The sequence below is a fragment of the Schistocerca nitens genome, chromosome 1 (assembly GCF_023898315.1).
Source record: "Schistocerca nitens isolate TAMUIC-IGC-003100 chromosome 1, iqSchNite1.1, whole genome shotgun sequence".
Taxonomy (NCBI): domain Eukaryota; kingdom Metazoa; phylum Arthropoda; class Insecta; order Orthoptera; family Acrididae; genus Schistocerca; species Schistocerca nitens.
The window spans coordinates 523,209,820-523,281,908 of NC_064614.1; the positions used below are offsets into that span (position 1 = coordinate 523,209,820).

At 42.6% G+C, this 72,089-nt stretch overlaps 1 protein-coding gene across 1 annotated transcript; it reads right to left on the reverse strand.

Moving 5' to 3' along the window:
• Window positions 1-6,235: 6,235 nt before the first annotated feature.
• LOC126236283 (WAP four-disulfide core domain protein 2-like) lies at window positions 6,236-30,208 on the reverse strand. The gene is made up of 2 exons (XM_049945459.1): window positions 29,957-30,208; window positions 6,236-7,008 (listed from the first exon to the last, which is right to left on the reverse strand). The coding sequence occupies exons 1-2, from the start codon at window positions 30,186-30,188 to the stop codon at window positions 6,839-6,841; spliced, it is 402 nt and encodes a 133-aa protein (XP_049801416.1). The 5' UTR covers window positions 30,189-30,208; the 3' UTR covers window positions 6,236-6,838.
• Window positions 30,209-72,089: the final 41,881 nt, after the last annotated feature.

The window sequence follows — 72,089 nt, forward strand, 5'->3', positions numbered from 1 at the left end:
ACTGCTTATTTCAACTTTCTGCACTCTTCCAGTTAGGTACGAATTAAACCATTTGTGCACTGTCCCACTAATGCCACAATACTTGAGCTTGTCTAGCAGAATTTCATGATTTTACACAATCAAAAGCCTTTGAGAGATCACAAAAAATCCCAATGGGTGGTGTTCGGTTATTCAGATCATTCAAAATTTGATTCGTGAAAGCATATATGGCATTTTCTGTCGAAAAACCTTTCTGGATTGAATGGTATCCCTTATCACTTCGGCATTTATCGAAGCACATGCTCTGACAATTCTCTCTCGTATATCGTGCAAATAGTAAATATTCGCCGAATACGAAGTATCCGTCAAACGTTCCATTGACATGTAAACACCATTCGACGGTTTCGCAATACAACACTAATGCGAAAGGTAAGACTAGTATCGTCGAATCAAGCGAATGTGTGAATGATGTATTCCTTGGAAGAACAAGTCGATGAGCTTCTCAGTTGCGGAGAATGCCAACGAAATTCAGTGAGAGCTGGAGACTTATACGCTGAAAGATATCCTTAATGCACTCACCCTACACGTCGTGCATTTAAATGTGTGTATGATAAATTGAGAACAACTGGATCTTTAAAGCATCGGAAGCATATCCGGCATAAGAAAGTTATTAACGAGCAAACGGAAATTGGTACTCTTGCCACTGTGGTTCGAGACCCTTGTGTTAGTTCGAGTCAAATCGCAAGGGAATCTGGTATGAGCCAGAGTAGTGTTGTTCGTGTTCTGCATCGCCATAAATATCATCCTTACCATATCAGTCTACACCAAGAATTAACTGGTGCGAATTGTATGCGTCGCACTGAATTCTGCCCATGGGCTCTACTTCAGATTCAGAGCGATGACATATTTATCAATTTGAATTTATTTACTGACGAGGCTACAGTCACGAACCGTGGAAATGTTAATTTGCATAACATGCATTACTGGGCAACTGAAAATCTATGTTGACTGCGGCGAGTTGCGAACCAAACACCGTGATCGGTGAATGTATGGTGTGGGATTCTGGAGGACAGAATTATAGGCCCCTATTTCATCGAAGGAAATCTTAATCGTCCAAAGTACAACACATTCCTGCAATAAACATTAGGTCTGTTATTGGAAGAAATAGTTTTAGGAACACGGAACAGAATGTGTTATCAACACGATGGGTGTCCGGCACAGTTTTCGCTGATGGTTAGAAATGAATTGCAGCGACAATTTCCAAATCGTCGGATTGGTCGCGGAGGAGATGTGTCGTGGCCGGCTCGTTCGCCAGACTTGACGCCTCTGGATGTTTTCTTGTGGGGATAAACATTGTTTATAAAGACGTTCCAAATACACCTCAAGATATGCGAGAAACTGTCAGAGCATGTGCTTCTATAAGTGCCGATGTGATAAGGAATACCACTCAACCCATTATAAGAAGATTGCAGCACTGCATTGAGTCCAATGGTCATCACTTCGAACACCTTCTGTAAATGGACGGTCATGCCACCTTTGCGACCTTCGTTGACCTTCAAAGACCTTACTGTTACACATCATTGGATTCCTCTCGATAGCCGATATGAGACAATAAGTACCAAACTATAGAACCCCATTTAAAAAAACAAAGTTAACCTTCATATCTCTGAAGCGACTCCACCTAGCATCAAGAAACCAACGTCATATTATGGCCCCCGTTGTCCCATGCAACTTTTGTCCCACAAACTTTTCAGCTCCTATCATAGTTTTGGATATAGTTAGTGACTCACCCAGTACAGGTTGTTTCTAAAACGAATATAAAAAATGAGAGACCTGTAGAGTCATAAGAAGCAACTTTTACATAGTAGCCCATGCCCGCATCCCATAACATTCTGCGCTAGGCGTCATTTAATAGCGCCGCGTGCGACCGGGAAGGTAGGCAAACACCCCACATTCAGAGATGACATAATAGCAGGTCTGCAGGGCAACCTTTTCAATTTATGTGTGACAACAAGATAAAAGAGAGGTGATGTTGATGTTTCGCGATCTTTATTTGCAAACACTTACAAACACTGCTCGAAATTACAGCCTATTGCTTGAATGCCTGCTCTTCATCTGTGTCGATAGATGCTTCGTAAACTATAGGTTTCATGTGTTTCCAGACGAAAAAGTCAAGGGGCATCAAGCAGGGGGAACGTGCAGGCCATTCGCTGGCCCACCGTATCCAATCCAGTTCACTCCAAAGGTCTCTTTCAAATGATTTCACACCGCATGAGAAGTGCGCATATGAACGTTGGTACCACAGACGCTGTCGCAAGTTGATGGGACGTGTTCCAATAACTCTGGAAGTGTTTCATTTAAGAGGGTTATGTATCTGTTTGTGTTCAACCGTTAGGGAAGCATGTATGGACCAGTCAGATTATCGCCTACACTTACGACGAAGCGCTCTTGGTGACCAGGAACGAAAGTGGCGTGCGGATTTGCACGTGCCAACGCATGTTGACTGTGGCTGCTGAACACACATTCCATTGTGAATGATGCCTCATCAGTAAAAAGTACAGTGTGAGAATTATGGTTGAATGGCACACTTCTGCAAAAATCACTGGCAGATGTCAATGTGATGCGCAAAATGTTCTGAGTTAAGGGCTTGAAATTTCTTAAAGCGGTAGCGATGCAAATCATCTTCATTCTACACACTACAGATAGTGGAATGGCATACACCCACTTCTCGAAAAATATTCCGCGGGCTTGTACGGGGCGTGTTTTGCAGCATTGCTAACGCCTCCTCTCCAAACTCTGATGTACGCACTGTGCGTTGACGACCGCGTCCGTCTGGCTTTCGCACCTGCATCGTAAAATAAACGCTTTGGGTGTCGATATAGGTCTAAAATGCACTTGCGACATTACGACACCTTGTCAGTGGACAACTCACCTGTACCTCCTAGGGACCTATGGGGACGAAAGTGCGTGGATGTGGCACACGACGATTGGGAAACCACTGAACGTACAAGCTTTGAACAGCCACAGCATTTCCATCCGCTCCCCGTAAGCATAGTGGTCTACCCTTTTCCCCCAAGAAATCGCTCAATTTCCAGTCCGCTCCACACAGTATCAAACACAAGTGTGTCCTCGTTTGTCGACAAACTGACGCAGGGCTAAATAGACTCTGTAGTGTGCACAGGTGCCGCCCTCTATGCGTCATTGTATCAAACTGGCATATACACTGCCAAACGCGACGCTTTCGTATCCCAACAAATGCTGTAAGAAACACCCTGGTTTTGCCCCGCCCGGAATACCTGCTACCACGTCGGCTCGGATGGCGAGCTGTGTGCCTACCGACATGGCGGCGCGGGACGCTTTTAAATGACGCCTATTGCCAAACACTAAGGGACATGGGTTGCTGTGTGAAAGTTGCTTGTTATGACCTATTCTACTACCTTCTCACTTTTTACATTCATTTCAGAAACACCCTGCAGTAAGTGAACTATTATGTTGGTGCATAAGTTCGTAGTATTTTTGTTTTGCATGTTGGTATTCCGTGTTGAAATGGGTTTATTCAACGATTTTTTCTTGTAGTTCATTGTTGCTATCTGGATTTACATATTGTCATTTTGTCATTTGGAGGCAGTGAATGGAGCTGTGCACCCCAGAAAATGGAGTGCCAGGTGGAGAAATCGGAACACTTCCGATATATTGAACAACACAGACCATACCTGTCCTGTATCGTTACCAGTGACGAGAAATGGGAGTCTTTATGCTAACATACGGAAAATAAAGGAATGGTTGAGCCCAAAGAAAGCAGCAACTTGCACAAAAACCTACGCGCATCCACAAAAAATAATGTTTTGCATCTTGGAACAGTGACGGTGCGGTGTACTACGAAGTACTTCCTCGAGGTGTAATCATCACTGCTGACATGTATTGTTAATAACTGAGATGTCTTGCAGACCCAGTCCAAGAACATCGACCAGGAAGACTGCTTGAAGGGACGCTACTCCGCGATAACGGCCGCCCACATTTTACTAGACTGACAAAAAACACTGTAAACGAGTTTGGTTGGGAAGTCTTTCCGCACCCACCTTATTCACCTAACCTTACGCCCTCAGCTTTTCACCTTTTCCGCTCTCTATCGAAAAACCTTCAAGGAATTTAATTTGCGGATGAAAATGTTCTCCGAACGTGGCTCGAGGAGATTACCTCAAGACCACAGGACGTCTACAGTCGCGGAATCGAAAGTTACCCCAGCGGTGGTAGATTGTTGTAAGTAGTGAAGGAAACTGTATTATTGATGACTAAAGCCTCTGTTACGTCTATCTGTTGTGTTTATTAATCTTTTTTTTTATATGGGACTTAACTGCTAAGATCATCAGTCCCTAAGCTTACAAGCTACTTAATCCAAATTATCCTAAGGACAAACACACACACCCATGCCCGAGGGAGGACTCGAACCTTCGCCGGGACCAGCCACACAGTGCATATTAATCTTATGGAAAAACGCTACGAACTTACGCACCAACCCAATACTATACGTAAGCAACATCGTCACTCTAGAATTTATTTCTATGTATTTTTCTTGCTCTTAACGAACCAATACATATTTATCAGTATTTTCAATTATATAGCACCTTTTCCTGATTCTGTTGAGCCCTATTTTGTTAATGGTACTACAAGCACTGAAAGCAAAAGAAAAAGTGGAAATAAGACAGAAAAGAGACCACTGTTTTTAAGGCAAAAAACGCATGCATTCTTTTCCACATTTAATATCTATGAAGAGAAAAGTAGTCGTCCGGGTGAACAATTTTGTAAATTATAACGCATTTTGTGACTGTTGACTCACACGTGGGTCTTCGAGTGTAGAACGATGTTATCGACCATTTTGCTCTTGTATGTCTATGATTGATTTTCTTTAAAATGGGTTCTGGGCGCTACAGTCTGGAACCGCGCGACCGCTACGGTGGCAGGTTCGAATCCTGCCTCGGGCATGGATGTGTGTGATGTCATTAGGTTAATTAGGTTTAAGTAGTTCTAAGTTCTAGGGGACTTATGACCACAGCAGTTGAGTCCCATAGTGCTCAGAGCCATTTTTTAAAATGGTGTTTACATTCATACACAAATCAGATAACTTACAAGGAAATTCCTCTTAAGAAAAAGAAGTTACGTGTTGATATTTTTTTCTTCAAACAACTTCATCTGCAGTATAGCATATTCACGTTCCATACATAAACAACTACATACAAAGAATTTCAGGAGGTAGAATGCTATCCAGTGACTTGTAAAGTAAGTTGAAATATCATTACCAGAAGGCTATCGAACTGAACATCAGACTGATTCTTCTGAAACCAACATTTCTCGGAACGTAGAGATTCCGAATATATATTAGAAACGAAAACTATGCCGTAACAGTGGTGGTCTATTCATACGAGTGACGAAATACATTCCAACAGAGTTCAGCATGCGCAGTCGTGCTACGAGGTACGTTATCTGTCGTCATACGAAGATAGGACTACAGTTTTTTCTTGCTTTTTTTCAGGTTTGTGCCTCTGCCCATCTATGATTTTCAAAGAAGGTAATTGCAACGCTGACATTAATTCTACTATCTGATAGGGCCTAGGAATCAAATGGGAAAAATTATACCGACTCTATAACGTATACACACTGGCACACGTTTAAGTGTGCAGCATGTCATACAAAGGTTGATTATTTACCTGAATATAGCAAACGACAGAGATGAAAAGGGAAGTCATGTCGGAGGAATTGCTGTGGCTGCTTTCTGAGACTTACCAAAGACTGTCTGAATAAATAAAATCGGAAAATGAATAACAGCTCGGAAATTGCTTCACAGATCAGTGGTTTAGTAAGTGTGACCCTGTTCGTGATGATATTATGTTGTGCTTCACTTACCACTAAATTCTCTCAACCTCTTCTTTACAAGGGATCTTGGGGGTGGGGGACGTAATCACATATCAAGATGGGATTTTCCCAGACGTCCAGACATAATCTTAGGACAGAAAGGGCGCCGAGCCTCGAACATCTGTGTTTGTAGCCTCGACACTTACCCGCCGATACATCAACGATACTGCACCACTAGTCTGTGAACAAAATCATGAAAAGTTTGTCTGCCTTGAAACATACGTCGATTCCTTGTCCACAGAAGGAACTGGGGACATCTTGAGTAGTATGGAATGTTATCGGGAAAAGGAATGGAAATGAAGTCCAAGCAAAGCAGGTCTTTTCAGCTAGAGTAACAAGAAAAGAATAAAAATTGATGCAATTTATTTTACATACTCGATGACACATTCACAAGTAAAGATGCAATAAGAAAGTAACAAAGATTATTTGTCTTACATCTAACATATTTACAAAATTGTAGTGGTATTTTTTGTGTAATCTCTTTGTAAAGAAATACAGCGATAAAAACTTGTGCTCTCATAGTTGCACGAAATTAAAATGAGGACATTAAATAAGCTAGATGAAGGGGGATGTGTCTATTCTAATCGACAAATATAGGGGAAATATTTACAATTGTTTCGCTACCTAAGGACACAGTCTTAAATGTCTCGTGAAAAGACACAGCTATATTCAGATCAGACAGACATCGATACATTTACTTGTTCTCAACAAAAGACAGTGGAATAATTATACAAAACTGTTTGAATGTGTCGTATTGAGAAAACAAAATGAATCTGTATTACTTCATTTGCAGTCTCACGGCACCGTTGGAGGTAGGAACGATGGACTTTTTTTCCTAAACTTTCTCATTTTTCAAAATGGGAATGAGTTCAGAAAGCCAAAAATGTAGGGAAACAAGGACGCGAATTGAGTTGTCGAGTGTGAGGTGAGGTGAGGTGAGGTGAGGCAGTCAGTAGTAGAGCAGCGGCTCCTCTGGGTAGGCGGGCGGCAGGCAGGCGAGGCCACCGCAGGCAGAGCGGCAGCACTTGAGCGGCCCGCGGCAGTCGCCGTCCAGCGAGCAGCGGTTCGAGCACACCCACGGCTTGCGCGGCGGCGGGTCGGGGCACATGCCCGCCTTCACTGCAACACAAGCGCATGTTTCACCTCGCTGCTCTCGGAAAAAGGGCGCGCTCGTCCAAATACTCGAAGTTGAAACACCAACAAACAATGCATGCACTGTGTATACAGCAGTGTACCGTCAATAAATTACGCTGAATGAAACGAATAGTGGCACACCACGAACATCTTGATGGAATGCTACCTAACTGCATAATTTCTACGCCTGTGCTATACAGTGTGGTCCATTGATAGTGACTGGGCCAAATATCTCACGAAATAAGCGTCACACGAAAAAACTACAAAGAACGAAACTCGTCTAGCTTGAAGGGGGAAACGAGATGGCTCTATGGTTGGCCCGCTAGATGGCGCTGCCATAGTTCAAACGGATATCAGCTGCGTTTTTCTAAATAGGAACCCCTATTTTTTTTACATATTCGTGTAGTACCCCAACGGAAGTCTGCTATCGTATGCACAAGAGAAATTACGGGACGATGACAGATTTTTTGCACGCGTTCTATTTAGCAACGAAGCGCCATTCACCAACAGCGGTACCGTAAACCGGCATAATATGCACTGTTGGGCAACGGAAAATCCACGATGGCTGCGACAAGTGCAACAGCAGCGACCTTGGAGGGTTAATGTATGGTGCGACATTATGGGAGGAAGGATAATTGGCCCCCATTTTATCGATGGCAATCTAAATGGTGCAATGTATGCTGATTTCCTACATAATGTTCTACCGATGTTACTACAAGATGTTTCACTGCATGACAGAATGGCGATGTACTTCCAACATGATGGATGTCTGGCACATAGCTCGCGTCCGGTTGAAGCAGTATTGAATAGCATATTTCATGACAGGTGGATTGGTCGTCGAAGCACCATACCATGGCCCGCACGTTCACCTGATCCGACGTCCCCGGATTTCTTTCTCTGGGGAATGTTGAAGGATATTTGCTATCGTGATCCACCAACAACGCCTGACAATATACGTCAGTGCATTGTCAATGCATGTGCGAACATTGCGGAAGGCGAACTGCTTGCTGTTGAGAGGAATGTCGTTACGCGTACTGCCAAAGGCATTGAGGTTGACGGACATCATTTTGAGCATTTATTGCATTAATGTGGTATTTACAGGTAATCACGCTGTATCAGCACGCGATCTCAGAAATGATAAGTTCACAAAGGTACATGTATCACAGTGGAACAACCGAAATAAAACGTTCAAACGTACCTACGCTCTGTATTTTAATTTAAAAACCTACCTGTTACCAACTGTTCGTCTAACATTTTGAGCCATATGTTTGTGACTGTTACAGCGCCATCTATCATAAACCGAAGAAAGTGGTCCAACTTAAACTTTCATATTTCTTTTTGTACTACACGAATATGTAATAAAAAATGGGGGTTCCTATTTAAAAAATCGCAATTGACATACGTTTGACCTATGGCAGTGCCATCTGGCGGGCCAACCAGACCGCCATCCGGTTTCTCTCTTCAAGCTAGACAAGTTTCGTTCTTTGTAGTGTTTCATTTGACACTTATTTCGTGAGATATTTGGCCCGATCATAATCAATGGACCACCCTGTATATGGTTTAAAATTAAATACGAGGGTTGCCCAGAAAGTAATGCACCGCATTTTTTTCTCTCACAAGGGGAGGCCGCCAATTGTGAAATTCAGATTCGATTCATACTGCGCATAATAAAAGCTCATGGCCAGAGGTGTAATGTGGCAAAGCACCAAGATGCACTTCTCAGTCGTTGTCGAGAAAATCGACAGTTAGAAGAAACCGTTGGCGTTAAAAATACTCTCTACGATTAATAACGTTCTACAGCGTCGTGGCGCAGCGGTAAGCGCTCGGGTTCGTAATCCGAAGGTCGCCGGATCGCATCTCGCGCCATGCAACATTTTTTTTATTATTAGTTTTTTGTAATTCAAATATATATATATATATATATATATATATATATATATATATATATATATATATATATATAAACTATTAATGAATTGCATATGCATGTTGGTGAAGACGGATCGCTCTCCAATTGTACCGCCTCCATTTTTCCGTTTGTTTAACAGGGTGTACCAAAGCTCTCACATCCGCACTGGTTTTCGACGATGTTATAAGTTGCGCTAGGGACAGCATCTACCTTCTTTCGAAGTTAGCAGGCAACTACACTGTCATGCGGCGGCTCGTTTCGGCCCATTCAACATCTGTCCTTCAAGTGTAACGAGCGAGTAACGGAGTTTATATTTCATACCTGCCACAGCAAATTTGTGTTCGTGGGGTTTCTATTCTAATTCGAACGTTTGACTTACGCTATACGTATTCGTTTCGGAATATCGTTTCTACGTCTTCCGTTAACTATACGTGGTTAACATTATGAAGATAATTAATAACGTATGTGAAATATAACTTTGTTTGCGGAAAACATAATGATGTTCGAAGTCGCCAGCTTTTTCCACGACAAACAACTTTCAACAACTTATTATATGCATAATTGTTGCATATATATATATATATATATATATATATGTGTGTGTGTGTGTGTGTGTGTGTGTGTGTGTGTGTGTGTGTGTTTATACACACATTTGAATTACAAAAAACAAATACTAAAAAAAAAAAAAAAAGTTGCATGGCGCGAGATTCGATCCGCCGACCTTCGGATTACGAATCTGAGCGCTTACCGCAGCGCCACGACGCTGTAGAAAATTATTAATCGTAGAGAGTATTTCACAGCAACGGTTTATTTTAACCGTCGATTTTCTCTACAACGGCTGAGAAGTGCATCTTGGTGCTTTGCCACATTACACCTCTGGCCATGAGCTTTTATTATGCGCAGTATGAATCGAATCTGAATTTCACAATTGGCGGCCTCCTCTTGTCAGCCGAAAACAATGCTACGAATGCGAAACGTGACGTGGGTATTATTTGATCTCACCTCAGTGATCGTGGCAAGTTTCTATTACCTCCGACAGATAACCTAGCTCCAGGACAGTTTCAAAATGGTGTCTGCAGGTGATGTACGTTATAAGCAATGAGCCATCATTGAATTTCTCACTGCAGAGAAAGAAACTGTGGGGAACATTCACAAACGCTTGTGCAATGTCTATGGAGCATCTGCTGTTGACATAAGTACAGTTAGTTGCTGGGCACGGTGGGTGAGGTCATCAGAATGCAGTTCGGCAGAGCTCCACAATTTGCAGTGGTTGGGGATACTATCCACCCTACAGCCCTGACCACACCCCCTCGGACTCGTACTTGTTTGGACCATTAAAGGATGCCATTTTCAAGACATTTTGAGGAGAGGAGGTGATTCACACTGTGACGCACTGGCTTCGCCACCAGGACAAGGATTGGTACCGACAGGGCATACACGCCCTTGCTTCGCACTGTAGGAAGGCCATAGGATGGGTTGGAGATTATGTGTAAAGATCGGGTTTGTAGATAAAACACCACTCTTTCGTGTGTGTAATTCTCGTTATGTTCAATAAAGATTTGTTGAAGAAAAAAATGCGGTGCATTAGTTTCTGGACAAACTTCGTTCTTATGCGAGCTTATCTACATTCTAATACAAAAAAATTAAAATGACACACCATGAAGGAACTATCCGTATGAGACGGATCCAATAAATCACACATTTTTTCTCCCTTAACTTCAATTCCTACTCTAAATGTACATCACATCTACCACATTCCGTCCCATTCGGATAATTCCTTCGTGATGTGTTTTTTTTTTTTTTCTCTTAGTGTTTAGCTACATGTTGTTGTTGCTGTTGTTGTAGTCTTCATTCTGAACATTGATTTGATGGAGCTTTCCCTGCTACTGTATCCTTTGTAAGCCTCTTCATTTCAGAATAACTACTGCAACCTACATTCTTCTGAATCTACTTATTGTATGCATCTCTTGGTCTCTCTCTGTGATTTTTACCCCTCCGTCACTCCCACCCCCTCCCCTTCCCCCAACACATCACACACACATTTAGCTCCACTACTAAACTTGTGATCCCTTGATATCTCAGAATGTGTCCTACCAACCAGTCCCTTCTTTTCGTCAAGTTGTGACACAAATTTCTTGTTTCTCAGTTCTGTTCAGTACCTCTTCATTAGTTACGTGATCTGCTCATCTACTCTCAAACATTCTTCTGTACAATATCAAAAATCTCTAATATCTTCCTGTCTAGACTATTTATTGTCCATGTTCCACTTCCATACATGGCTAAACTCCAGATAAATACCTCCAGAAAAGACTTTCTAACACTTAAATCTGTATTCAGGGTTAACAAATTTTTCTTCGTCAGGGAAGCTTTTCTTGCCATTGCCAGTTCACTTTTTATCTCTTCTCTACTTTGGCCACCATCAGTTATTTTTGCCTGCCCAGCTAGCCACGCAGTCTAATGCACGGCGGATTAGTGTTGAGGTCTGGTGTGTCGGCCAGCCTGTGGATTGTTTTTAAAGTGGTTTTCCATCTACCTCAGCGAATGAGGGCTGGTTCTCCTTATTCCGCCTCAGTTACACTATGTTGGCGATTGCTGGATGAACACTGTCTCCACGTATGCGTACCCCATAATTACTCTACCACACAAACATTTGGGGTTACACTCATCTGGTATGAGACATTTCCAGGGGGGCCCACTGGGGGCCGAACCGCACAATAACCCTGGGTTCGGTGTGGGGTGGTGGTATGGTGGGTGGACTGCTGTGGCTTGTTGTGGGGTCGTGAATCACTGAGGGCTATGACGGGATGAAGCCTCTCCGTCGTTTATAGGTCCCCTGTTTAATACACAAGACGCATAATCAGTTATTTTGCTGCCCAAATAACAAAAGTCATCTACTACTTTTAGTGTCTCATTTCCAGATGTGATTTTCTCAGCATTGCCTAATTTAATCCGGATATATTCCATTATCCTCGTTTTGCTTTTGTTGATCTTTATCTTACATCCTCCTTTCAAGACACAGTCCATTCCATTCAACTGTTTCTCCACATACTTTTCTGTCTCTGACAGAATTACAGTCTCATCGGCAAATCTCAAAATTTTTATTATTTTTCCCTAAACTTCAATTCCTACTCTAAATTTTTCTTTAGTTTCCTTTACTGCTTGCTCATTGCACAGAGTGAATAACATCGGGAAGAGGAATTGAGAAAGAGATCAGTGATTTAGGCACACAGGCAGAAACATTCCCGCAAAGTGTTAGCAGCTTGGTTTGAGACAAGGCATCCCACAAAAAGACAATGAAGTAATATATATAGAAGTCAACACATCCCGGTAGCGATCTATGCATCTGGAGCATGAGTAATGAAAAAAAGAGATGTAGGCCCTCTAAGCAGATTGCAGGTATGTGTAACGCAGTTCCTCAGAAATAGGGTAGAAGTAACAAGGATAGGATGAGGAGTGAAAGGGTAAGGAAAATAGTAAAGAGGAACCCTTGCAGAGTAGTCTAGAAACATCAAGGCTAAGATGGTATGGAAACTTAAAGAGAATGAAAAACGATAAGATTACCAAGAAGATACATGAAATGGAGATGCGAAGGAAACAGTCAAGAGGAAGACCACGGGACTGATGGCTGAAAGATAGGGAGGAGTGTGCTGAAAAATAAGGAGAAGATTGGACCAGAGCGAACACAGAAAGCAGAAAGATGATTGGAAAACAGAACTCGATGGCAAGTCTTATGTTCCACACAGACCCAGCCTGAGACTGGAAACGGTTTAAGATGATGATGATAACGATGATGTATGCATGTCCCACATCTCCTCAACCACTCGATTGGTTTCAACCAAACTAGTTACACGTATCACTTACTATCTGGAAAGAAGCGAATATGTGGCGCCATAGAAATATAAGTCGGGAACATTTGAAGCCACCTCAGCCAAATTTGTTACATAGGTGACTCACTACTTGTGTTAATGCAAAAGAAAGGGAAAAAAGGAACTGTGCAAGTAATATACCTCTACAACTCCTAAGGTTGAGAGTGAGAGGCCGAGTCCTGAAAAAAAAAAATTCGACAAGAACCCATATTACTATCGAATCCATGGTTCTCGGCGTCGCTAGGTAGCTGCTGTTTGCAATCTCACCGTCTGTAGTTGCTTACTTCAAGAGCTGATGAGGATAACGATTATTTTCACGTGGGTCTTTCTGCTTGATGTCCACTATATGTTCAGAGGGCCTGATGATGACGAAGTGTGTAGTTGAAACTGGTTGCCAATAACTTAAGCCTGAAATTGCAGCTGGCGTTAATGTTGGAAAAGGGCTGTGATCCTTTCCTCCTAATTAACACGCCGACACTTCTACTGTGGTGGTCAGATCGTCGCTAACGTGTCTGTAGACTAGATGGAGAAAGGCCACAGGAAGCAGTGATTCTCGACAGCCATACAACTTCTGGAATCAAGGTGTGGATATGACAACAAGATTGATTTGTCATTTCACACCACAGACGCCTTGAGGAATGTGTCGATCCTCGACCAACCTGCTCCGACCTCTGATTTGTCACCCATGGAATATGTCTGGGATGCATCGGAAAGACGTATGAATTCGTACCAGCCGCCAGCCAGCATCTTCATGAACTGATGTGTGTCAGGCATAGCTAGAAGTTCCTCAATGTGATCTTCGCAGGCTTTTGCTTCCATGCCTCAACGAATGCAAGACTGCATTGGTGTCTGTGAGGGTCATACCTCATACTGACGTCAATGAAGGACATCAGCTTCGATTAGAATTAAAATTTAATCATTTAATACCATTTACGTGGCGCCTCATGGTGCGACACCACATTTCTGTCTTTGTATTAGAATTAGATGGTGTACTCGAACCCCTAGCAGGGCTGTCCCTCGTGTGTGGGCAAACATTAGTGTTGTACCGAGTTCATTCGGTGCAGAGGTATCAAACGAAGCTGAAACGTTAAAGAAAGGTGCCCGTTTGAAACTTTGTTGCAGATTAAAACAGTACGCTGGACAGAGAGCCGAACCCGAAACCTTGTGGGGACTGATGACCATAGATGTTAAGTCCCATAGTGCTCAGAGCCATTTGAACCATTTGAACCGAAACCTTGCCGTTCGGGGCCGTGGTATCAAAAATTCAGCTAGCTACCTGAGTACGATTCCGGAGCTATCTTTACTTCTACCAGTGCCACCCTCCGACTGTGCAAACTGTAGAGAGAGGGGCTGGCAGAAGTAAAGTTGTGCGAAAGGATCGTCATTCGTGCTCGAATAGCTCAGCCGGTACAGCAATTCGCTCGAAACGCAAAGTTTCTGCCTCGAGTCCCGGTCTGCTCCACAGTTTTAACCTGCCAGGCAGTTTCATAACAACGCGCACTTCGTTGTGACAGAGTCATTCTGAAATCACAAATACGCATCGTCGACGTCAAAGGGCACAATATCAACTGGCATCTGAACTCGAAAGGCGCAGAGAGATGGGTGTCCAGGAAATGGGTTTGCTATAGAGAACCATTTTAGCTCGTACAAAATTCACTGCTACAACAATGATGCGCGGTTATTTAGTGAATCTCGGAATACATGGATCATTTTTATGACAAATCGTAATAATGTCAAATGAGTTATTTTATATTCAAATAACAATATAAAGATATGAGTAGGTAATTCATACTCATCCCCATTATACATTACAATAACAGAAATTCTTCTACGGAAGAGAAGGAGGTTTCAAGGAGAAACTCCATCAATTTGTTTTCAAATTATACGTTGCTCTCTATCAGATTCTTTACATCACTGGATATGTAATCAAAATTTTTGGTTTCAGCATTGTACACCACTTTTTGTGATAAAGACAACCCTAATGTGGGGTAATGAATGGCATTTTCTTCTTCTGGCATTGTATTTATGCACATCATTGTTCTGTTGAATTGCAGTGGATTATTTACAGCAATCTTCATGAGGGAATAAATATCTTGTGAAGCAGTCATGCAAACGCCTGACTCCTTAAACACATGTGTACGAGATGATCATGGGAGAGCATCACGTACTATTCTTACAGCATGTTTTTGAGCAATGAATACTATCTTTCTTAAAGATGAGTTACTTAGAACATTATTCGGTACGAGATTATTGAATCAAAATATGAAAAATTTGTCAACTTTCTCATTTGCCTCACCCCAAGACTTGCAGTGAATGTAAGTGCAAATGTGGCTGAACCCAGCTGTTATAGGAGTTCTAAAATGTGGCTTTGCCAGCTTAAATTCTCGTCTATATGGACGCCTAACAATTTTGAAGTTTTTAATTTATTTATTTTTTCCTCACCATGTGTTGCACTTATCATAAGTACAGTACCTCCTGATTTACAAAACTGAACATGTTAGGCATTTTTGAAATCGAGAGTCATAGCATTCGCACAAAGCTATTCAATGATACTTTTAGAACATTGTTTATCTTATTTCTGCCGCTATATTTATGATTGGATTGATTACAATACTAGTTTCATCCACGAAAAGAACTAATTCTGCTTGTTGTATATTAAACGGAAGATCGCTTCCATATCTGAGGAACAATAGCGACCTTAGATTGAGCCTCTTGGAACCACATACGTGATTTATCGCCAGTCAGGAGACTCTCCCCTAATGAAATTGAGTGAGTTACTAAGTGCGACTTTCTGCACCCGTTTGGATAGATTTGACATTATCGGTTCGTTGGCCATATCATCAATTCAATAAACTTCCATTTATCAAGGAGAACTTTGTGACTCACGTAGTCAGATGATTTACATAAGTCGCGGAAAATATCAGCCGCTGGTATTTTGCTATTTGATGCTCATAAAATTTGGTGAGTGAACGTGCCAATGGGATTCTCACTAGAGCAATTCTTTTGGAATCCAGAATGTGATTTACTGAGGATTTTACTGTTACTCGGGTGGAACACTTCTCTGCAATACATCACCTTCTCAAAAATTTTGAAAAATAATGTCAGTAGTGAAACAAGTTGGTAGTTATTGACATTTCTCCAATCAAGTTTCTTTTCTGAAAAACGGCTTGAGTTAGTATGCATTACGTATTTGAGATAATACGGGGCTTATTATAGGGAAACAAATCTTTATAACTATGTTGGAAACACCATAAAATCCAGATTCCCTTAATTTTAGTAGGATAATTTGATGATTCGCAAGACTGAATTTAATGAGAGTTACTTTTTCAAGACAGTCCTGTGATTTTTCTCTTGAACTGTTTCTCCCTATATTTTCTACTACATTTAAGAAATGATTATTAAATATATCTGCTATCTTTGCCTGACCATTTGTAGGTCTTCCACTTACTTTAATAGCGATGTTATCCTGTTCTGTGGCCTGTTGGCCTATCTCTCGTTTCACGACACTCAATACAGCCTCAGTCTGTTGTCGATATTACTGATTTCTAACGTAATTTACATGTTTCTTGATTATAATAACTTCTCTTAGTAATTCTGTGTATTTTTGCGATGAGCAACTATCGGAGGATCTTTACTTGTTCTTGCCAACACATATGTTTCCCTTTCCCTTTAACATGGTACTTCAATCCCTCTTGTGATCTTTTTTTACATAACTGTTTGATGTTCTTTATGATTAACTTACGTGGAATGCTGTTTTGAAGTAATGATATGAATTTACCATGGATTAGATTAAATTAAGTAGTCCTGGGCCATCTCTTGTAAATAACTCTTACAAATTGTTCTTGAGTCAGTAATTATTCTAACTAATTGGCACAGCATGTGTGTGCGTGTGTGTGTGCGTGCGTGTGTGTGTGTGTGTGTGTGTGTTCACGCTCAGACTGCAATACGTTACAGTACTGACGAGCAGCAGTGCTTTACTTGGTCAGTACCTGCGCTCCCGTTATTTTGTATTGTTTCAGTTTGAGTTTGCGCACAGCTGTGTGAGCTGACACCAGACTAAATGGCGCAACGGTTTTAGGACACCTTACAAAAGCCGTTCCTATCTCGTGAAAGTTGGGCTGAAACCGACACGCCACCTGACGAATTTCGAAAACAGCAACGTATGCGGCGATCGGAGCTTGCCATCGTGGTTTTGCCTCCCGCGCAACACCGGACACGTGAACATCTGTATGCTTCCGTATGCACGCTACTTTCCCTTCTGGTCGTCACGTAAACCTTGTGATGGATGTCGTAGGCTAAGTTTACAGACTATGTCAATATCATGAAACGGGAGCTAGGCTTAACTTAATTAAACAAAAAACTCAGAACAATTATTTACCAGGTAATGAAACTGTACAACAAATTATCCAGAACAAATAAATAGATACCTGAAGCAAAGAATTTAAAGGTAAGATGAAACATTTAAGTAAGTAATATACTGTATAGTAGAGGAAAACTTAAATAACACTAAGCACCGGTTGGTAAAAATGTTGAAACTGATAAACATTAAGAAAGAAATATCTGTGTCCTTACACAATATACTTCCAATATGCGTGTACTGGATAACCGAATGACAGATAACTTTAAGGGAAATTGCTAATTTAAGTATCGTCACAGATATCAAGGTAAACTGTGTTGTACTGTGGGGTCGGTGCAACTAGAATGTGGAGACACGAAGCTCTAAAGTAGTGTTCAGACCGTTTCATGACGTGATATGCGTGCAGATGCGAACATCCGATTATGTTCACAGTCAGTGAGGTGTTGATAATGGAGTCTTTGTCGCCTTAAAGGCATTTTTGACAAACATCAACTCACCATGTCCAATCACAAAGGTGATCATTGCTCACGACCGTGTACACCGCGTATTTAAAGCAAACCTGATTTGCATCCTCATATCGGCGCTACTAGCGGCACTCTTATTCGACAGGCGTGAAATTTGAATATTCATCATCTTTCAGATGTAGAAACACGCCTACTACCTTTCGTTTACGTCGTACAACTTCTTCTTGGTGTTGCAATTTTTTCTCCTTCATTGTCCACTAGTGCCTTGTGTAGGACCTAATATCCAACGACAAGCTGCGAGTCGAAAGAAAGCATAAATCTACAAATAGTCCACCACCAAAAAGCTACAGAGGTGCTAAAATGAGGTAGCGATTAGTACGAGTGGTGTTTAAAAGTAGCTAACATCGCTAAAGTTAGCGCCCGATGAGGTCCCTTTGCAGTTCTAGTGAACTGCTAGTGAATTAGCTCCACTGTTGATCATGCTTTACCACAGCTTGGCAACGGTTTAGATCACTCTAAAGAGCGATAGCTTTCTTATTACAGTCGATGCTAGTTCTGTGTCTGGAAAACAGCACTTTGTGGACACTATTTTGTCTGTGTGGTCTGTTTTGGAGTATTGTGTTTCAGAGGAACCTTTTGCTCCAGGTAATTTAACACATTTGCATTGTTATATAAAGATGAAAGAGAAAATGTTATTAAATGAGGTACGGTCTGGTATAGAATTCATGTTCGGCAGTATTAATGGCGTTTTTGATGTTCAGAATTGTAGAAGTCGAAAGTCTGCACTAATTTACATTACGAAATATGATCCGTCACTTATTTTACTCACATCTGTTTGTAACAGAATTGTAGCACACATTTTGAGATCGAATACTATGAGTACCTGCAACAAAATACCCTTTTCCATGGCAGCTGGAAAGGAGATTTGAAGAGATCGATCATGCAAAACGGAACACGCGCTCTTCACGCATAATACACTTAATGATAGGATAGAGGAAACCAAACTCATTCAGTGTTTGTAAACTTTCCGATGCCTTCATATCGAGTCAAAGAACGCCATCAAAAGAAAAGATTTGCCTACGGGACATCTAAGCAGCTTCTCGACTGAATTGTGGGTTTCCTGACGGCGAGGACGTAGCATGTTACCCTCGCAGGAGAGTCATCTGCAGACTCTGACGTAATATCTTGTATGCTCTAGTGAAGAAGTTGTGCGACCTAAACTAAAACTGGATGTCGTGTTTCTACATATGAAAGGCGATATCTGTTCAGATTTCCCACAAGTCGCATAAGAGTCGCGATAGTATCACCACTATGAGGATGCAAATCAAGTTTGCTTCAAATACGTGCTGCAACGATTGTGAGCGTTAGTTACCTTTGAGATTTGACGTGGTGAGTTGATGTTAGGCAAAAATTCCCGAGTTTGAAAGAGTTCGAGTAATAGGGCTACGAGAAACTGGACGTTCCTTCTGTGATACTGTAGCAAGACTTGATAGGAACGTAGCCACTGTAAATGATTGCTGGCAGCGGTGATCACGGGAATGTACGGTCACAAGGAGACTGGGCTCCGGATGGCCACTTGGCACCACCGAAAGGGAAGACCACGGTGTTTGGAGTATGACTCTGGCGCATCGCACTGCATCCGCAGCAGCAGTTTGAGCAGCAGCTGGCACCAAAGCGACAAAACCGTTACAAATCGGTTACTTGAAGGACTGCTCCTAGCCAGACGACCTGTAGCGTGCATTCCACTGAACCCAAAAAGCCGCCATATGAGACTTCAGTAATGCCAAGCAAGAGATCACTGCAAGACAGGATGGAGGTTTATTGTGTTTCCTGATGAAAGCTACATTACTGGCCATTAAAATTGCTACACCAAGAAGAAATGCAGATGATAAACGGGTTTTCATTAGAAAATATATTATACTAGAACTGACATGTGATTACATTTTCACGCAATTCGGGTGCATAGATCCTGAGAAAACAGCACCCAGAACAACCACCTCTGGCCGTAATGACGGCCTAGATGCGCCTGGGCATTGAGTCAAACAGAGCTTGGATGGTGTGTACAGGTACAGCCGCCCATACAGCTTCAAACGATACTACAGGTATGTAGGGTTTCGCAGGGATCGAATGAAGGATAGAGCCACGGGTCGTAACACATCTGAAATGTAACGTCCACTGTTCAAAGTGCCGTCAATGTGAACAAGCGGTGACTGAGGTGTGTAACCAATGGCACCCCATACTATCACGCCGGGTGATACGCCAGTACGGCGATGACGAGTACACGCTTCCAATGTGCGTTCACCGCGATGTCGCCAAACACGGATGCGACCATCATGATGCTGTAAACAGAAGATAACCGCAGCCATGGTCTCCGAGCTGATAGTCCATGTTGCTGCGAACGTCGTCGAACTGTTCGTGCAGATGGTTGTTGTCTTGCGAACGTCCCCATCTGTTGACTCAGGGATCGAGACGTGGCTGCACGAGCCGTTATAGCCATGCGGATAAGATGCCTGTCATTTCGACTGCTAGTGATACGAGGCCGCTGGGATCCAGCACGGGGTTCCGTATCACCCTCCTGAGCGCACCGATTCCATATTCTGCTAACAGTAATTGGATATCGACCAACGCGAGCAGCAATGTCGCGATACGATAAACCGCAAACGCGATAGGCTACAATCCGAGCTTTATCAAAGTCGGAAACGTGATGGTACGCATTTCTCCTCCTTACTCGAGGCATCACAACAACGTTTCACCAGGCAACGCCGCTCAACTGTTGTTTGTGTATGAGAAATCGGTTGGAAACTTTCCTCATGTCAGCACGTTGTAGGTGTGGCCACCGGCGCCCACCTTGTGTGAATGCTCTGAAAAGCTAATCGTTTGCATATCACAACATCTTCTTCCTGTTGGTTAAATTTCGCGTCTGTAGCACGTCACCTTCGTGTTGTAGCAATTTTAATGGGCAGGAGTGTAGTTCTTCCTGTGTCAGTGATGGCCGTGTACTGGTCAGAAGGAGGCTAGTTGATGGCCTGCAACCAACCTGTCTGCATTCTAGGCACACTCGACCTACACCTGGCTGCGATTTCATATGACATCAGGATTACTCACGTGGTTGTCTCAAGCACCCTGACCGCAAGTTTGCACGTCAATCTGGTGACTCGACCTGTTGTGCTACCACTCGTCAGCTGCACTCCAAGGGGTGTTTCCGAAGGTATAATGCTCGCCGAAATACCGCTGTTGTAACCCCAGCATGCTCTGCAGAGTATCGACATGTTGCCTTGGTCCGCGCGATCACCAGATCTGCCTCCAGACGAGCACAGTATGGTACATCAGCGGTTGAGAACTCCAGCGTCATCCACAAACAGCATTGACCGTCCTGTACTGAGCAAACGAGTGCAAGATTCATGGAATCCTATCGCTCAGAAACTTATATCCAGCACCTGGATAACACTATGCATACACGTCTGCATGCTTGTATTCAACATTACACCGGTTATTAATCTACCAGCATTTCATATTTGCAATTAGTTATTTCGCTCTTACGTCAACCTGTGATTCTGCAGTGTTAATCACGGAAATGTGTTACCTACACTAATGAATTCCAGAAATTTCATTACTCTGTGTTAAATATTTTTTGGTGTTGCGATTTCTTCCCGTCTGTGTCTTTCCACTGCTGTCCAAAGTAGACTTATGGTGTATCCTTCTAGCTGAATAACCCACGCAGTTGCATGTGTCGGCCGGCACAAGAGTAAGACGGCAAGCAGTGAGTAGGCAGCCGCATCCTTCCCAGAAGGCAGCCGTGACACACGCCGGCCGACAGCAGACGGCGCGGGCAGCCCACACGCTGGCTGTCTGGCCGGGAGGCGCTGACGTCAGCTGGCGGCCCTTTATAGCTGCTAATCCTGTTGTCGGATGACTTAACGCCAGTTCTGGTAGCGTACGCACAGAGAATCTACAGGCTGTCTCAGGAGGAATGGTCAATATTCAGGGATATGACAGGAAAGACCAATCGAAGCAGAGAAGTCTGTATATAAAACTCGGCATAATGGCTATTTATAAACCGACAAAAAGATCGAAGAGTGTCTCTGATCGGCAAAGGAGACAAAGGACCCACTTTCAACGTTGCGAATATACCGCATACCATGTAATTGCGGAAAAATGTATGTTGGAATGACTGGACGATCAGTCAACACCAGGATCGCAAAACATAAGCAGCAATGGAGGTTGGGGCAGGTGGAGAAATCGGCCGTGGCAGAGCACGCGCTGTGTGAGCCGGACCGTATAGTAAATTCGCCGGCACTGAAATTCTTGCTGCAGAGAAGAGCTATCGCAGCCGCTTGTCCAGAGAAGCTACAGAAATGCACAAACATAATAACAGCTTCAACAAGAAAGAAGAAAGCCTCAAGGTGAACGGATTCTGGATTCCAGTGCTGCGGAGAACGACCGATGCAGGCAGCAAAGGGAGAACCGCACCGGAAATGGCTGCTGAAAAGCCCTTCGACGTTGGCGTGCCAGGTACATATAATCTGCGGCAGCGCGCTCGACTCCAATCCACCATCAACGGTGGAGGGTGAAGCTTTGACACTGCCAGTCACAAATAATTCGAGAATAATTAGCAGTGCGGTCTAAGTGGGGATCATGAAATGTAGGCAACATACATTACATATGGTAAGCTAATTTTTTCTGTCGATTTGCTGCTGCACGTGAGATATGAGCCCACCTCAACACACCATCAGGTCAATAGCGACCAAAGCTACTAGTGGAAGTCGGTGACGTAACACTGAAAGATGTGAGGTCGATTTCACCTACTTAGAAGGGAGTGACCGATATTTGGAGGGATGCAATATTAATTCTTCTTACTCATGAAAGGAGAAAACTATTATTAAAGCAACGACGCATTTCTTCAGGATCAACATGATGAACGAATATTTGAGATTACAAAAGAAAAAAGATAATGGACCTGCGCTCAAAGATGTGTTGAAGATGTGAAAACTAAGGGATTTGCAGTATGATTCAAACTACTTACTAGATATTACATCCTCTTAGTTTCACTTATTTACAAATCTAAAGGAATTTTGGCTTGTAAAACATTTGTAATCCAATGAAACGATGGTAGCAACTGTGCATTGATATTCTACAGACATTTTAAGCTCTTCACGGCGTAAAATAAATAAGGTTTATTTTCTTTTTCTTACTATTTCCAAACAGCTGTTTTTATTGCTTCCTCCTATAATTGCAATCGATTTCGAAATCAGAAGGCTTGCCATCGGTACAGGCAAAGCCCGAAGACATACCGAGTTAGCAGCAACCTGAAGAGCAACAGAAACTAACATGCTAACTTAAATACATACATTTTTATTTGTTCATTGCTTATTTTCGAGTTTTTCTTTGTAACTGTGATTCTGTATATAGCTGTTGTTAAGTTATATGGAAAAACGATGTCTTAATTATTGGATTATTAGACCGTACACTGAGCAAACTGAAAAGGAAACGAAGGACAGATTTGGAAATGGGATTAAAATTAAGAGAGAAGAGAAAAGCCTTAGGGATTTGCGAATGACAGGGACGGCCAATGACTTGAAAGATCAGTTTAGCTGAATAGATCGTGTCTTCAAAAGACAGGCGATATTAAAGGAATTAGATTAAGAAAAGACACATGAAAATCAGTCAAGGAGTTTTGCTGTTTGAGCAGCAAAATACTTCTGACGATGACCAAAGTAGAGGAGATAATGAAGAACGGCAAGAAAGGGTTTATGAAAAAGAGGAATTTTTTAGCATCGATTACAAATTTAATTGTCAGCAGGCCTTTTGTGAAAGTATTGGCCTGGAGTGTGGCCTTGTCTGAAGGCGAAACGTGAACGATAAACGGTTGAGAGAATAAGAGACTGTAAGCTTTCGAAATGTGGTGCTGCAGAAGAATGTTGAAGATTAGATGCGTAGATCGACTAACTAATGAAGAGGTTCTGAATCTAACGGGGGAAAAAATAAATCTGTGGCATCACTTGATTAAAAGAAGGGATCTTTTGACATAACGCATTCTGAAGCATCAGAATGCGTTATGGAGGTAATGGAGGCAAGCGCGGGGGGGGGGGGGGGGGGGGTGTTGACAAGGGTTAAAATCACAAAAAGAGATCAAGGTTTGAATGCAGTTAGAAGGTTCAGATGCATGTACGTTGCAACAGTTATGCAGAATGAAGGCTTCCACAGAATGGACCAGCGTGGAGAGGTGTGTAAGACCAGTCTTCGGACTGAAAACGGCATAAACTACAACAGAGAACTTTCAGTATATTGAATATGTTATACTGCAGACAAAAATAAATAAATAAATCACATGGGTTCCTCTTCAGGTAAATAATGCGGGAATCGATGTGCAGTACACTCTCAAGTGTATCACATGAGCATTAGGCAGCGCACTTATTCATTTATGAGCTGCCTCGTGTTCACATTATGTACTCGCTGATGCACTGTACGTGATCACATATTATGTACCTGAAGACGAAGCCTTTTGGATTCGAAATCGAGTGCACTGAAAATAGAAAACAATGAAAAGAGCTTTTTGGATACAGAAACAAAACAGGAGTACATAAAATTCAAAACACGGTTGTTATTCTTGTTACAGAAATTTATTAGCCCAGATCGCACAAAAATACACAAAGATTACTAGTTTTCTATCAGATATCAACAAGGACACAACATGAAAGCATGTTATACACGTCTTCTGTATTTTATTTGTAATTATTATGAGCTGTTCGCACAGATATTCTTTTAATCTATGATGAGAGACAGTACTATGGAATGTCATCTCTGTAAGTTGTGTCCAGTTAATGTGAACAGTAGACGAAATGGATTGGCCATGCAGTAACTTTTTCTATACAAATGACCTGAACATGACGGCTTAATTTCGATGAAACTAGTAATCTCTGTGTGTTTTTGTGTGAAATGGGCGAAAAAACTTCTGTAATATGAACAACGGCCGCGTTTAGATTCTGAGATCACCTTCAATGGTGTTGACAGTGTCAGGTAATTATCATAAACAGTAGTCGTTTTACGCCGTGAAAGATTTAGCAGCTCACATTTCGACTTACATCGCTAAAGAAGATGTAAGTTTCAAAATCGCGAACTCACTAAATGGAAAATACTCACTAAGAAAGCGCAATGAATTAAAAAGGGGCCCGCATCGAAAAAATTGCGCAGTCTCAACAAATTATTTCACTGTTAGAAAGATAATTTTTAATCTTTCCCTAACACACGGAAGTAGTTAGGTTTTTTCAGTACTTTTGGAGCATACGACAGTGTGGAAGAAAAACATGAACTACGATAAAATTGTAAGTGTAAGATTCTGAAATATGATCCTAAAGAAGGTATTTGAAAATTAAGAGGATATATAAGTAAGAAACGGAGAACTTTATGCTATTCTCACCGACCTTAACAGAAGGTGGGAGAAATTACTTCGACATCCGCCACCACTCAGTAATAGTGAGCTCGAAATAAGAGGTACAGGAAAACTAAAAATTGTTAGGGTACTCAGATAGTAGAATATTTACATCACCTTACTGAGGACGTATTTTTCTAGTCGGTCATACATATGATCAGAAATCCACAGGACGCTTCGTGAGACTCTACGTCAGAGGAAATTAAAGGAAGGCCTGGCTGGGTGCATTAGGATCACAGACGACTCTTCTGACACAATGTAACAACAGACTTTGAATTACATATTACTGTAAGGAATCGGGTGTTTGAAAAAAAATATCGTATTACCTATTTGAGTTGCTGGTAAAATACTTTATTTATACAACCAATTTCAAACGGCTGACCATCGTCAGGTTCATAACAGTATTCACAGCATCATATTAGGGGAAGTATAAGATCATTCTCGCTAGGTGATAAAACGACGAGCAATACACTGTTTTCATATCGTAATATAAATTATGTTGTTAATTTATAAAAACTGTGCTAGTGAGTGTATTCATTCATTTTAAAAGTGTAAAGGCTTTAACGCTGTGAAGAGATTTACACCACACAGAGCTGACTGAACAGCTGACCACTGTGTACTGGTAGAACCAAGCAGGGATCAGCTGTTGAGTCGCCTCTGGGTGGTGTGAATCTGTTCGCAGCGTTAAAGCCGACTACAGTTTTAAAATGAGTGCATACACTCACTAGCATAGTTTTTAAAATTAACGACATAGTTCATATTACTATATGATAACAGTGTATTATTCATGGTTTTATCACCTGACGATAACGATTTTATATTTCAGCTAACTGATGCTGTGGATAGTTCTATGAACCTGATGATAGCCAGACGACTGAAACCGGTGTATAAATGAACTATGTTACCAGCAGCTCAACGTGGTAGTATGACATTTTTTAAATTTATAAGAGCTGTGGGGCAACACTTCCTCAAAATTGAGTATTTGTCGGAGAGATTTCACAGGACGTCTCCACACTCTTCGTTATTGAGGTTATTGATAACTGGATACGCTGGAAAACCACAAAATCCGATCTTAACATTTTCAGGTCTAGGAAAATATTTGATAAAGACCATTGAAGTCTAAAGCATACCGAACGCATCAATTGTAAGACAATCTTGTCAGTTACTGAAGACGACTCGGATATAGATGTCACAGAAAGATGTCTTCCAAGGCTATGGAGCTACATTTATATGGCGGTGCTGCTATCTAGAAGTCGTTAGATGAACAAGTGAGAGACACCGCACAGAGAGGATCAAACAACGTCGTGTTTGGTCTGTGGAGCACTTCAAGGTTTCGAGTGACAGAGGTTAAAAGTACGCAGTAAAGCACCAAAGAAGTGAATCCAGTTTCTAAAAAGTGATATATTGCCAATTGGAAGTATGCGACCTTCGTACATGTTTGTGTAGTAACTTATTTCGTCGAGATCACTTTAATAATAAAAATATTCACGTTATCAGTTTCGGCAAGTAGTTGCCATCTTCAGATGTGCTTAATTTACCGAAAAGCGTCATACAGATAACTATGAACGAATATGTCATGTGACAATATGATGTGCAGCTTATGTTTCATAGGACCTGCAGAGCAGGATAAGCCAGCAACTGCATATTTATACGGAGTGTCCAAACTCGCTACTGTGAGATATTAATTTCTATTTCTTTTCCTTTCACTACAGATTCGTCTCGACTGAATTGCCATTATCGAGTGACCTGTGGGTGACTATTTTTATTATACATATTTATGTTATAGTAGAAAATTGTGCATGGATTGCTACTTACGTAGATATCGTCTAGATCGACTGACACACATATAACACCGCAGGCAACTACATTTTGACTGTCGTTCAATATTTGCTGAATTAAAGTGGTAATCAATTTGTAATCTGTTGTGGTGATAATTTGACAGTTTTGCAGCTGCGATGTATGTTTACAAAGTATAAGCACTGTTATACAGATGATACACGCATTATTTGGTTGCACGTGTATATATGATTGCTGTATGTTCGTAATAGTCTGTGTTTATAGTGATCGTAGCTGTTATTAATTTATAGGTGTTTATTAGATGGGCGCTTTTTATTTGACGCGTATGCTTATGTTAACTTCTGTTTTCGACAACTTTTTGTAAACTCATTCTCATACGTATTCCACTGAGTCTCTCACATATGTTTTCAGGGTATGTATGTGAGCAACACTAGTAACGTTTTATATTGGCGTGAGCCATCTTTGGCTCTGCGCAGCGGTTTGAATTTATCCGTTTTCGAGATTTTCAATGAAATGTTTTAAATAGTATTGATGTTTACGATCCGTCGGTTCGATCAGTATATCTTGTGGTTGGTTTCTTACGTGTATATAAATTTCAAGTTCTTTTTCTCTTAATGATGTATAGAACGACAGTCAAAATACAGTTGCCAACTATGTTATATGTAAGGCAGTCCATCTAGATAATATTTACTTTACTAGCAATCCATGCTAAAAGTTCTGCTATAACATAAAATTATGATAAAAATGATGCCACCCACATTGTACTACAGGTCATTGGATAATGGCAATTTAGCCGAAACAGATATTTAGCGAAAGGGAAAGAAATAAAAATCTGTATCAGAATTCCAAGCAACCAAGTACCTGGCATTCATTGATTTTCAAAAGGCCTTCGATTCCGTGAAACATAAAGTGCTCTGGCAGGTGTTGCGGATGTATGGCATACCACAGAAGATCTTAAACATCATAAAATATCTATATGATGGCTACAAATGTTGCATACTCCAAGAGGGAAATATGACAGAGCCCATAAACGTAACAACTGGAGTCCGGCAGGGTTGCATTTCATCACCAACACTTTTTCTACTTGTTCTATACTCAGTTATGAGAAGAGCCACAGCAGGCAGGAGACGAGGAATCCAGTGCGGGTCCATGAAAGTCTGGAGGATTTGGATTTTGCAGACGACATAGTTTTATTAGCTCAAAGGCTGACTGATATGCAAACTAAATTAAACTTTCTGAAATAAGACGCAGAGACTGCTGGCCTCAAGATAAATACAGGCAAAACAAAGGAAATGAGAGTAAATTAGGGAACGTGAAGGTGCCACTGTTAATAGGTGAGCAGCGGGTGGAGACTGTGAACTCATTCCTGTATCTGGGTAGTGTAGTGACGGAAGATGGTGGAGCCGGAGATGACGTGAAAAACCGCATTCAAAGGCAAATGCTGCCTTTATACAATTGTATCCAATATGGAAAAATAGAAATATCACGTACAAAACAAAAATCCGTATTTTTAATACAAATGAGAAGGCTGTCCTTCTGTACGCCGCGCGGGATTAGCCGTGCGGTCTGAGGCGCTGCAGTCATGGACTGTGCGGCTGGTCCCGGCGGAGGTTGGAGTCCTCCCTCGGGCATGGGTGTGTGTGTTTGTTCTTAGGATAATTTAGGTTAAGTAGTGTGTAAGCTTAGGGACTGATGACCTTAGCAGTTAAGTCCCATAAGATTTCACACACATTTGAACATTTTTTTTGTCCTTCTGTACGCCAGTGGAAGCTGGAAAATGGATGAAAAGATAACATCCCAGTTACAAAGCTTCATAAATAGATGTCTTGGACGCATCATGAATATCTGGTGGCCAGAAAAAAATATGTAATGAGGAGCTCTGGCGAATAACAAATCAGATAATTATAGAAGAAATGGTTCAACCTGCGACCGTAGCGGTCCCACGGTTCCAGGCTGTGGCGCCTAGAACCACTCGGCCATTCCGGCTGGCGCCCTATAGAAGACCAGATACGAGAGAGAATGTGGGGTTGGTCGGGGTACACCTTGGGAAAACCGGATGGAGCCATCGAGAAAAAAGCATTGGAATGGAATCCCCAGGGAACAAGGGGCACATGGAAGAGGACAGTGGAAGGGGAAGCAAAAAGAGTTGGCAAGACCTGGGCAGAACTGAGGCAAATGGCCAAAGACGGATGGTGAGTTCTCCTGGATGCACTGTGCCCCCATAGGACCAAAGGAATTAAGTCAAGTAAATCAAATGACTTCGTGGTGTCCAAAATGCTTAACTATATTTCAAATGGTTCAAATGGCTCTGAGCACTATGGGACTAAACTTCTGAGGTCATCAGTCCCCTAGAACTTAGAACTACTTAAACCTAACTAACCTAAGGACATCACACACATCCATGCCCGAGGCAGGATTCGACCCTGCGACCGTAGCAACTATATTTGTTTTTGAGCAACTGTATGAAGCCTTTTAGTGGATTTAACTCGTCTGAAGGAGGCAACTAGTTGGCAAAACCAGTAATGTGAATGTTACTTAATTTTATCCACTGTTTTTCAGTGTTTCGTCCGCGACTGTTTTACTTTCGTAAAATGAAGAAGAAACCGCCTTCAGTCACAAGTTGCGTTTATTTACTGCACTATGCATTTCGAGCCCTGGAGGCTCATCTTCAGGTGCTTTTTAGTGATTTACATCAGTTTTTTTAGTTGTTTGCATGTTGATATTACATTTTTGTGTTACAACATGGTATTTGTAGATATAAGTTTAACAGCGTTAATAATAGTTAGTTTCATATTATTAACGCTGTTAAACTTATATCTGCAATATACCATGTTGTAACACAAAAATGTAATATCAACAGGCAAACAACTAAAAAACCTTATGTAAATCACTAAAAAGCACCTGAAGATGAACCTCCAGGGCTCGAAATGCATAGTGCAGTAAATAAACGCAACTTGTGACTGAAGGCGGTTTGTTCTTCATTTTACGAATGTGAATATTTTTGTTCTATAAGCGATCCCAATGAATTATCGTCGAGCCAGTGGAAGCGTTACATTTATGACTGGCGCTGTTGCATTGCTGAAAGAGCGAGGGGCGAGCGCGAGTACTTACTGATGAGGGGCTCCCTGGAGCGCGTGACGGGCTGCGAGCAGACGGCGCCGCCGCACGTGGTGGCGCAGCACTTGAGCTGGCCGGGGCAGTGGCCGTCGTAGGCGCAGGTGCGCTCGCACACCAGCTGCGGCAGCGCGGGCGAGCACGCGCCAGGCTTCTCGTAGGCGCCGGCAGCCAGGGGCGCCAGCAGCAGGAGAGGCAAGAGCGCCAGGGGCAGGCGGGACGGCGACATGGCAAAGACAGATCGCCGCCGGCCGCCGCCGCCCCTTAATACCTGCGCCGCTTCCGCCGCAGGTCCCGCGTGCCTCTCCTTCCACACCGCGCTTGCTTCATCCAGTGCCCCCTCCCCAGCGGGCTCGATCGTCTCGCTGCAGTCGCTTCCAGCGAACTCCTCCCTACTTTTTTTCGACGGAGACGCTGCCGTCGGCATTCCCGACACGCCGGTGTGCAATCACTTTCCGACTCGCCCTATTAGGAAACGGGCCACGGAATTCAGTACATTCGCGTCTTACTCTTCTCGGATGACGTGGAAACCGTTGCATTTTGACGTCAGGTGGTTTCACGTAGTCGTATATCGCGTGCCAATCCGTCTAAGAAACGGACGTCCTCTGTGCAACCGACGAGGAAGGAAACGTATGGAAAAACTCAACTAAAAGGAGATATGGGATGATACGTGTTAAGATAAAAGTGAGTAACTTGCAAATACTGGAAGGATTTTAAAAGAAAAATTGTAAGCACAGGTTAGAATATATAGGTGATTCAGCTGCCCCTACCACTGTCGTTTTATGCAACCTGCAACGTTATAAGTGGCCTTTATTAAACACGCGCGAGATTTTCATACTCCCTCGCTGGCTACGCGCGAGCCATTAGTCCTATAGAAAAAAATGAATGGGATCTACTTGTAGGAAATTTAATGTAGTAAAATTTTTTACTGGGATACGTTTCCGCTGGAGGCGGTATTTTTTTTAGATATTCGAGAAAAACGTGCAAAACTGACCTTCAAACGCACCCCCACCCCCACACTCAGCCCCCAGTGGTCAGTATTTCTAGTACGTTGTTCATAGTACTCCCTCGTAATACCGTACAAAAATTTGCGACTACGCGAATTATTTCCTACGTTTGACCATTTTTGGTCTTCATTGAAAGGCCTTACTACGCCACCGGCTTAGTCGAGCACTCACAAATTGTAAAACTGACGTTTGTATAAATTTTGAGTAACAGTTTTGTGAATTTTAACAGCGTAAAATAAACAGTTACATTCGTCAGGCCTTCTGACTACGAATTTACTGTGTTTGTAAGGCTTAAGTTTCGATCCAATTGTCGACGTCATTAGTTTTAGCATAACGTTTACGAAAATCGTTTTCCGTTGATTACTCTCAAGACCATGTTTAAATTAATAATGTTAACGAAGTAGCCGACTATGCTGGTGGCGTAATAGCCCAATCAGTAGAGACCGAAAAAGTGGAATATCGGGAATAGTTTGTGCAATTGGAAATTTTTATACAGTCATAAGAGGGAGTGCCACGAACAACATACTAGAAAGCCTGACTGGTCAGGGATGAGTGTGTGTGTGGGGGGGGAGGGGGGGAGGGAGAGGGGGGAAGCTACGTTTGAAGGTCACTTTAGTGTGTTTTTCTTGACTAACTCGAAAACCGTGGCCTTCATCAGAATCAGAATTTAACTTCATTAAATTTCCTACAAAAGGTCCAGCCCATTTTTTTCTGTACGAGTTAATAATTTGCGCCTTAGAGAGCGAGAGAATAAGGAAATCTCTCTCGTTTGTTGATGAAGGCCAGGATAACATTGCGCACTGCATGAAACGATGGTATGGGCAGCTGAATCATCCTCTACAGAACAATTAATTAAGGAGTTACTTTGAGATGCAGAGATTGGTACAAGAGCGTAAATCGTGGAGGGTTGAATCACACCACGGGAAAGACTAACGACCCCGAAATTAAATCTTTTTCTCCACATAGCGTATGTGTCCCAAAGCTTTATGTAAACCCATTGATGTGCTCTCAAAGACGCCATCCATTTAACTAATACCGTCTAGGAACTACCTTTGCTACCATTTCTGTGTTTGGCTGGTTCAAATGGCTCTGAGCACTATGGGACTCAACTGCCGTGGTCATCAGTCCCCTAGAACTTAGAACTACTTAAACCTAACTAACCTAAGGACATCACACACATCCATGCCCGAGGCAGGATTCGAACCTGCGACCGCAGCAGTCGCACGGTTCCGGACTGCGCGCCTAGAACCGCGAGACCACCGCGGCCGGCTTTCTGTGTTTAAGGAGGTTTCTACTGCGTTATGATACTATGAAAGAGAAATTTGTTTCCATCATTCCTGAAGCGTGGTCAATATTTCTTCCCAGGTTTTTCGCCCTAATAATCTGGCATGATACAAACCCACGAATTGGACAGGTTTAATCCCGGACCTTTGAGCAGGCTAGTGAGGCAAATTCGCTTCAATTCTTACGAATCCTTATTTTGTGCACAGGAGCTGAGCGGTCAGCGCGGCTGACTGCCATGTCGAGTATCCGGGTTCTATCCTCGGTACTGCCAGGAAATTTTCCTCGGTGGCAGGACTGGAACGAGGTGCACTCAGTCTCGTGAGGCCAGCTGAGGAGCTACGTAGCCACGCAGAAGCGGCTTCAGGGCAGGAAAACCAACAATGGCCGGGAGAGCGGTGTGCTGACCACACGACCCTCCAGCGACGCCATTGGCACAGAATGACCCGGCGGTCGTTCGGTAGTCGGTTTACGAGTTTACTTTATTATCATCATCAACACTCCGTCTTTCATAGTTGAAATTTGGTGACACATCACACAATTCTTTTAACAGTCTGCCTCCATTTTTCCAGGTCTCCTGCATCTACGAGTAGCTGGCCCCATATCTGGCGTGTCTTCTCCTTTATGTGCTCTGTCCATCGTCTCGGTGGACTTCTCTTCAATCTTCTCTCTTCGACTTTGCCTTAGATGATCATCTTTTCCAAGTTATCCTCCTGTCGTCGAGTTATGTGGCCAAAGAACTGCAGGATTCGCTGGAAACAATTACTAGGCAAACTCTTATCGACCTTGAGTTCTCGAAGAATAGGTTTGTTGGTCCGTTTGTTCATCTATGATATTCTCAGCAAGGTCTTACATATCCACATCTCAAAAGCATCAAGTCCTTGTTTCAGAGGCATAAGAGAAAACTGCAGCGCCATGTAAAGATAGCTCTATAGCTTTACAAAGCATCGTTCTGTCGCTTGGACATCCGAGTCATCTTCAGTAATTGACAAGGGTATCTTAGGACTGGTGCGAACACTGCACTTTAGACTTTAATGGTTTCTATCAGTTAACTAGCTGACAAAACCGGCATTGCCCAGGTATTCATTCTGCCAATTTTCTAAGAAACGAAAACAAAAAATTAACTGCGTTTGCAGTGAAGTATCGAAAACATTTCATTTCCTTTTATTCGTGAAAACAACTCTGAACTTATAAAACAGTCGTACAACGAAATATGCAAAATGTACAAATGTATAATTGAGGTATCCTAATTAAAAAGCATAATTCTGACAGTTTCTGTGTGCTGGGTGCACTTGCTTCCGGTGTCTACAACAGGATTTTGTAAAACTCTCTATGGCAACGGCTCTCCTTAGTTCTGTAGGCGGCTGTCGTTCTCGCCTACAGCGTTTGCGCTTAACAATTGAAAGCTGTCCAAAGCCCTGCCAGAAGTCAGATATTTCCTTATCTTGATTCGACAGTAGGTGTAGTAAAGAATAAATGTATTAAAACATCATGCATGATGAGGCATTTTTTGACTACCTCAACGTTTATGACGTCATATCTCTTGTTTCATGAGTCATAATTTTGTATGTACACCGGTGTATGTGGGCACTGTCTGCAAAACGCATTTCGAGTAGATTTAGCAGAAAAGTAGTAATAAATTTAAACGTTATGCACAACAACGCGACACATTTTCAGGCATCTCAGTGTTTATGACGTCATATCTCCTGAACTCACCCCCCCACCCCATGAACCATGGACCTTGCCGTTGGTGGGGAGGCTTGCGTGCCTCAGCGATACAGATAGCCGTACCGTAGATGCAACCACAACAGAGGGGTATCTGTTGAGAGTCCAGACAAACGTGAGGTTCCTGAAGAGGGGCAGCAGCCTTTTCAGTAGTTGCAGGGGCAACAGTCTGGATGATTGACTGATCTTCTGACCTTGTAACACTAACCAAACCGGCCTTGCTGTGCTGGTACTGCGAACGGTTGAAAGCAAGGGGAAACTACAGCCGTAATTTTTCCCGAGGGCATGCAGCTTTACTGTATGGTTACATGATGATAGCGTCCTCTTGGGTAAAATATTCCGGAGGTAAAATAGTCCCCCATTCGGATCTCCAGGCGGGGAGTTCTCAGCAGGACGTCGTTATCAGGAGAAAGAAAACTGGCGTTCATCGGATCGGAGCGTGGAATGTCAGATCCCTTAATCAGGCAGGTAGGTTAGGAAAATTAAAAAGGGAAATGGATAGGTTGAAGCTAGATATAGTGGAAATTTGTGAAGTTCGGTGGCAGGAGGAACAAGACTTCTGGTCAGGTGTATACAGGGCTATAACTACAATATCAAATAGTAGTAGGTTTAATAATGAATAAAACAATAGGAGTGCGGGAAAGTTACTACAAACAGCATAGTGAACGAATTATCGTGGCCAAGATAGATACGGAGCCCATGCCTACCACAGTAGTACAAGTTTATATGCCAACTAGCTCCGCAGATGACGAGGAGATTGATGAAATGTATGATGAGGTAAAAGAAATAATACAGATAGTGAAGGTAGACGAAAATTTAATTGTCATTGGTGGCTGGATTTCGATAGTAGGAAAAGGAAGAGAAGGAAACATAGTAGGCGAATATGGAATGGGGGTAACGAATGAATGAAAGAGGAAGCCACCTGGTTGAATTTTGAACAGAGCATAACTTAATCATAGCTAACACTTGATTCAAGAATCATGAAAGAAAGGTTGTATACGTGGAAGAGGCCTGGAGATACTGGAAGGTTTCAGATAGATTATATAATGGTACGACAGAGATTTAGGAAACAGCTTTTAAATTGTAAGACATTTCCAGGGGCAGATGTGGTCTCTGACCACAAACTATTGGTTATGAACTATAGATTAAAATTGAATAAACTGCAAAAAGGTAGGAATTTAAGGAGATGTGACCTGGATAAACTGACAAAACCAGAAGTTGTGGAGAGTTTCAGGGAGAGCATTAGGAACCGACTGACAAGAATGCAGGAAAGCAATACAATAGATGAAGAATTGGTAGCTTTGAGAGATGAAATAGTGAAATCAGCAGAGGATCAAGTAGGTAAAAAGCCAAGGGCTGGTACAAATCCTTGGGTAACTGAAAAAATATTGAATTTAATTGATGAAAGGAGAAAATATAAAAACGCAGTAAATGAAGCAGGCAAAAAGGAATACGAACATCTCAAAAATGAGATCGACAGGAAGTGCAAAACTGCTAAGCAGGCATGGCTAGAGGACAAATGTAAGTATGTAGAGGCTTATCTCACTAGAGGTAAGATAGATACTGCCTACAGGAAAATTAAAGAGACCTTTGGAGAAAAGGGAACCACTTGTATAAATATCAAGAGCTCAGATGGAAAGCCAGTTCTAAGCAAAGAAGGGAAAGCAGAAAGGTGGAAGGAGTATATAGAGGGTCTATACAAGGGTGATGTACTTGAGGACAATATTATGGAAATGGAAATGTAGATGAAAATGAAATGGCAGATATGATACTGCGTGAAGAGTTTGACAGAGCACTGAAAGATCTAAGTCAGAACAAGGCCCCGAGAGTAGACAACATTCCAATAGAACTATTGATAGCCTTCGGAGAGCCAGCCTGACAAAATTCTACCATCAGCAAGATACACAAGACAAGCGAAATACCATCAGACTTCACGAAGATTAAAATAATTCCAATCACAAAGATATCAGGTGATGACAGATGTAAAAATTACCAAACTATCAGTTTAATAAGTCACGGCTGCAAAAAAATAACACGAATTCTTTACAGACGAATGGAAAAACTGGTACAAGCCGACCTCGGGGAAGATCACTTTGGATTCCGTAGAAATGTTGGAACACGTGAGGCAATACTGACCCTACGACTTATCTTAGAAGATAGATTAAGGAAAGGCAAACCTGCGTTTCCAGACTTAGAGAAAGCTTTTGACAATGTTGAGTGGAATACTCTCTTTCAAATTCTGAGGTGGCAGGGGTAAAATACAGGGAGCGAAAGAGTATTTACAATTTGTACAGAAACTATAAGAGTCGAGGGGCATGATAGGGAAGCAGTGGTTGGGAAGGGAGAGAGACGGGGTTGTAGCCTATCCACTATATTATTAAATCTGTATATTGAGCAAGCGGCAAAGAAAACAAAAGAAAAATTCGGAGCTGGAACTATAATCCATGGAGAAGAAATAAAACCTTTGAGGTTCGCCGATGACATTGTAATTCTGTCATAGACAGCACAGGACCTGAAAGAGCAGTTGAACAGCATGGACAGAGTCTTGAAAGGAGGATATAAGATGAACATCAACAAAAGCAAAACGAGGATAATGGAATGTAATCGAATTAAATCAGGTGATGCTGAGGGAATTAGATTAGGAAATGAGACACTTAAAGTAATAGATTAATTTTGCTATTTGCGGGGAAAAATAACTGATAATGGTCGAAGTAGAGAGGATACAAAATGCAGACTGGCGATGGCAAGGAAAGCGTTTCTGAAGAAGAGAAATTTGTTAACATCGAGTATAGATTTAAATGTCAGGAAGTCGTTTCGGAATGTATTTGTGTGGAGTGTAGCCATGTATGGAAGTGAAACGTGGACAATAAATATCTTAGACACGAAGAGAATAGAATCTTTCGAAATGTGGGCTACAGAAGAACGCTGAAGATTAGACGGGTAGACCACATAACTAATGAGATGTATTGAATAGAATTGGAGAGAAGAGAAATTTGTGGCACAACTTGACTAGAAGAAGGGATCGGTTGGTAGGGAATGTTCTGAGGCATCAAGGAATCACCAATTTAGTATTGGAGGCAGCGTGTAGGGTAAAAATCGTAGAGGGAGACGAAGAGATGAATACACTAAGCAGATTCAGAAGGATGTAGATTGCAGTCTGGGAGATGAAGAAGCTTGCACAGGATAGAGTAGCATGGAGAGCTGCATCTAACCGGTCACTGGACTGAAGACCACAACAACAACATCTCCTAAACTACTGTATGTGGTAACATTACTTTTGCAGATTCATTTAGCTGCGTATGTGGACACTGTCTGCAATATTTATTGTAAATACAGTTAGTGGCACAGAAGTAATACATTTAAAAATCATGCACGATGTCGTAGTTTTTCACACATCTCATTGTCTATGACGTCATATTTTCTAAACAATGATAGCTAGGTGGTTCTTACCCACATAGCGATTGTTGCCGGACAGTAAGGGATATGTTTACCAAGGTTGAAATCGGTCCAGTGGTTTAGAAGGAGATGTGGAAAACACACAAACAAATGGTTCAAATGGCTCTGAGCACTATGGGACTCAACATCTGAGGTCATCAGTCCCCTAGAACTTAGAACTACTTAAACCAAACTAACCTAAGGACATCACACACATCCATGCCCGAGGCAGGATTCGAACCTGCGACCGAAGCATTCGCGCGGTTCCGGATTGAAGCGCCTAGAACCGCTCGGTCACCGCGGCCGGCACACACACACACACACACACACACACACACACACACACATATATATATATATATATATATATATATATATATATATATATATATATATAGACTTAAGAATGAGGGTATTCCTGACTTGTCCATTTGAAAGTAACCTCATTAACGCAGAGCATGGACACGTCCTGTGAAATGTGCCTGACACATACTTGATTCCTTCCAGTTCTACTGAGTTCGAAATCTATTGTCATATTCTGACGGTAAGCCCTTACTTTGGTTTACTTTATTTTGATGAAGTCTCATGATGCTTTCTGTGCAGCCTCTGATCTCACGGGGTATCTTCTAGAAACAACATCCTCAATATACTCGGGTAGATAATCTAGTATTTGTGTACCCCTACAATTTTTCACCTCTACTATACCTTCTAAGATCGCGCTGAATGTTCCTGGGTGCAAGCTGACATCACATTACCGTGTCCTATCCTCTGATAAGGTTAGTCCACATGAGAAGATTATTATAAAGTCTTCGTTTCTTATACGCCATCTTAAGTTTTTAAGCTTCCACAGCACCACATTTCAACATGTTTCACCTCCAGAGCCATTGTTTTCTTCCACGCAGTCCTGTGCTCCAAATGTACAGAAAAGAAAAGAAAAAGTCAAATCCTGGTCGACAGTTAATACCGGTAGATTAATTCGTTCGAAAACCGCTTTCTTTTTCTGTTCTAATATGACTAGGTGTTAGTGTTAAACTGGTTCCTAGATAGCAAGATTCTCCTCCTTCTATAGTCATGATTTCCCCAGTGTTCAGCAAGTTACTATTATCTTTTCTAGTATATTTACGTTCTTATTTGTTATGCCCTTACCTTCTAGTTGTACATTTAATCGGTTCTGAAATCTTGTTATGAGCAACAATGGCGACAACCTGAAATCCAGTCTTATGGCTTTACCTTCCTCGACCTTCAATTTTATTTACTTCCGCTTGGTTTTGTACATATTTTGGGTTGCTCGTCTGTTTTGTATTTCAATCTCATTTCGTTCTTGATTGAGGTTAGAGGTTCTTTCTAGGATCACAAAAATGCATGAAACGTCGTGTTTTCACTTTTTTTCGTCGCGCTAGCAAGTGCGGCGTCAAAATTGGTTCTATCGTAATCTTCACTTTTCATAAGGTTTATTTTTCTCTCTAAGATAATAGTGCAGTGTCATTTCAGAAGGACAGCACTAACGAAAGAAAAATAATTATCTAAATTGTGGTTTAACCCACACCAGTTCGTGCCATAAACCTCTACTTAAAGGTTATGTGACAGCATACCACTAGGAGAAATTCACGCCAAATGCTGATTGTGGTAAGAAACATCACTGGAACTTTGATGGTAAGGAGAAAAAAAAACTGGTGACGTCACAGTTCCTGCACCTCAGAGACTGCAACAGCTAGGGTGACTGGTTCATGAACCAAGTGAAAATCTTGAAACATTAGTCAGTTTTCTAAACAGTGTAGCTCAAAGAATAAGAGTTGCAAGTCCATGTAACGCTTATCATCTTTTAACATATCTTTTTGGAACATTTTGGTGTATTAACATCAGCTTTTGGTCTCACACGTTTTTCTAAATGGTATTTTGTGTTGCAAGTGATTTAGCCCTCTGGTAGCCACACCATCACTGCCAGGTGGGCAGAGTACATGACATTGGTTATCACTTGCGGATGTTTTATGAAAGGAGGTGTACAATACTGCCTTTCTCAAAGGACATAAGTTAATAAATTTTTAAAGATTCCTCTGCTACTAAAATACAATAGAATTTTCTGAAGTTTTTGGCGAAGACCCATACAGAACTACTGCAACTAAGTCCAGAAATGTTAAAGGTAAAATAAAGAGTAAACTGACTGTATACACTAAGTGAACCAGCCATGATTTCCTCACAGGTTAGTCAACATCAGAGACTAAAAATGGATAAAAAACAAACGAGTGGGAACCAAATTCTGTTCTTAAAATAACTGTCTGCGTGACATGGTGGCATCGTCATGTGTGTAGCCACTTTTAAATTGCTATACTTTTGGGACTTTATTCGGTCTAAATTGGTCAAAGTAAACATTTTCTTGCTCAGAATACTCCAGGGAAGTTTTTAAGATGAAAATTTAAAACACGACTTTCTGACTCATTCACGTATCAGTCGCCTTACGGAACTAAATTCAATCTTGTATCCATTTTCTTATAAGACGAAGACAGAAGATGCCATTGATGGTGAGGCTGCATAGAATAAGAAATTTAAGGTTTGGTGTTTCTGTGATAGTTTACATGAGAGATATTTTATATTAAAGTGAAATGTGGATAGTGAGGAAACACGAATATAAGGAACCATAGTCATTTGAAGTGCGACGCTACAGAAGGAAGAAAGGAAATTTAGTGATTAGCCTCCCAAGGACGTCGAGGTCAATAGAGACGCAGTGCTGGTCGAAATGAATAAGCTCGGAGAAGGAAAACGGTCGTGACTAGTATACTTTTAAACCATTATGAACTGTAGCACATCATGTTAGTTGGTTTTAATTTTCATGATCCTTTGCTCTTGGCGCCCTCTCATAAGCCGAAAATAGATGTGTGACTGATAAGAGGTCTTAATAAATAACGCAGTCTAAGTGGGAAAATGTGGCATTCATTCAACTCTGAACTAGTTAATCGGGTAAAGGTTGCTGCAGCTGGTGATCACAACAGAGCTTCTCCGACAATGTTTGGTTCTGTTCATAGTTTAGGTGAAATATCTTGAGGATCTGGAGGACCACATTTAACTGGATGAAATTCTCTCCTGCCATTTATAGCACCAGCATCACACCGTCCACCAAACACCACAGTTGATAAATACACACGACGAAACAAAAAATGGTTCAAATGGCTCTGAGCACTATGGGACTTAATATCTGAGGTCATCAGTCCCCTAGAACTTAGAACTACTTAAACCTAACTAACCTAAGGACATCACTCACATCCATGCCCGAGGTAGGATTCGAACCTGCGACCGTAGCGGTCGCGCGGTTCCAGACTGAAGCGCCTAGAACCACTCGACCACACTGGCCGGCCACGACGAAACAATGAAGAAAGAAAAACGCAGCAGGCTGAGAAGAAGTTGTGCGACATAAACGAAAGTTGCTGGCGTGCTTCTACGTATGGAAGATGATGTTTATTAAAATTTCGCACCAGTCGCATAAGCGTGGTCTTAGTAGCGCCACTATTAGGATGCAAATGATTTTTGCTTTAAATACACGCTTTAACGGTCGTGAGCGTTAGTTACCTTTGAGACTGGAGGTGATGAGTTGATGTTAGCCAAAAACGGTTTAACTTGCGCTTACGTTAACCTGTAATCTTGCAGTGTTACTCACTTAAATATGTTACCTAGACAAACGTATTCACGAAATTTCTTTAGCGATTAGTTACCGTCAGTGTTGTTAACCTAGAAAAACGGTATATCTCAACTCTCCAGGAAAGGCGGCAGGAAAAAATTCAGATTCAGCCTATTCATTTCTAATATCATCAATATTTAACTAAACATATACCTTGCTGTGCGCCGAAAGAGCTCTTCCTCTCTTGTTTGTTTAGCCCAGCGCAGCGTGTGGTAAAATTGAATGCTGGAAAATTTGTAGCAAATGGTTGGTGGTTTCATTGTGTAGTTTTGTAGTCTAAATTGTCGCTTCAAGTACTAGACCGTTGCATCAGCTTTCTTTATTCGTTTTTCTCATTTCCTGTTTCAGATGGACGCGTAGACCAGCAGATCAATGTTCCTTCCATTTGACACTTATTTCCGTGACCACTCGGTCGTCGTAGCACGACGCCTCCTATTCGAAGCTTCGTAAGAAATTTATGTTCGCCGTCCGTGTATAAACTCAGTTCAGCATGTTCTCCAATATTTCCCGGTTGCACATTATGCAGCCGAAGCAGAAATGGGGAACCATGTCGGAATTCGTCTAAAGTTCTATGTAAACTCGCCTATCAGGGCATCATAATTGTGTCACAACACCGACCCTTCGTTCTATTGGCAGACAGATTCGACTCATGTGCTCCCCTTCGTATCGCAAAAGCCAAAGATTTAAGGGAATAAGTTAGCTGTTGTATGGTGCAAGCGAAATACGGAAACGCTGCGCAACACAAGTAATGAAACGAAGACTCTAACACTGGTTGGTTGAGTTCGGGGGAGGGGACCAAATAGTGAGGTCACCAGTCCAATCGGGGTATGGAAGGATGGGGAAGGAAGTGGGCCGCGCCCTTTCACAGGGACCATCCCGGCATTTACCTGATGCGATTTAGGGAGATCACGGAAAACCTAAATCAGGATGGCTGGACGCGGGTTTCAAACGTCGTCCTCCCGAATGCGAGTCCAGTGTGCTAACCACTGCCGGCCGCGGTGGCCGTGCGGTTCTAGGCGCTTCAGTCCGGAACCGCGGGACTGCTACGGTCGCAGGTTCGAATCCTGCCTCGGGCATGGATGTGTATGATGTCCTTAGGTTAGTTAGGTTTAAGTAGTTCTAAGTTCTAGGGGACTAATGACCTAAGATGTTAAGTCCCATAGTGCTCAGAGCCATTTGAACCATTTGCTAACCACTGCGCCACCTTGCTCGATGAAAGACTAAGAAAAATAAAAAGTCTTGTATATCTATCACCTCATACAATAAGACGTCACTATTTAACAGTGGGACGGTCGCACATCTACATTTGACCAGACTGAAACATAGTATACTGCTGAATCAGAGAAATCGATTTAGAAACCTTCAGTTGAGACATGTCGCATATAAGTTATAATATTGGCAAGAATGAAAGATATCATCTGAGTTCAGTTACTGATAGTCTTAATGCAGATACGTCGTTATTCACAGGGAGGTATTGGTGCCTTAACATAAATATTACCGTTACTCTTTGTCACCAAATTTAGCTATCATGGCGAAAATGTGTCTTCATTGTGGTGATAGTTTATTCGCTCAATTTTTTATCAGAAGTTAGTACTGTCTGACAGCAGAGTCCTTCGAAATTACTCGGACAGTTAGGTGAATATCGCCGCAGAGAATTTTGCACTCTTACTTTTCAAAACTTCATCTCCGTGGAATTACTCAGTCGCGAGGATTTTCGTTCGTCACTATTTATACGATGTTAAGATTTCAGAATCTGTGTATGAGATATTGATGACAACAATAGGTCAATGCCAAGTTGGACTCTTTTATGAAGTTCGTAGAGAAAAGTTAAAAGATAATATCATTGCCTACGATCGTACTGAAAGAACTTTTAGAAATTTCGATTTTGCAATTTCGTAAAGGAAAATAAGAGCTAGACGGCTAAAAAGTCTGTTATCGTAAATCAATATTAGTACTAGTAACATGTCTACCGCCGATATAAAACTTACTGTTGCAACTTTACGTAAAGTACATCTGTGCTGTTCTGTGCAACATGGCAGTTCTTTACTAGGAATGAAACTGTTGGAAAGGGTATGGTCTTGGCCTCCACTGACATTTGAACTGATTTACTCAGCCAGTTACATTCTAACGTGGACTCTGAACCACGGTGCAACTTGGCATATTACATATTAACACATCAGAGGTGATAAGTGACAGAAAGATTCCTGGGACCAACTGAGGACTGAACTCTATACCTCAGGTTAGTAGTCTGGCACTTAAACGTTCAGCCATCTTGAGGATACGATTTCCAGCACTCTGCGCCTAAAGGGAACAAATATCTTTTCATTGCAGATAGAAAAATATTTTAAAGGTGACTAGGACGGAAAAAAACAATGAGATGAGATAAAATATGAGGACCACTGCGCAATGGAAGACTGAACTCCCTTGGTGGCTTTGAGGGCACATGACGCAGGGTAAGGAGAGTATGTAAGATGAGCAGAGAGGAATGGGGATTTATTCTAGGGACGGTACGTCCCATTAATGGGGAAATTCACTGACAAAAGCGATTCGACAAAAGACGGATTGTTGTGGCCAAGCACCTGGGAATGAGCATCTGGGAAACGGCATATCTGGTGGCTTCTCAAGTGCTACTGTCTTGAGCATCTATGGAAAGTGTTTGAAATACGGCGAGACCACGAGCAGGTGACAGGTATTTGACGTGCACGCCTCATAACAGAACGCGGAGATCGGAGACTCACGTGTTCTGTAAAGCAGGATAGGTGGCTGATGCAGTACAAATGTTTCGGAGCACTCCGTTCAGCGTCCATTGTTCAACAAGGGGCGCCACAGCAGACAGCCAATATGTGCTCGCGGGTCGACCCGACGACAAGCAGTCATCGAGAGTGAACCGTGGTTCAAACGAAACTTGTCATGTGCTGCTGGTCACGGCGGAGGTTCGAGTCCTCCCTCGGGCATGGGTGTGTGTGTTTGTCCTTAGGATAATTTAGGTTAAGTAGCGTGTAAGCTTAGGGACTGATGACCTTAGCAGTTAAGTCCCATAAGATTTCACACACATTTGAACATTTTTTTGAAACTTGTCACCCGGTCGGATGAATCACGTTTGTTATTATACAAAGTCAACTGCCGTGCCCAGATACGCCGGCATCCAATCGAGCAACCGCTCGAAACATGAATCGCGCCGCGGCCACAGTCCAGTGGCGCCAGCATTATGCTAAGCGGGTCATTCACCAGAGCCCCTGGCAAGTATGGTAGTTATCGTAGGTAACGTGGCAGTCGTAGGCTATATGAGCATTATTGTGGACAGCCTCGATCCCTTCATGCTTGATACCTTTGCCGATGACATATACATGTTCCAGCAGGATAACTGTCCCTGTCACAATACCAGAATTATGCTACTGGTATGTGGAACTTGATGGTATAAACTGGTGTTGATACCTTGGCCAGCCAGTTCGCCCGATCTGGAGCAATCAGAACACATCTGGTACGCTGTAGGGCACCAGCTCCGCTCCACTGGAATTTCAGTGATCTGTGCGTAGGTAAACATCTGGCGCAGTATTATCTCTAGAACCGTAACAACAACTTGTCGAACCCATACTACGCAGACTCACTGATCTACTGCGTTCCAAAGTTGTACCAAGCCGCTATTAAGAAGTTTATCATAATTTTTTGCCTCGTCACTGTACATGTAAAGAATAAAAACACATGAAGATTCCAAATAATTTGCGTTAAGAAATATTTTACTATCTAGCTGCTCACTTTCTGTTAGAAGATTCCATATGCTTTGTGTTACGAAACATTCTACTTTCTAGTAACTCTCTCTCTTGTACTTCCGGTCATTAATACTAAAACTGTAGCTTTACCTCCATGAGATTTAAAACTCCATTATTGTTGCACATAACGGCGCAGTCTCCCTGCTCTTGACATTTGTGCATATCTGGGCTTCCATCGAACTTCGAAGCCGTTTGTTATTACATCATCTGTGCGTCACCAGGGTTTGGCTGTTTACTTCCAACTAATTTACCGCCTGACACGTGTCGTAGTGCTGCAATACCTCGCCAAGGTCATGTTTCTGTTTTTTGTGGTACATGGCCATTTGCCTTAGTGTAAACAGCTATCGCGGCTCTGCTTATGGTTGTCCGTATTCTACATTACTGAACCTTGTAAAAGATGATGTGTATTGCAGATAGTTTTTTACTTCTATTACAAGCTATATGTCTCAGAAGATCGGAGCACCGATCTATAGCACTTTCGGTACAGTGTTCACTTTTACATTTCACGCATAGAAAGTTGTTATTACGATAACCGACTCCTGTAATAACTTTTGATGATTTTCCCTTGCAGTCTAAGGGCATTCCACGCGGCTTCAGATTCTATTTGTTTCTTGCCATTCATACACTTCCTTGACAGTTCGTTACCCATAACGACTGATGATGTCACTGAGCGTCGGAGTGCTGTTGTGTCCGAAGGTGGCCGATTTGAATCTTCACAACAGATTCAGTTATACGTGTCGGCGTCACAAGCAGGAGATGAAGCGATAGAGCATATGTGAACAATGAAGGGGTAACTCTGTATGTAAAGGCAGATGACAATTTAAGAATCATGGGCAATTGAAACGTTTTCGTAGGGGAAAGAAGTTTATATTGTGTTACGGAAGAGTAAGGGGCCGATAGTACGAATGAGAAAGGAGAAGACTAACAGAGTTCTTCGCTTAATTTCAGTTGGTAATAATGAATACACGGTTAAAAAATCGCAGCAGGACGAAGTACACTTCGGAAAGGTCTGAAGCCATGGGAGGATACCAGCCGGATTATAGTATTACGGCGAGACAAAGATTCCGAAATCAGATATTATATTGTCGGAGGTCCCCAGGAGCAGATATAGACTCACACCACAATTTAATCGTGATGAAGAGTAGACTGAAGTTTAAGAGAATCATCAATGTGGATAGAAGTCTGATACTGAAATACTGAGAAACGATGATACGCGTTTGAAGTTCTCTGAGGCTGTAGATACTGCTATAATGAATTCCACAGTACGCATTTCAGTTGAAGAGGAATGTTCGTATCTAAAAAAGAATCACGGAACTTGGAAGGACAAATATACACTCCTGGAAATTGAAATAAGAACACCGTGAATTCATTGTCCCAGGAAGGGGAAACTTTATTGACACATTCCTGGGGGCAGATACATCACATGATCACACTGACAGAACCACAGGCACATAGACACAGGCAACAGAGCATGCACAATGTCGGCACTAGTACAGTGTATATCCACCTTTCGCAGCAATGCAGGCTGCTATTCTCCCATGGAGACGATCGTAGAGATGCTGGATGTAGTCCTGTGGAACGGCTTGCCATGCCATTTCCACCTGGCGCCTCAGTTGGACCAGCGTTCGTGCTGGACGTGCAGACCGCATGAGACGACGCTTCATCCAGTCCCAAACATGCTCAATGGGGGACAGATCCGGAGATCTTGCTGGCCAGGGTAGTTGACTTACACCTTCTAGAGCACGTTGGGTGGCACGGGATACATGCGGACGTGCATTGTCCTGTTGGAACAGCAAGTTCCCTTGCCGGTCTAGGAATGGTAGAACGATGGGTTCGATGACGGTTTGGATGTACCGTGCACTATTCAGTGTCCCCTCGACGATCACCAGTGGTGTACGGCCAGTGTAGGAGATCGCTCCCCACACCATGATGCCGGGTGTCGGCCCTGTGTGCCTCGGTCGTATGCAGTCCTGATTGTGGCGCTCACCTGCACGGCGCCAAACACGCATACGACCATCATTGGCACCAAGGCAGAAGCGACTCTCATCGCTGAAGACGACACGTCTCCATTCGTCCCTCCATTCACGCCTGTCGCGACACCACTGGAGGCGGGCTGCACGATGTTGGGGCGTGAGCGGAAGACGGCCTAACGGTGTGCGGGACCGTAGCCCAGCTTTATGGAGACGGTTGCGAATGGTCCTCGCCGATACCCCAGGAGCAACAGTGTACCTAATTTGCTGGGAAGTGGCGGTGCGGTCCCCTACGGCACTGCGTAGGATCCTACGGTCTTGGCGTGCATCCGTGCGTCGCTCCGGTCGGGTCCCAGGTCGACGGGCACGTGCACCTTCCGCCGACTACTGGCGACAACATCGATGTACTGTGGAGATCTCACGCCCCACGTGTTGAGCAATTCGGCGGTACGTCCACCCGGCCTCCCGCATGCCCACTATACGCCCTCGCTCAAAGTCCGTCAACTGCACATACGGTTCACGTCCACGCTGTCGCGGCATGCTACCAGTGTTAAAGACTGCGATGGAGCTCCGTATGCCACGGCAAACTGGCTGACACTGACGGCGGCGGTGCACAAATGCTGCGCAGCTAGCGCCATTCGACGGCCAACACCGCGGTTCCTGGTGTGTCCGCTGTGCCGTGCGTGTGATCATTGCTTGTACAGCCCTCTCGCAGTGTCCGGAGCAAGTATGGCGGGTCTGACACACCGGTGTCAATGTGTTCTTTTTTCCATTTCCAGGAGTGTAGTTACAAGGAAGGTGACTGAAATACTTTAACTTATTGACAAAGGAAGGAAGCACAAAAACGCTCAGGAACAGGCACAAATACAGAAATAAGTCACACACGAATGAAATAGTCAAGGTCAAATGCTTACAGGAAATATGTGAAGAAACAGAAAACAAATGGCCGTTGGTAGGAGAGATTCGGTAAATAGAAAACTGAAAACAACTCTCGGTGAAATTTTAAAGAAACGGTGCAACACTAAGAGTGAAACAGGAGTTTCCTTGTTAAACTTACAGGAGAGTAGATAGGGCGAAAGAATACACTGAATGCCCCTACGAGGAGAAGGAACTGTCTGATGACTCGATAGAAGAAGAAATGAGTCACTGTGGAAGGCGAAGGGGACTCAGTATTACAGAGATTGACAGAGCTTTGAAAGCATAATTTCTAAAATCACTTCAGGAAATGGCAACAAAACGACTATACAAGTTGGTGTGTCGAATGACTGAGACTGGAGAGCCATCATCAGAGCTTCGGAAAAATATCATCCACACAATTACAATGACAGCAAGGCCAGATAACTGTGAGGATGACTGATTGCATGCACAAGCCACTTAACAGCTCATGTATCAAAATAACTGAGAAGAAGAATATACAGAAAAACTGAAAAGAAAATTGTAGATCTCTTGGCTTTAACAGATGTAAATGCACCATAGAATGACTTCCGACGTCGTGTTTGATAATAGAAGCAAGACTTCTCTACTACACTGTCGATTCAAAAAGTTCCGAGATTGAGTTTATTATTGGCGTATAAACGCCTCCCCAATGAATCAAGGACCTTGCTGTTGGTGGGGAGGCTTGCGTGTCTCATCGACACAGATACCCGTACCATAGGTGCTATCACAAGGGGAGTATAAGGAGAGGCCAGGCAAACGTGTGGTTCCTGAAGAGGGACAGCAGCCTTTTCAATAGTGACAAGGGCAACAGTCTGGATGGTTGACTGAACTGGCCTTGTAACATTAACCAAAACGGCTTTGCTGCGAACGGCTGAAAGCAAGGGGAAACTACAGCCATAATTTTTGCCGAGGGCATGCAGCTCTACTATATGGTTAAATGATGACGGCATACTCTTGGGTAAAATTTGCTGAGGTAAAATAATCCCCATTTAGATCTCTGGGCGCGACTGCCCAGGAGGACGTCATTAACAGGAGAAACGAAACTGGGGTTCTACGGATTGGAGCGTGGAATGCTAGAGCCCTTAATCGGGCAGGTAGGTTATAAAACTTTAAAAATGAGTAGGTTAAAGTTGGTATAGTGAGAATTAGTGAAGTTCGATGGACAGGACTTCTGGTCGGGTGGCTACAGGGTTATAAATACAAAACCAAACAGAGGTAATGCAGAAGTAAGTTTAATAATGAATAAAAACATAGGAACGCGGATAAGCTACAACGAGCAGCATAGTGAACGCATTGTTGTAGCTAAGACAGACACGAAGCCCACACCCACCACAGTAGTACAAGTTTATATGTCAACAAGCTCTGCAGCTGATGAAGAGATTGATGAAATATATAATGAGATAGAAGAAATTATTCAGATAGTTAAGGGAGACGAAAATTAAATAGGCATGGGGTACTGGAATTCGACAGTAGGAAAAGGAAGAGAAGGAGAAGCAGGAGATGAATACTGACTGGGCGAAAAGAATGCAAGAGGGAGCCACCTAGTAGAATTATGCACAGAGTATAATTTAATCATATCTAACACTTGGTTTAAGAATCATGAAAGAAGGTTGTATACGTGGAAGAGATCTGGAGACACCGGAAGGTTTCAGATTGATTATATAATGGTTAGACAGAAATTTAGAAACCAAGTTTTAAATTGTAGAACATTCCCAGGGGCAGATGTGGACTCCGACCACAATTAATTGCTTATGAACTGTAGATTAAAGCTGAAGGAACTCCAAATAAGTAGGAATTTAAGGAGTTGGGACCTGTATAAACTGAAAGAACCAGATGTTGCAGAGAGTTTCAGAGGTAACATTAGGGAACGATTGACAAGAACTGGGGAAAGGAATACAGTAGAAGAAGAATGATAGCTTTGAGAAATGAAATAGTGAAGGTATCACAGGATCAATTAGGTTCAAAGACGAGGGCTAGTATCAATCCTTGGGTAACACAGGAGATACTGAATTTAACTGATGAAAGGAGAAAATATAAAAATGCAGTAAAAGAAGCAGGCGAAAGGGGATATAAACGTCTCAAAAAAGAGATCGAGAGGAAGTGCAAAATGGCTAAGCATGAATGGTTAGAGGACAAATGTGAGGATGTAGAAGCATATGTCACTAGGGGTAAGATAGATACTGCCTACAGGAAAATTTAAGAGACCTTTGGAGAAAAGAGAACCACTTGTATGAATATCAAGATCTCAGATGGAAAACCAGTCCCAAGCAAAGAACCGAAAGCAGAAAGGTGGAAGAAGTATATAGAGAGCCCATACAAGAGCGATGTACTTGAGGGCAGTATTATGGAAATAGAAGAGGACGTAGATGAAGATGAAATGGGAAATACGATACTGCGTGAAGAATTTGACAGAGTACTGAAAGATCTAAGTCGAAACAACGCCCCGGGAGTAGACAACATTCCATTGGAACTGATAGCCTTTGGAGAGTCAGCCATGACAAAACTCTTCCATATAGTGAGGAAGTGTATGAAACAGGCGACATTCCCCGAGACTGCAAGAAGAATATAATAATCCCAATTCCAAAGAAAGCAGGTACTGACTGGTATGAAAATTACCGAACTATCGTTTTAATTACTCACGGTTGCAAAATAATAACGCGAAATCTTTACCGACGAATGGAAAAACTGGTAGAAGCCGACATCGGGGAAGATGAGATTGCATTGTGGAGAAATATAAGAACATGCGAGGCAATACTAACCCTACGACTTCTCATAGAAGATATGTTAAGGAAAGGCAAACCTACGTTTATCGCATTTGTAAATTTAGAGAAAGATTTTGACAACGTTGACTGGAATATTCTCTTTCAAATTCTAATGGTGTCAGGGGTAAAATAAAGGGAGCGAAAGGCTGTTTACAATTTATACGGAAACTAGACGGCAGCTATAAGAGTCGAGGGACATGAAAAGAAAGCAGTGGTTGAGAAGGGAATGAGACAGGGTTGTAGCCTATCCCTGATGTTATTCAATCTGTATATTGAGCAGGCAGTAGAGGAAACAACAGAAACATTTGGAGAAGGAATTAAAGTCCAGGGAGGATAAATAAATATCTTGATGTTTGCTGATGACATTGTAATTCTGTCAGAGACAGTAAAGAACTTGGAGGAGTAGTTGAACGAAACAGATAGCGCCTTGAAAGCAGAATATAAGATGAACAGCAACAGAAGCAAAACAAGGATAATGGAATGTCGCCGAATTAAATCACGTGATGCTGAGGGAATTATTGAGAAATCAGACACTTAAAGTAGTCGATGAGTTTTGCTATTTGGGCAATAAAATAACTAATGGTGGTCGAAGTAGAGAGGATACAAAATGTAGACTGGCGATGGCAAGAAACGTGTTTCTGAAGAAGAGAAAGTTGTTAACATCGAGTATAGGTTTAAGTTTCAGGAAGTCATTTCTGAAAGTATTTGTGCGGAGTGTATCCACGTGCACGAGAAACAGTTTAGAAAAGAAGAGAATAGAAGCCTTTGAAATGTGGTGCTACAGAAGAATGGTGAAGATTAGATAGGTAGGTCATGTAACTGATGAGGAGGTACTGAACAGAGTTGTGGCACAACTTGACTAGAAGAAGGGACTGGTTGGTAGGACACATTCTGAGGCGTCAAGGGATCATCAACTTCGTACTGGAGGGAAGCTTGGAGGGTAAAAATCGTAGAGGGAGACCAAGAGATGAATACAGTAAGCAGATTCAGACAGATGTAGGCTGCAGAAGTTACTAGGGGATGAAAAGACTTGCTCAGGATAGAGTACCATGGAGAGCTGCATGAAACCAGTCTTTGGACAAAAGACCTTATCACAATCATCAAGCGATGTCAGCGCACCTTGTGAGCAGACAGTGTGTAGTAGTGGACGTGCGTCCATAGTATGTTAATGTTTTTGGGTCACATATTCCTATGGAGCAACAACTCTTAATCAAATGTTCAATACGTTCTCCAGAATGTTTTGAAGAAGCGAAACGTGTATGCAAAGTTTGTCCCGTACACCTGGACTCTAGTACAAAAACAACGACGCCTGGACGCATGAAGTGACTTGACTGAAATGCAGAACGTGGTCAATGATTTTTGGAAAAATCATCAAGGGAGACGAGAGTTGATGTTATCAATACGAGTGCAGAAATTCATATGAAGGTCAGCACTTTGACGACAGAACTGATAGTCAATGCAATATGACGCGCAAGTTGAACAACATCCCAAAGAAGTACTTTTGTGACAATTTAACATGGCGATATGTAAGTTCTGTGCGTTGTACTCAAGGGAGGGGGGCGGGCGGGATTATGCAGAAAATTGAAGCATTAAAATCACCATCTTAAAGTTTCTCTATTTTTTATTAATCCAGTCTCGCAACTTTTTCGACTGATGGGATACAAAATGCGTTCGATAATGTGAAACGGTGCAAGCCTTTCTAAACTCTCAAAAATGACTAGAATATGTATAAGATCCAAGAAGGACCAAAAAGAATGTAAGACGAAGAATGAAATTTTCGGGTTAAAAAGGGTATAACACAGAGCTGCAGACTTTCTCCCCAACTGTTCAATCTGTACATTGAAGAAGTAATGGCAGAAATAAAAGAAAGGTTCATCAGTGGGGTTAAAATTCAAGGTCAAAGTATATCAACGATAAGATTCTCTGAAGATGTTGCTGTCCTCAGTAAAAGTGAAGAAGACTTACAGAACGTGTTGAATGGAAGGACGGTATAATGAATACAGGATAGGGACTGAGAGTAATCCGAAGAAGAGGAAATTGATGAGAATTAGTAGAAATGAGATTAACGATAAAGATAATATCAAAATTGAAGTCCACGAAGCAGATAAAGTTAAGGAATTCTGCTACCTTGGAAGCAAAATGACATATGACGGGCGAAACGAAGAGAATACAAAGAGAAGACTAGTACAGGCAAAAAGGGTATCCTTGGCCAAAACATTGGCCTTAATTTGAGGACGAAATTTCTGAGAACGTACGTCTTTAGCGCAGCAGTGTATGGTAATGAACCATAGACTGTGGAGGAGTTGGAAAAGGAGAGAATCGAAGTGCTCGAGACGTGGTGCTACAGAAATAACTTTAAAATTAGGTGGATATGTTTGATATGAAATGAGGAAGTTTTCTGCAGGATCTGCGAGGATAGCAGTATATGAAAACCACTGAAAAGAAAAAGAGACAGGATGATAGGACATGTGTTAAGACAAAGAGGAATATGTTCCTTTGTACTAGAGGGAGCTGCAGAGGGCAAAAACTGTAGGGGAAGGCAGAGACTGGAATATACCCAACAAATGGTTGAGGACATTGTGTGCAAATACCACTCTCGGATGACGAGGCTGGCACAAGAATGGAAGCCGTGACGGTCCACAAGAAACGAGTAAGTTGTCTGACCGTCCGAAAAGAGTCGAGACTGTTGGACCCGTCAAAGACAAGAGAGATGTGTGGCCACTGTTCCACACTGCCTCTGCCTTTTGGGAAAATCAAACCTCTCCTGTGCGTCCTCTGAACAAGTATTCTAAGACATAATAATTATATATGGAATACAGCTTTAAAGCATTTCGCAGAACAAGAGGATGCTAGAAACAATAAAAATGGTTTTTGGTGCATGCCTTTTCTATTTCCCATAGGATTGTTATTAGTGGCTGTTATACTTTTTACAGTTTCTCTTTGAATTTTTGCCTTCGAAGACGACTGATATCAGTTTCAGTTCTGTTAAAATGATTTCTCTTTCGCACGACTATTGAAGTGTTTCTAAATTGCGTAGATAATTGGACGGGCTGTGTACAAAAGTTCAAAGGGAAAATATTACAGCTAAGGCAAGGTACGATTGCAACATTAGACACCTAACCCAGGAAGAACTTGTTGCTGCCATCCTGATCAGTTTGTTTTAAACGAATCAGATGCAATTTCTTAACGACCACGGTGACAAAAAGATGTGGAACTTAGATTTAAAATTGAAAAAAAAAAAAACTGAAACTTATACTGTTGCTGTAGAGCTGAGAACACAGTCATTGTTAAGACAGAGTACTAGGTAAAGCATTTCGCAGAACAAGAGGATGCTAGAAACATTAAAAATGGTTTTTGGTGCATGCCTTTTCTATTTCCCATAGGACTGTTATTAGTGGCTGTTATACTTTTTACAGTTTCTCTTTGAATTTTTGCCTTCGAAGACGACTGATATCAGTTTCAGTTCTGTTAAAATGATTTCTCTTTCGCACGACTATTGAAGTGTTTCTAAATTGCGTAGATAATTGGACGGGCTGTGTACAAAAGTTCAAAGGGAAAATATTACAGCTAAGGCAAGGTACGATTGCAACATTAGACACCTAACCCAGGAAGAACTTGTTGCTGCCATCCTGATCAGTTTGTTTTAAACGATTCAGATGCAATTTCTTAACGACCACGGTGACAAAAAGATGTGGAACTTAGATTTAAAATTGAAAAAAAAAACTGAAACTTATACTGTTGCTGTAGAGCTGAGAACACAGTCATTGTTAAGACAGAGTACTAGGTAAAGCATTTCGCAGAACAAGAGGATGCTAGAAACATTAAAAATGGTTTTTGGTGCATGCCTTTTCTATTTCCCATAGGACTGTTATTAGTGGCTGTTATACTTTTTACAGTTTCTCTTTGAATTTTTGCCTTCGAAGACGACTGATATCAGTTTCAGTTCTGTTAAAATGATTTCTCTTTCGCACGACTATTGAAGTGTTTCTAAATTGCGTAGATAATTGGACGGGCTGTGTACAAAAGTTCAAAGGGAAAATATTACAGCTAAGGCAAGGTACGATTGCAACATTAGACACCTAACCCAGGAAGAACTTGTTGCTGCCATCCTGATCAGTTTGTTTTAAACGAATCAGATGCAATTTCTTAACGACCACGGTGACAAAAAGATGTGGAACTTAGATTTAAAATTGAAAAAAAAACTGAAACTTATACTGTTGCTGTAGAGCTGAGAACACAGTCATTGTTAAGACAGAGTACTAGGTAAAGCATTTCGCAGAACAAGAGGATGCTAGAAACATTAAAAATGGTTTTTGGTGCATGCCTTTTCTATTTCCCATAGGACTGTTATTAGTGGCTGTTATACTTTTTACAGTTTCTCTTTGAATTTTTGCCTTCGAAGACGACTGATATCAGTTTCAGTTCTGTTAAAATGATTTCTCTTTCGCACGACTATTGAAGTGTTTCTAAATTGCGTAGATAATTGGACGGGCTGTGTACAAAAGTTCAAAGGGAAAATATTACAGCTAAGGCAAGGTACGATTGCAACATTAGACACCTAACCCAGGAAGAACTTGCTGCTGCCATCCTGATCAGTTTGTTTTAAACGAATCAGATGCAATTTCTTAACGACCACGGTGACAAAAAGATGTGGAACTTAGATTTAAAATTGAAAAAAAAAACTGAAACTTATACTGTTGCTGTAGAGCTGAGAACACAGTCATTGTTAAGACAGAGTACTAGGTAAAAGCAGTTTTAGAATGAGCATTTTCAATCAGCAGCGTTGGTAGTAATGAGAATAATATTGTCTGAAGATAAGGCCCTCGTGAGTAGCTGTTATTCATTTTAACAACGATGAATGATATCTGCTTTGCTGAACACCCTGTTTTGGGTCCTAAATGTATGTCTATCAAATCAGCACTTTTTCACGCTTTATTCTCTTGTATTAAACCCGCAAGTGTTACAGTATTGTACAACGAAGGCAGAAGATACTCCATAAAGGACACAGACAGAAGTACTAATTAATTTCTGTTGTTGTTTCTGCAGTACCTATTTCAGATTTATTGACTGTTGCAAAACAGTTTATTTATCTGAAAAAGGTAATTTAAATAATTGATAATAGGTCATTTAAGCGGCTATTAATTATTTTGCGAATCATTTTTCACCAGGAGACAAATCACCGTCAAAATAAGAGAGCAATAAAGATTCAAAGATGTTTCCGTCACTAAGAGTTTATGGCTTCCTCCAAAGTTGATTTCATGGTTGCATATCGCTATACTTTGTTGTTACACGAATTCATTCCATCATTGTGATCATGTCCAAACACATGTTATTGGTGCTGTTAGATGAACTGCTGTGTTTTTACAGCTATTGGCCAGCATTAATCTGTTATTTGTCTCTAAGGTGAGATGTAGTTTGTTATAGATCGAGTGAATATATAACTTTTCTTTCGAATTCTGTAGTTTCCTGTGACTACATCTCCGGTTAATCGCTATCGTAAAGAATATCTGATGGAACATTCATTTATATTGTCAAAATAAGCTTCGTTATAAAACAAGTGACTTTGTAATCCAGTTACTCTCCACTCTTACAATGAGATAAGAGACGTTGCTTACGATATCTATTCGCTGAACGCGAAGCAGAAAAAATCTGCAGTTGAATATTTCCTGAACTAATGCACTGAAATATGTACAATATCTGCTCGTTCAATGTTCAGTATCTTGCCAAAAGAAGTAAAAAATCCTAATATAATACACACACATACATATATATTGCGAGAAAAGCGAATATTTATTTTCTTTTCAATTGTTTTGATGCCTTTGGCATACAGCTATAATTCGCCTCACGGAACTAGAAAAAAATGCTTAAAATCTCTTTTAAACCTGCAATGGTAATTTTGAACGGAAGCTACGTGTTAGTTCCCCTGTCAGCAACGTGACTTCATAAATAAAATGATATACTAATTACCGAAACATAGGAAGTATTATCCGACAAGCTTCACAGAAGTTGGAAAATAAAAATCCTCTTCGTCGTTGTTATTATCGCTTTTTAACACAGACTAAGTTTAAGTAGCGTTTATATCAACTATATTTTTTCTGAGTGATCAAATCACATGAGGTCGTGTTCAACGACACAATCATTTTTAGTTTTATGCAGGTTGAGAGAACTCCGTTTTTACTGCTACGCTTAGTGATTCATCCCCTGTAAGAGTAAAAGCAAACTGAGGGAGAAATGCGATGCAGGCCGACTGTTGTTTCATTCTATGCCTATATCATCATTTTAATGTTACTATGGAGGAAGTTTTATTAGCGCCCGCTTCTCCGGTCATTACTGCCGGTTTTTACAAATCACGACAGCAATGTCTCATTTAAGTAGTTTCTTACCTGTCCTTGCGAGCATTACCACCCATTTCAGATCTTAACCTCAGGGAAAAACACTTGAAATCGAAGACGGGTCGCGTGCGTGGTTACGAGACCCATTTGTCACTCAACTGCGTAGATGGATTACTTAGAGGTTGTGCATAAATAATTTTTGTCCTTTTTCATCTTAAATACGCAAAGTAATACTCCAGTTGAAATTGTCAACGATCGTCTGGTGGTGTTGTTCTTTATTTAGTAAGAAGTTTGCACTTAAAAGTTAATAAGAGTTGGATGTATACAGCAAGACAATAAGTATGTTGTGAATTTTCTCTTAACTTGGAAGATATTTTTATCACTGTACTGAACTAATGAGTCCACTTAAAGAACGACAAAGAAATCCGAAGAAATAAGTATATTTCAAAGTACCTGGCAAGTGCAGACAGATGTTGTTTTCGCTATACAGTTTATCTACGAGATCTCTGGATGCTAGGAAACTGTGCGAGTGTGGCGGCAACCCGCGGCGCGGCACGCCCTCTTCGCGCAGAGATTAGGCAGCGCATTGCGGTGGAACGCCTTTCCGGGCCTCAGCGCTCCTAGTCCTCACCGCGATACCGCCGTCTTCCGCCATCGGCCATTGCACCGCCGGGTCCAGCGCCTCAGCACAGCAGGCGCTAGCCGCGTTTGTAAGGCGATGTGGAACACCTCACGTTGATTACACATTTCTCCTTCCTGCCTGTAATATACTGCCTGCCTTCGGAACAAACTGCGCGCCGCGAGATAAAAAATTAGGGATAAAAAGAAAAAAAAGACGCATCACGAAGAAATTATCCGAATGGAACAGAAATCGGTAGATGTGATGTACATGGAGAGACAAAGAAATGATCAGAATTTCTGAAAAATTGGATGAGTTTTTGAAGAGAAAGAGCTTCACGATTTGAGCAACTCGATGGTGCGTTGGTCCACCTCTGGGCCATATGCAAACTGTTATTCGCCTTGGCATTGATTGATATACTTGTCGGACGTCCTCCTGAGGAACATCGTGCCAAATTCTGTCCAACGTGCGCTTTAGATAGTCAAAATCCTGAGATGGATGAAGGACCCTGCCCTTAGTGCACCAAGCGCTCTCAATTGAGGGGAGATACGGCGACCTTGCCGGTCAAGGTAGGGTTTTGCAAGCACGTAGACAAGCAGCAGAAACTCTCAACGTCCGCGGATGGCCATTATCTTGCTGAAATGTAAGCCCAGGAAGGCTAGCCGTGAAGGCTCTGAGCACTATGCGACTTAACTTCTGAGGTCATCAGTCGCCTAGAACTTAGAACTAATTAAACCTAACTAACCGAAGGACATCACAAACATCCATGCCCGAGGCAGGATTCGAACCTGCGACCTTAGCGGTCGCTCGGTTCCAGACTGTAGCGCCTAGAACCGCACGGCCACTCCGGCCGGCTAGCCATGAAGGGCGTAGAATGTTGTCTACGTATGGCTGTGCTGTAAGGGTGCCGCGGATGACAACCAAAGGCATCCTCCTATGAAAAGAAATGCCACCACAGACCGTCAGTCCAGAGAGTCCGGACAGATGGCGGGCGACTATCAGCTTGGTAACCTGCCGCTGTCTGGGGTGTCTCCAGACACGCCTTCGCTGGTCATCGCGGCGCAATTCGAAGCACGTTGTGATCTGGAATCTCATTGACTGGAGTAGAATTGTGATGAGTCTCGCTTCGAAGTGAGCCCCGATAACCAGCGAAGAGGATTTATAGAAAAAAACCAGCTGTAATTCCTGGAAGCCCCCAGGTCACACATGCAGCTCTCCGTTCCATTATCTGAATATCATTTTCCGTCTATCAGCTGCTGTCTTCTTCTTGACGCCAGGATAAAGACACCATCTGCTATCACAGCTCGATGAAGTACGCCTCACAGCTGACGGTTGTGGTCCACTGCTGTTGCTTCCACGTTGCTCTCGGCTTCACAGCACTCTGCTTCCGCAGTGTCTCCTTCCTTGGTGGCCGTCAACGAAACCCTAGTTTGCTCTTTATTAGACTGAAATGCATTCCGTGGCAACTCCTTGGGTCAGCCACAATGAAGTAAAACTTGTCCGGCCAGGACGTCGTACAAAACTCGAGCACCGTCGCGCGACCTCACAGCCACTGTCCAGAGCTGCCTCCAGCACTCGTTCAAGTCGAAACCATCGCTTCCGCTCCATACTGCAGGCTCGCTCTGACCCTGTACATCATGTAGCAGCCCACCGACTTCAGACAGCCCTGACCGACACACCAATGCTTGGCCCGTCAGCGCATCCAGACGATGTGCTCGATTCAGCTCCTTGCTTCCAGCCGCTAACCGCGGTGTCGCACCGCCCCAGCAAGGCTCGATGTGGCCTACCTCTGTCCTGTGGCCACCACACACATCATCTGGCGAAATAAGAATGTCCTACCGCACAGGCGCGGCCTGCTGGGCCACTGAAAAGAGAGACATTTCAGTTTCACAGCACGACTGATAAAAGATATGCTGCCCCGTGGCCCTACTGTCAATTGTTTCAGTCCTCGATATGTTATCAATAAGCTGTTGCTCATGGTAAATTACCCTTGTCGCAGTGAATTTCCCGGAATCCAAGCTCTAGGTTGGTACGTAACTTCGTAGCGTTTTTGTTTTGCATGTTGGTACTCCTGTTGCAAAGGGTTTACTTATAGATTGTTATATTTTATGTGTAGTTCACTGTTGCTGTTCGAGTTTACACATTGTCATTTTGTCACCTCCCACCACTCTTCCTCTGAAGCATTAGTAGATCTATACAGTGGAAAAATCCAAGAGCTTTCACAGACATCATTCAACGTGCGTTTGATAAACCTGTGTATGCATCAGCCAGAACTAAATTTACGGGGAAAAATCGCTTGGAACTACGGACTTTTAGAAATGATGCAACGGTACGCTACTTAGCCTCATCCTCCAACCAACAAATTCATTTCTGCACATCTTGACTTATTGTCCTCTAGCTATAATGAAGTATTTCCGTCACAATAATAAAAACAAATTTGTCGGTGATTTGTCATACAGTATTGAATAGCAATAAACGAGACGAGTGTTTCTAAATGACGTTTTTCTGTACTCATAAAAAATCTCTGGTCTTTAATTATCGCACACAGACTTTCAAGATGAAAAGAGCGATTGCGGTAAGTGACTAATTATATAGTGATATAGCGGCAAAAGATAAGTGTGATGGTTAAATACTATCCAACCTCATCAGAGATATCATTGTTGGCACAGAAAACTACTGTAATGTGGTTATGGTATTGCTCATGCAGTCCAATGGTCTGCATTGGAGAAGTGCAAGTATTCTCAAAAGTATTATTTCCTCCAAAGTACCTCCAACTAAAGAAGATTTTGTAAGGTATACTGGTTTAATTGTATATCATGTTATTAAAAAGAAGTGTCCCAGTACACACATGATGAATCATAGCGTCATTGTTTGTGACTATACTACATGGAAGTAACAAGAACGTAGGAGAAACTATTTCTGATCTGCTCCACATGGAGTCACTGACGAACTCCACATATTACGAAAGTATTTTCAAGTATCTGGATAGTTGGTTCGTCACAAATCGAGCCTTATCATCATATGCAAACAGGATTCTAAAAGTCTCAAATATATACAAGCTGTTTCAGAAATGGCGTGACAAACTTCAAGAGCTTAAAGAAGATGTCTTGAGGAACAAATCGAGGATGGGAACCCGTGTGCCGAAACGTCATCCAACGACGCTACAGAGCGTCGCAGTTATAGGCCCTGGCGCCTGCCACTAGGCTACCCCTTCGTCAGCAAACGTAACTTTGTATGCTGACGGACTGTAGGTGGAATGTTTCGCAATATTGTTTGTTATTCAGTGGTCATAACTGATTGCCACATCGCCAGGAGGAAAATATGGAGCTGGCCTCTATACTGAAAAATACTGGAGATTTTAGAGGGTTCCAGGAGAAAAATAAACTGCAGATGGGAATCCGTGTTCGAAACCATCATCCACTGAGACAATAGGGCATCGCATTCATAGGAGAAAAGGCCTTTCTACACAGCAACTAGCTCCATCTTCTACACTGGCGATCGTGGCAACCAGTCACGATCACTGAATAAGAGACAACACTGCGAGACGTTCCGGCTATGGTCCGTCAGCGTACGAAGTCCTGTTTGCTGCCAAAGGGCCTACTGGCAAGCGCCGGCGCCTGTAAGTTCGACGATCTGTAGCGACTTTGGATGATGTTTCCAGACACGGGTTAATAACCTCGATTTGTTGCTGAAGACACACTCTACAATCCCTTGAAATTTGTTGTCACTTTTCTGGAACATCCTGTACAGGAAGGCTATATCAGTACTAGCATGTTTTTCAGTAGCTTCAAAAGACATTTATGCAGGCTGTTTGTATCTAATTATAAGTTCCTACCCATCGAAAAAAACCAAAAGATTGAATGATGGTAACTGCAGATGACATACATGAACTGTACATTATCCATGGCAGAGCTCTAATTTATGCATTATCCATGAACAATTCTACGTAACGGCGTGTTACCAGTTTCGTGGTGGCGATTTCAGAAGCCCTCAGCATCTACATACATACTCCACAAGCCGCCGCAAGTTGCATGGGGGAGGGTGCTCTATTCCACTACTAGTTATTTCCTTTCCTGTTCCATTCGAAAATAGATCGAGGGAAAAACAAATGCCTTTATGCATTTGAACGAGCCCTATTTCTCGTATCTTATCTTCATGGTCCTTCTGCGAAATATATGTTGGCGGCAGTAGGATCGTTCTGAACTCAGCTTCAAATCCAGGTTCTCTAAATTTTATCAATAGTGTTCCTCAAATAAAACGTCGCTTTCCTTCCAGGGATTCCAATTTGAGTTCGCAAAGCATCGCCGTAACGCTTGGGTGTTGTCCGAACCCACGGTAACAAATCTAGCTGCCCATCTCTGGATTGCTTCGATGTCTGCCTCTAAACTAACCTGGTGCGTATCCCATACACTCCACCAGCGTCCTATATGCGATCACCTTTACAGATGAACCACACTTTCCTAAAATTCTTGCAATAAACCGAAATCGACGATTAGCCTTCCCTACCACAATCCTCACCTACTCTTTCCATTTCAACGTTAGGCCTAGATATTTAAACGGCGTCACTGTGTCAAGCTGGACACTGCCAATGCTGTATCCGAACATTACGGGTTTCATTTTCCTACTCATCCGCATTAACTCACATTTTTCTGCCGTTTAGACTAGAAATTTTTTTAAGTCATCTTGTATCTTCCTACTGTCAGTCATCTTCGACACTTTCCCGTACACCACAGCATCGTCAGCAAACAGCCACCGAACGCTGTCAATGCTGTCTACCAGATACTTTATGTATATAGAAAGAAATAGCGGCCCTATCACGCTTCCCTGGGGCACAGACGTTCTCGCGTACACTTTGTGGCTTGGCTTTGGAAGGCAGGAGAGAGGTACTAGAGGAAGTAAAGCTGTGAGGGAGAGCCACGAGTTGTGCTTGATTAGGTCAGTCGGTAGAGCACGTCCTCGTGAGAGCCAAAGGTCTCAAATTCGAATCTGATTTAATGCTCGGTTTAAATCTGCCAGGAGGTTAAAAAAATGTCCGACCAGTCAAAACGTTTCCATTGATCCACCGTGCAATCTTTATGATCCTGTGCCCTCTTCAGTCGTAATTGTTGACGATGTCGTTCGATTAGTATTGGAACGTGTAGCGGTCGGCTGCCGCGGGGCCCCGTGTTCAGTAATCTGCACTGAACGGTGACCTTCATAACACGCCTGCACCAGCATCGTACTCTGTTTTTAGATCTGCCACCGATGCTGCTTTACAGACTGGGCAAGCCTCCATCCTCCACATTATACGATCAGGCGTGGATGTCCGAATCCTGGTCGCCACTCGCGATTTCACCATCGTTCAAGCAATTTCCATAGGTGCTCATGACTAACAGCGAACAGCCGAACAGCTTCCCCATTTCCGAGATGCTTGTTCCCACGCACAAGGCTGTAACAATTTACCTTTGTAAAAGTCGTTTATGGCAGTGGACTTCTCCATTTGCAGCCCGTATCGTCCGTAGAATAATCACCTATTCATCCCTGCTTCGCTTATATACGCTCCTAACTGTTCATATGTCTGCAGTGCCTCCACGCGGCATTCAGTCATGTTTTGCTTCATTAGTCTAGTTGTCAGGATATCTTACAAATGTTGCAGGTTATGGTTTTAAAATACACACATCAAAAAAAGTTTTACTTCACCTCGGTTCCAAGAGTTCCGGAACCTGTACAGAAAATTGGAATATAAATCAACATAAACATCATTTCCGCCCTTTTTATTGCTCATGAAAACCACACATTTCATGTTGTACCATCATACAGCGAGACCTTCATAGGTAGTTGTCCAGATTGCTGTACACACCGGTACCTCTAATACCCAGTAGCACGTCCTCTTGCACTGATGCATGCCTGTATTCGTCGTGGCGTACTATCCACACGTTCATCAAGGCACTGTGGTCCACATTGACCCACTTCTCAACGGCGATTCGGCGTAGATCACTCAGAGTGGCTGTTGGGTTACGTCGTCCATAAACATCCCTTTTCAGTTTATCCCATGCATGTTCGATAGGGTTCATTTCTGGAGAACATGCTGACCACTCTAGTCGAGCGATGTCGTTATCCTGAAGGAAGTCATTCACAAGATGTGCACAATGGGGACGTGAATTTCCGTCCATGAAGACGAATGCCTCGCCAATATGCTGCCGATGTGGCTGCACTATCGGTCGGAGGATGGCATTCACGTATCGTACAGCCGTTACGGCGCCTTCTATGACCACCAGCGGGGTATGTCGGTCCCACATAATGCCGCCCCAAAACAGCAGGGAACCTGCTACTTGCTGCACTCGCTGGACAGTGTGCCTAAGGCATTCAGCCTGACCGGGTTGCCTCCCATCAAGTCTCCAACGACTGTCTGGTTGAAGGCATATGCGACACTCATCGACGAAGAGAACGTGATGCCAATCCTGAGCGGTCCATTCGGCATGTTGTTGGGGCCATTTGCAACGCGCTGCATAATGTCGTGGTTGCAAAGAGGGGCCTCGCCATGGACGTCAGGAGTGAAGTTGTGCATCATGCAGCCTATTGCGCACACTTTGATTCGTAACACGACGTCCTGTGGCTGCACGAAAAGCATTGTTCAACATGGTGGCGTTGCTGCCAGGGTTCCTCCGAGCTATAATCCGTAGGTAGCAGTCATCCACTACAGTATTAGCCCTTAGGCGGACTGAGCGAGGCGTCTCATCGACAGTTCCTGTCTCTCTGTATCTCCTCCATGTCTGAACAACATCGCTTTGGTTCACTCCGAGACGCCTGGACATTTCCCTTGTTGAGAGCCCTTCCTGGCACAAAGCAACAATGCGGACGCGATCGAACAGCGGTATTGACCGTCTAGGATGCATGGTTGAACTACAGACAACACGAGTCGTGTACCTCCTCCCTGGTGGAATGACTGGAACTGATCGGCTGTCGGACTAACTCCGTCTGACAGATGCTGCTCATGCGGGGTTGTTTACATCTTTGGGAGGGTTTAGTGACATCTCTAAACAGTCAAAGGGACTGTGTCTGTCATAGAATATCCACAGTCAACGTCTATCTTCAGGAGTTCTGGGAACCAGGGTGTGCAAAACTTTTTTTAATGTGTGTATTATTGTAATCATCTTCATTATATAGTGATGACATATTAATACAAAGTATTAGTTATGTTTCCCACTTCAAAAATATGTCCAAGATATCGCCAACGATACATCACAGAACACTTCATAGCGGATAATTGTCAGTCACATGTACTTATCGGTTCCCAAGTCTAAGAAGCAACATGGAACATACTTTACTCATACAGCAACTTACAAGACCAGCAAAGTAAATATTATCTATTATCGGCAGTTTCTACACTGACGAGCTAAAGATAACCAAAGAGTGTTGACACATAGTGGCAAGGAAATCTCATCTTTTGACCAGCGTTTTGTCTTCATACGATAGGTGTAATTACAAATTATTCACAGCATTGCTAGCTGTAGTTTTGTTGTCAGTTAATAATTTGCCTGTGCAGTTGCACATTCCGAGTTATAATTTTTGTTCACTTGTAACTAAACTAGAAAAAATTATTGCCAGATAGCGACCGAGAGACAAATTCTTCAAACAACGCTTATAAGTAATATGATATGCGAAAAAGTATCACATCACTTGTTAGCAGTAAGGCTGTGTATGTAAAACTCAAAGAGGATGCCTTCACCGGATACCTTCAGACGTGAAAGAAGAAAATGGTCGAGAAGAAGAGGGCAAAATATGTGACATAAAACAGAAGACTTGGATATTGTAACAGTGAATTCCGCTGGTCCACTACTACAGGTGAAATAATGCCGCTTTTGACTCTTGCGGTAGTGGGGCTGAAATGGTTCAAATGGCTCTGAGCACTATGGGACTCAACTGCTGAGGTCATAAGTCCCCTAGAACTTAGAACTACTTAAACCTAACTAACCTAAGGACATCACACACATCCATGCCCGAGGCAGTATTCGAACCTGCGACCGTAGCGGTCGCGCGGTTCCGGACTGTAGCGCCTAGAACCGCTTGGACACTCTGGCTGGCTGGGGCTGGAATCTTTAGCCTCTCTTGCAGGAGGAACTTCTGCAGGCACGAAAGGCGTCAAATCTGTGAAGCAAACTGGGGGACAGAGCACCACAGTTGGCCTACGGAATCTGCATCAGCTAAACAGGGGGCCAGGAAACTATCTTACCAACACAAATTTCGATACACTAAGACATTAAAAAGGTTCGTAGTATACTCATGCGCAACTCACTTCTCAATTCGACGTAGCGTAGAGTGAAGAAAACCCTTGTGAATCTGTTCTGGAACACATTGAGTTGCATATTATACACTATCTGATCAAAAGTATCCTGACACCTGTTAATGGACATTAATATGGGATGAGTCCACCCTTCGCTTTTATGATGGCTTGAAAAGAGCAGGGGATACTTTGAATGAGGTGTATGAATGTCTGTGGACTAATGGCAGCCCACTCTTCCTCAAACGCCGAAACCTGAGAAGGTAGTCATACTGAATGCTGGGATCTGGAGCGAAATGTTTCACTGGGTTGAGGGCGAAGCTCTGGACAAGCCGCTCCATCCTAGGAACCTCTCCATCGGATTGCCACAGGATATGCCGTGATTCACCACTGCGAATCGCTTGCTTCCATCATCCACTCTCTAGTGGTCGGGGTAGCCGCGCGGTCTCGGGCGCCTTGCCACGGTTCACGCGGCTGCCCTCGTCGGAGGTTCTAGTCCTCCCTCGGGCTTGGGTGTGTGTGTTGTCCTTAGCGTAAGTTGGTTTAAGTTAGATTAAGTAGTGTGCAAGCCTAAGGACCGATGACCTCAACAGTTTGGTCCCATAGGAACTCACCACAAAAATCCAGTGCCGTCGCTCTTTACAGCACCTCAAGCATCTCTTAACACTAAGTGCTACACTACTGTACCCCATTCTTTTTAACTCTCTAGGCACAGGCAGTGTGCTGGATGGTCTGCGATAGCACTTTGAAACCTGCGAGTGATTTCTTGCGCTGATTTCGCGCAGTTTTTACAACTACTCTCCGCAATGCTCGATGCTCACTGTCCATCAGTACATGAGGTATTCCTCGTCTTTGGTTTAGCTGTGGTTGTTCCTTTACGATTGCACATGTCAGCCATATAACAGTTGATTTGTGCAGCTTTAGAAGGCCTGAAATATTGAAATATCCCCGATGAATTTGTTGTTCAGCTGACAGCCAATGACTAGTTCACGCCAGAAGTCACTCAGCATTCCTGAGCGACCTATTCTGCTGTTACTGTTTTTGTATAAACAACAAAATTTTCCCCGCCTCCTTTTATAGTGGCGTCTAGCCGTCCGTCAACATATAGACGTGCCAGATAACTTTTGATCGGGTAGCGTATTTGAGGAGAAATTGTGTGCTACATCGAGGCCTTCTGCAATCTAAGAACTGCAAGCCAATTACTGAGGTATTTTCCAAACAAAAACACAATTTAATAATACGGAAGCTGTCAGGCGCTCAAAAAGTATTATTGTTAATACGAGGGCTATCCACAAAGAACATTACGTTTTCGTTTGTGTCCGTTAGGGGCGGGGCTAGCGCGGCCATCTTGGTGTCATGGCATTCCGCCGCTCAGTCGGCATCCTGCCGTGCTAGTGAGAGGTTCGTGCTGTACTCCGTAGAGTTACTGTGACAGTTTGAAATGTCAGCGTTAATTGAAAATGCCGCGAAGTGCGTGCTGTAATAAGGTTTCTGACTGCAAAAAACTGTACACCGATAGAAATCTATCGGCAGCTTTGTGAAGTGTATGGAGACAACATTATCACTGAAGGTGGAGTGCTTCAATGGGTCGTAAATTTAAAAATGGCCGAACTAACGTTCACGACGAAGAGCGAAGTGGAAGACCCAGCGTAGTGACTGCCAAACTTGTCGAAAAAGTCGATGCCGCGGTCCGTGAAAACCGTAATTTCACAATATGAGTTTTCCACATATTTCACGAAGTTTGTTGCACGAAATCATTACCGAAAAGCTTGGTTACCACAAGTTTTGTGCAATATGGATACCAAAAATCTTGACAGAGATTCACAAAAATCAGCGAATGGCTGCAGCGTTAACGTTTTTGGACGCTTACGAGAAAGATGGCGACTCATTACTCGATCGCATCGTTACTGGTGACGAAACATGGGTTAAGCATGTGAACTGCGAGACAAAATTGCAGTCAATGCAGTGGGGGCACACAAATTCCCCCCAAAAACCCAAGAAATGCATGCAGACAATGTCGGCAAGGAAGGTGATGGCGACTGTCTTTTGGGACAGAAAAGGTGTGATTTTTGTGGATTTCCTGGAAAGAGGCACTACAATAAACTCTCAAAGGTATTGCCAAACTCTGCACAACCTCAGAAGAGCAATACAAAACAAGCGCAGGGGAAAGTTGGGCTCAAAGAACTTGCTGATTCAGGACAACGCCCGGGCCCACACGGCAAATGCCACTCGTGAAGTTCTCGAATCTTTTAAGTGGGAGTTGTTTCCTCGTCCGCCGTACAGCCCCGACCTGGCACCGAGCGACTTCCACTTATTCCCAGCAATGAAGAAGTGGTTGGCTATGCAGCGTTTTGATGACGACGCACAGCTTCAAGAAGAGGTAACCACGTGGTTGAAGGCGCAGGCGGCCGAATTTTACGACGAAGGAATTTCCAAGCTCGTCCATCGCTACGATAAGTGCCTTAATTTAAATGGCAACTATGTAGAAAAGTAGTATTTAAGTGTGGCTTTCATCTGTATATAATTTAAAAAAATTCCAGTACTTAATTTATTTTTAATTCCAAAACGTAATGTACTTTGTGGATAGCCCTCGTAACTCTGTATTGCAGTTCTGGTTCAGATTGCCGGCCGAAGTGGCCTTGCGGTTAAAGGCGCTGCAGTCTGGAACCGCAAGACCGCTACGGTCGCAGGTTCGAATCCTGCCTCGGGCATGGATGTTTGTGATGTCCTTAGGTTAGTTAGGTTTAACTAGTTCTAAGTTCTAGGGGACTAATGACCACAGCAGTTGAGTCCCATAGTGCTCAGAGCCATTTGAACCATCTGGTTCAGATTGGGAGAACGCATAGTGCCCAGCGCGAACAAAACGTGCAATTATTAAACGTGGAATTGTCCTGAAAACCATGCATTTAAATTATTTGACACAAACGTGTCAAGATTTGTTCCATATCATGGTCTACAGAACCCTCAATTAGCGGCTACATCAGGTGACTGTAAAATAAGTTAGCATTGGAACCAGTCTGCGGTGGCATACGGCTGTCGTGTTGCTAGCTTTTGCTTCCGTAATTCCTGAGCCAGCGAAAGCATGCCAGAAGACTAAATGTATTTAGTGACAAACATTTTTACACAATTTACCAGTCAAATGCTGTATGGCGTATAAGTTGACATGACTTAGTTAAGAGGTTACTGACATGGAACAAGTTAAAATCTTCAGCCTGTGGATGAGGAATGAAGGTAAAATAGAAGTCAGACCGACAGAACAACTGGAGAATACGGCAGCGCTATCCCACAGCGACGTGAATTTAACGCAGTTTGCAAACGATTTATTTTCTGGTAATTTTTTACGAATGAAACATAGGCTATTACTGCCGTCTAGAGCTTTGTCCACCATTTTTACGTAAAAAATGGGCTATTCCAGTAACCTTGTACTTTCCAGAAGTTATTAAGACATAGTAATTCCACCTGACGTGACATCAGCAGTGGCGCAAATCGGAACTACTAACCACATTACCCTGAAACTAACTTAAGGGAAATGTTGAGATACTAAAATATCGTACTGACTGTACTATGATATTGTGATGACGTGCGTTCTATATAGACGAATAACATATAAGACAAGAAAGGTTTGAAAAAAGAGATATCTTCGTAAAAATTTCACCATGCTCTCAACATATTCCAAGTGAATATTAGAAAAGAACTGGAACCTGACGATGGAAATTAGTAGGAAAATTTCCATATACTGGGTGATCAAAAAGTCAGCATAAATTTGAAAACTTAATAAACCACGGAATAATGTAGACAGAGAGGTAAAAATTGGCACACATACTTGGAATGACATGGGGTTTTCTTAGAACCAAAAAAAAAAAACCCATATTGCTAGACGCGTGAAAGATCTCTTGCGGCATCGTTTGGTGATGACCGTGTGCTCAGCCGCCACTTTCGTTGTGCTTGGCCTCCCAGGTCCCCAGAGCTCAGTCCGTGCGATTATTGGCTCTCGGGTTACCTGAAGTCGCAAGTGTATCGTGAGCGACCGACATCTCTAGGGATGCTGAAAGACAACATCCGACGCCAATGCCTCACCATAACTCCGGACATGCTTTACAGTGCTGTTCACAACATTATTCCTCGGCTACAGCTATTGTTGAGGAATGACGGTAGACATATTGAGCATTTCCTGTAAAGAACATCATCTTTGCTTTGTCTTACTTTGCTATTCTGATCAGTCGGACATTTTTTGAACGTTTGTATTTTTTGGTTCTAATAAAACCCCATGTCATTCCAAGCATGTGTGTCAATTTGTACCTCTCTATCTACATTATTCCATGATTTATTCAGTTTTCAAATTTATACTGACTTTTTGATCACCCGATATCTGTGCACGATTTATTAATGAAGAAAAGAAGGCCGAAAAACCAGAAAGAAAGGACCTCGCCTTATCACGATCTTCATAGCCACTGGGTCTTCTCTTCATCGACAGAAGATTCGCTCTTTTGTTCCATACACTTCGGTTCTCCTCTTCATTACTCTCCTTTTGATATCGTTTGCGCTGCCACATTAGATGAACAGCTTCGTAAAATATCCAACTCTTCGACAGACGCGAAACACACGATCCATTATGTGGAAAACGTCTTCTCAGTCGGCTTTAAGTCCTCTCCGTCGAGTACAGCACCCACGTCGTGTCTTCCGGGAGTTATTCTAGTTTGTGTTCATGTCTCACTCGACGCCCTAAAACTTGCCGAATTAAAATGTTTATCAGCGAGTACAATTCGTAACATAGCCAATAATATCGCATGCAGTACTCTATGCCAATAAAGAGTGTAGGCCAATGAGCACAGATTTGTGATTCATTCTCTGCTGACAGTGGTTCATTTCAGTTCTGAAACAGTGGCATCGCCAATGACCTCGTCCAGGACTTAACATACAAAACGTAATCTTCATTCATTGAATACTGAAGTAGCATTTTTCATTACTCCGCATCGTATTGTGCTGATTAAGTCTTACGTATTGTGGATGTCCATGCTGAGTGCTTGTACAATGCTACGGTCGCAGGTTCGAATCCTGCCTCGGGCATAGTGTGTGATGTCCTTAGGTTAGTTAGGTTTAAGTAGTTCTAAGTTCTAGGGGAATGATGACCTCAGATGATAAGTCCCATAGTGCTCAGAGCCATTTGAACCATTTGCTTGTACAATGTATTGTAGTATTGCAAATAAATAACGAAGACAGAAGGAATCATCTGCGTTGGGAATAGCCTGCTGCTTTCGAATAGCAGCACAACCTCACGCTGTGGAAGTCTGAATTTAGTCCAGACCCGTGGTCACATAGCATGGTGACTTGGGAACACACGTTACTCCGTCTCCATTCCTTACCGACCGCAGGCCGATGAAAATTTGTTTCACTACGATGACTGGAGCCACCTACATTTTAGTCTAGCGCCGCCACACTAGCATGAATCAAGCAGCCTACTACGAATGTGATTCTGTGTGAAGCTTGCATCATTCTGAAACACGAAAGGTAACGTGCAACGACCAGATTGCTAACATCGAAAACAGGGAAGTCAACAACGTAATTACACGAGAGAACTCGAACAGAAGGCAAAAGGATTTTACTTTGAAGGGAAGTCAACAACTTAATTACACGAGAGAACTCGAACAGAAGGCAAAAGGATTTTACTTTGAGGATTTCAACCAAAGAGATAGCATACCATAGAGGGGCAGAACCGCGAACAGAGTGAAGCAAACAACAAACTTCCACCGTGTTTTTGGATGTCAACAAATGGGTGTGTTACGTAATAGTGCGTAAAGAGATTGCGATATTACAACTGTTAGAGCTTGGCAGTTACAGCCGGAAACAATATTACCTCTGAGTACAGCCCACTAACAGTTTGTACACATCGTCTCTCGACAGTATCAGCAGCTTTCGTATAAAAAGTGTAACCCCCAATGGTCAGCAAAACAGTACCCACTTGATATAAGAAATATTCGTAGTTTTATTGCTACTGTGCGTGCAGTTACACGCTCCGCAAACGTTAAGCGTTATTTCGAAAAAAAATCCGTAACTCCTTATCTTACAGGTTCGGACAGGTACTATCTCGGCTTAAGAAGAACCTAAGATTGACATCCGGAAATATGGCGGCTAACAGTACAGCCTGGGACCGCAGGGAGCACTATACAACGTGGCATTGCCTATCTATGTATTTTGTCTTTTTTATTTGATCGGATTTCCGCTTCACTGCGTATCTATGCACAATGATATATACGTATAGCTTGTGTCATCAGTGAGAACTCCAGAGAATGCAGCTAAACACGTCCGGCACTTGAGTTAACGAAATTCGCTGGTAACGGCTGCCTCACCAGCGAGTGCGTCAGC

Bases quoted from the DNA above. Each gene is read 5' to 3' on its own strand.
- LOC126236283 (XM_049945459.1), bottom strand. From the start codon at position 30,188: ATGTCGCCGTCCCGCCTGCCCCTGGCGCTCTTGCCTCTCCTGCTGCTG. The intron at 7,009-29,956 runs GTAAGTACTCGC...CTTGTGTTGCAG, and splicing joins CTCCAGGGAGCCCCTCATCA to TGAAGGCGGGCATGTGCCCC.